The sequence below is a fragment of the Microchirus variegatus genome (assembly GCF_963457635.1).
Source record: "Microchirus variegatus genome assembly, chromosome: 1".
Lineage (NCBI taxonomy): Eukaryota > Metazoa > Chordata > Actinopteri > Pleuronectiformes > Soleidae > Microchirus > Microchirus variegatus.
Genome location: NC_139802.1, coordinates 27196402 through 27260710, shown reverse-complemented (window position 1 = coordinate 27260710; position 64309 = coordinate 27196402). Strand labels below are relative to the sequence as shown.

General features: G+C 40.0%; 4 protein-coding genes across 4 annotated transcripts; 2 read left to right on the top strand and 2 right to left on the bottom strand.

Annotated features, from left to right (window-relative positions):
- Positions 1-6457: 6457 nt before the first annotated feature.
- nid2a (nidogen 2a (osteonidogen)) lies at positions 6458-46862 on the top strand (the record flags this gene model as incomplete). The annotated part of the gene is made up of 42 exons (XM_083897934.1): positions 6458-6664; positions 7567-7752; positions 8031-8147; positions 18293-18394; positions 18494-18633; positions 18758-18884; positions 18991-19350; positions 20169-20280; positions 21761-21800; positions 21900-22009; positions 22116-22249; positions 23181-23292; positions 23711-23911; positions 24002-24232; positions 28659-28805; positions 29520-29648; positions 31491-31616; positions 31716-31852; positions 32939-33044; positions 33502-33635; positions 34181-34286; positions 34397-34530; positions 34624-34729; positions 35130-35263; positions 35375-35480; positions 35563-35696; positions 35779-35884; positions 35983-36107; positions 36189-36294; positions 36687-36808; positions 36901-37006; positions 37164-37297; positions 37380-37485; positions 38494-38623; positions 38717-38817; positions 39540-39712; positions 40033-40162; positions 40269-40440; positions 42395-42552; positions 43428-43551; positions 43660-43772; positions 46073-46862. The coding sequence occupies 42 exons, from the start codon at positions 6458-6460 to the stop codon at positions 46081-46083; spliced, it is 5595 nt and encodes a 1864-aa protein (XP_083754060.1). The 3' UTR covers positions 46084-46862.
- Positions 46863-47107: 245 nt separating this feature from the next.
- On the bottom strand, positions 47108-50982 carry rtraf (RNA transcription, translation and transport factor). The gene is made up of 8 exons (XM_083900493.1): positions 50843-50982; positions 49323-49447; positions 49093-49192; positions 48485-48565; positions 48291-48379; positions 47846-47914; positions 47702-47750; positions 47108-47583 (listed from the first exon to the last, which is right to left on the bottom strand). The coding sequence occupies exons 1-8, from the start codon at positions 50901-50903 to the stop codon at positions 47429-47431; spliced, it is 729 nt and encodes a 242-aa protein (XP_083756619.1). The 5' UTR covers positions 50904-50982; the 3' UTR covers positions 47108-47428.
- A 1774-nt stretch (positions 50983-52756) lies between these two features.
- On the bottom strand, positions 52757-54766 carry sap18 (Sin3A-associated protein). Its single transcript, XM_083893855.1, has 4 exons — positions 54604-54766; positions 53576-53685; positions 53357-53479; positions 52757-53042 (listed from the first exon to the last, which is right to left on the bottom strand). The coding sequence occupies exons 1-4, from the start codon at positions 54673-54675 to the stop codon at positions 52886-52888; spliced, it is 462 nt and encodes a 153-aa protein (XP_083749981.1). The 5' UTR covers positions 54676-54766; the 3' UTR covers positions 52757-52885.
- A 4960-nt stretch (positions 54767-59726) lies between these two features.
- Positions 59727-61992, top strand: LOC310926266 (gap junction beta-6 protein-like; the record flags this gene model as incomplete). The annotated part of the gene is made up of 4 exons (XM_083888364.1): positions 59727-59897; positions 60583-60735; positions 60888-61036; positions 61782-61992. 4 exons carry the CDS (start codon positions 59727-59729, stop codon positions 61990-61992), a joined length of 684 nt encoding a protein of 227 aa, XP_083744490.1.
- Between the last annotated feature and the right edge of the window lie 2317 nt (positions 61993-64309).

Genomic DNA, 64309 nt, shown 5'->3' with positions numbered 1-64309 from the left:
AAGATCAACTACAACCCGAGGAAACGACTCGAGTCACGCTGTCACAACATGAACTGTCGTTTCCCCTCTGTCATACTTTCACTCTTTTCCTATTTTTTTTGTTATTACTTTTAAGAAAAACAAAACAGCGCGAGGCAACAACTGTCGCATCCGCGTGGACTCCACATCCACAATATTTCTCATCCGCCTCACCTTTCGGGTTTAACCTGCTCCGTGCAGTGCAGTAGACTTTATCCCGTGTTTGACCGTCCACACTGACTCGCTCAGTCCAACACTTAAGTCCCGGTCTGACGCTTTTCTTTCACTTTATGAAGCCGCTCCGGTTTAAAGGTGGGGTGTGAGAAGAAGGGCGAGGCGCGCGACACTGCGATGAGGGAGGCATGAATGGACCCAGTGACGTCACACGCGTACACCCACCCCTCGCGTGGCTACAGGCTTGAGCTGATGATGGGTGCAGTAATGAGCATAAAGTGCCCCAAATTCTCAAAACTTTTTTCTGATTTTTTTGGGTTGGGGATGTAATCAAAGTTAAAAAATGAAGAATTAAAAGTTAGGGGAAAAAAGCCTTTGCTCATAAGAACATCACATGTTCCATTTTTACAACACACACCACACTTGAACTTTACTGGCATTGTTTCCTGTACTTTTTTTTTGCATACATAGGAACAATACTTTCTCACTTGTTTTGTATCTGCAATGTCTGTGAATAATTTCAACCTTAAAGATGTAATTTCTTATCACTTAAATCCATGGTTCTCAAACTGTGGTACATGTGCCACCAGTGGTACGTGAGCTTCCACTGTTGGAACTTGGAGGAAAAACATATTGTTCTACTCTATATACAGCCATGTCTCCACAACATGGTCCCAGGGTAACTGTTGGAGATGAACCCGCGTTTTTAGGATTGTTAAGTCTTTTTAACTGATCTACCAGGTACTATCGTTAATGGAAATGCGAAAATAACTGCGCTGAGGGTATGTGATCAGAGTGGAGCTGACAAACTCTGACCAACGTGCGTCTAAAAATGACACAAATAACAAAAAAAAATCATAATAAATCTAATAATAATATTCACCTTATCTCTCGATGTGTTCCTTTTAGAGTGCTATATTCTCTGTGGTCGTTGGTATAAATCGTTTGAGAACCACATGCATGACTGCAAAACTGATAAATGTTATTATTCTTCATGCATATTCTTTTATTCACAAACCAAAAATGTCTCTACTTTATTTATCCTTGTATAAATGTGAATTCTTGTACAACTATAAGTTGAACTTATTATCATCAATCCATCCATCCATCCATCATCTACCACTTTATCCTCCACCTGAGGGTCGCGGGGAGTGCTGTGCCAATCTCAGTTGACATAGGGGGACAGGTGGGGTACATCCTGGACAGTTCGCCAGTCCATCGTATGGCCACATAGAGACACACAATCATTCCCTCTCACATTCACACCTATTGTCAATTTAGGGTGTCCAATTCACCTAATCCTCATAGAAAGTCCCTTGTTCCAATCTTCTACACCAACCATGTGGCCACTTATTATCATACCAAAGGAAGTTTGGTCTACAGGAGGTACCTAAAAAAAACAAGCTGCTTAAAAAGCAGAGTAAATAGTAATATGTGTTATCTTATACGATTGTCAGACCTGTTGTAAATGGCTGCAGGCTGAATTGAGTGGTCTACAGTCACTTTTGAATGGTCTACAGTCCACATTCAAACAGAAAATACTGCTGACCTCAGGGTTTGGCTGGTCCAAGCCTGGAGCCGAGTCAAACGTTTTATTTTGTTATTGCATATTAGAGGAAATGAAATGTGCAAATAATCTGTGAAGTATAAAAGAAAAATAATAAATGTACAGTGTTTTAAGAACCAACACATCACTAAAACTAGAAACAACAAGAAAGATTCTCAAATACTAAAAATATGTTCCAACAATGAGAGTGGTTCTAATTAAATGTACAGTAAGCAGGATTTATCCATAACTCTATATAACACTTGTGTACAAACTCTGAACTGTATCTATAGCATGAAGTAAGACTTTGGGTGAATTCCAATTCCTTGCTTAACCCTCAATCTTAACCCTCAATTTCAAAAATGTGCGCTCCCTCTAGTGCAAGTGCTGTTCCGATTCTCAGAAAAATTAAGTTGAGGGGCAAGTTTAAGGGCTGTATCGCCCTCAATATTGAGATTTTCCGAGACCACCCTTGGGAGCAAGGGCTACCCAGAATGCATTGCGTGTTTTCACATAAGAAAGATGGCGTCGAAAGCAGCGAAGCGAGTGTGATACAAATGAAGTATTTTCTTTGTTAATAGAGATATTAAAATTATGAAAACCTTACTTACAAACTTAGTTTATGCCCATATTATGGATTACTGACATCATTGTTGCGTAACATTTATTTTAATTTCACGATCTTTTGTCAATAGTAATAGTAATAGTAATTTTGTTCCTCATCATATGAACGAGAGACAGCTTTTAAGATCAAATGTCAGTCAAATCTGTTTCTGGAAAACTGGAGTCATCATATTTTGCCATTGTAACTGGCAGGTAATTACTTACTGCCTAATGACGACTTTTGTGTAATTGTGTAATTGTGTGGTAAGCTTTGTTCTCTGTTGTTTCATCTTGTATTGTACAACACAATCAACAAGTCAAATAATTTTCAGTCCCTGAAGCAACGTGAACTGAGGTCACTGAAAATTAAGCAAACTCATTTTCTCAGCAAGTGCAATTTTCCAAAAAGAAAAGCAGTAATGTAGAAAATGCTTTCTGATATTTTGGGAATAGCATGCATCCCTGTGTGTGTGTGTGTGTGTGTGTGTGTGTGTGTGCACGCGTGTGTTCTCATTTCCTATAGGATTTATCTGAGTTTGTCTTAGTCTCTTTAATTTGTTATCAAGAATCTAACGTCGCCCTGTGCCCTGACCTTCAGTGTCTCCATTCCCTCAATACAAATATAATGTCAATACAAGTGAATTAGCTCAGGTCAGGGGTGTGTCATGCTTTTGTTGTTCTTAACACTTAAAATTGATGGTTGTTATATTATCCATGTCGCAGAAAATCACCCTGCAGCTGCTCATCTTTTTAAGAAATCCATAACGCATTCATATATTGTCCTAATTCCACTTTTTCCACATTTCCTAAATTAGATCATGATGTATGCTGAAAGCCCCGAAAATGATACAGCAACACTTAAACGTGAGTGCTTTTATTGAGCCCCATTAAAAACCCCTTAAATGTGACATATTGTCGTGATGCCAGCACTTCTTCCTGTGTCATCCCATCTCAGTAGTCTCTCTTTTTGCTCCTCAAATGATTTTTACATGACTTCAGTGATGCATTTGTTGGCATAAATATCACTGGTGCACTGCACAGCGTATGGTTACGGTCTTATTTTTAGTTTGGTCTGTCCTTCGCTCTTTCTCTCTGTTGCTACTCGTTGTCTTCAATCGTTCCTATCGCTCCACACTTTATTAACACCGACACACCACCGAGATTTGACCCTTCTTTCCCATGTATTATTTATTTTCTGTCCTCTTTTCTGCTTTGCCCTCGTTCTTTATTCTCTTCTGATTTAGTTTCCTTCTTAGCTGTATATTCTTATTCTTTCTTTTCCCCATTTGTGTTTATTTTATTTTCCTCTTTTCCTTTCCTTTCGTAGTAGAGCATTTCCAAAGAGCAAGTGCTTAAAGGGGCAGTTGTTTCCATAATTTCCCTCCACTGACAACATATTACAGAACTATGGCAACACATTAGTTCCATTTAGTTGCATTTTTGACCTGTTATCATACATCTCCCAGGAAATACTTTAAAACCGAGACAGTTTATCCATTTCAATATCCAAAAGCGAAAATACTTGTCAGGTTATTACTGCCGTCAATCTTGATTTATTGCACAACTTTAAGGATGGATATCTTAAGTGGTGACGCCTATGATCTTTATTTAGAAGCAATTGTGTTATTCATTGGAGCTTAATCTCCTAATCCGTTGGTCGGCTCTGCTGGTAAACAGCCTTTGTTGAGCGTCTGGAATCAGCCAAAGTGCTGACAAGTGCAACATGTATTGTTAATCTCAATCCCCCACCCCCCATTTCTCTCTCTTCTCTCTCTCAATTCAATTACTCAATACTTAATTGGCATTAAAGTTTCAAAATAAACAAAAAATAATGATACAGCAGTTTGTGTGCGTGTGTCGTATGGGTATATTTGTGTGTGTGCTCCTGTCTGCTAATGGCTCCTGTCTGAATCATTAATGAGCTCATTGATTTGATGAATATCTGATCCCCCTCATAAAGCTGGTCACTCAGCTTCAGGCTGGAGGACAAAACGGGATCAGATTAAATGTTAGTGATTATATGCTGCAAACAAGAGAGAGAATAAACAATTCATCAAATTTAAAATTAAATTTATGACGATATGCTGTGGATTATTTACAATATTAGTCCATATGTGGATATACTGTATGTTGAAGTTAAACTTCAAGCTCATTGGTGTTTGGGGGTTGATTATGATACTAATTATGACAATTTAAAGTATTACTGTATACATTTACAGTAAATCCCAGATTATGGTTTCAACACCGGAACAAAATTGTAGTAGTTGATATGAGAGTGGAGTTTATCTTAACTTTGCCTTTGCCTCCACCTATTGGTTGTTTTGTGTAAATACAAACATGTACTTGTTTTTAAACTTATGTGTGCAGTGAAAGGTTTGTTCCTACTGAATAGCATGTTAAATAGCATGGGATATTTCATATGATCACCCCTTAGCTAATGATGAAAATCCTTATTTTATGTCATAAACATAAATGTAATTTGAGCAAAAGACAATCATCACAAAAATAATGAATTTTTTTCTATTACAATGGGTACAAATAAAGTGACTTGACCTTTTTTTCCTCCACGACAGAGAAGATCTAAGGGTGGAGACTGAAACCTGTCCTGCAGCCGTCTGGGCGCTGTGCCCTGAGTCTGTGCTTACATACATACCCAGCAGGACTGAAGTCAGGTGAATGACGTGGCCAGTCAAGAGCATTTCACTTTGGTTAAAGGTGCATTATGTAATCAATCTAAAGCAACTGGCCATAAAATCCTCCTAATAATAAAGGAATAATGTTCATATAACAAACTGAACTCACCAACAACAACAGTACAGCCAAAATATTTGCATTAAAAAGTAATATTTTGCAGAATGCACATCATGTTTATGTTTTGAAATCATGTTTTGGCATGTGGCGCCACCTACCGCCGTCTACCAATCATTGCAGTCAGTAGAGTCTCAGCTGCCGAGCAACCACGGGTTGCCAGTTACGTCAAAAAAACGAAACCTAAAAGACCTTGGTTTTTTGAATTTGAATGCAATAACCGTTTCTGGCCACATTCTTACATATGGCACCTTTAATATCTCTGTCTGGTTTGGATTATAGTCTCATAAAATTAAATGGCCGTGGACGTGCATAAATCTGTCTGGCACTTTAAATTCATTGTTAAATTTTTTATTATTATTATTTCAGGTACCTCATTCTGGTGCCGCTTTCCTTATGCTTTGGATCTTTTTCCCTTTGAAGACTCCGCCCCTAATTTTGTTTCTCACTTCTCCTCATTGTACAGCTTAAGTCTTTTAAATGTGTAGTCTGTGATTTTTTCGCCACCTTTTCTTCTACAAGCTGTTAATATACAGAATATCTTTTAAGAAAAAAGGGTCATGAATGGTTGAGCTTGAAATGCTTTTGAACAAACAGCACAAATGTAATCCACAAAACAAATTAAGGGAATTCTATTAAAATAAAATATAATACAGTACATATATTGAAACTGCACTTTCAAACTCAGCATGCTGCAGTACGCAGTATCAGACAGCAGGGGGCACATGGTGTTAAGGTTTGTAGAGTTTGGCAAACTATGAAATATACTGAAGTTAAGGATGATTACACTGTATGTAAGAGAAGTCAGGCAGGTGATTGATGTGTATTCACAAGGAAAGAAAAATAGCCACCAATAATAAACGTTTGAATAAAGTTCAAGTTGAATAAATACAGTATATTTTATGATACTAATTTTAAATTCATATTTGGATAATAAGAATTTATACCGTTTTTAGGGTGTGTGTGTGTATGTGTAAAAACAAACAAAAGTTACACAATGTGTCTTTTTCATTGTTGTTAAACAGATAGAGTTACATCCGGATTAAAAATGCTCTATTTGTCTTTTCTTTAATTCGAGCCAGATGTTACCTCCAGCACTGCCTCTGCTGCCAATCAACGCTTCTCTGACCAATCAGAGCATAAACTCCTCCCTCCCTCCCTCCCTCCCTGGCTGCAGAGTAACAGAGACTCTGTGCACAGTTCAGCACTGAGTTCTCCTTCTTTCTGCTCCCCTCCCAGAGTCCAGCTGCACCTCTGTCCCTCTGCTCCCTCTCAGTGCAGAGCTGCTGAATCAACCCCAGCTCTACAATGGAGAGAGTGGAACTGCTGGCTGTGTGTCTGCTGTGCTGGAGCTGCAGTGTGTGTGTGGTTACAGCCATCCAGAGGGCTGACATGTTTCCTTATGGCACTATAAGTGGAGATTTAATACTGGCTGAGGGCGACGATGAAACCTCCAGAGTGCTGACCCTGCCCAAACCCTTGTACTTCTACAACTCCCCCTTCACCCAGCTATATGTAAGTACAACTTCACTCATATCCATTTCTGTGGTTGTAATGTGGGGTACTTCTCACACAGAATTCTAAAATAGTGTGGATATTACTTTTCTAAAGTTAATATTTTGCAGGTGATATGTGCAGCTGTTGAAAAAGCTCCACAGCAGAGCAGCAGTGCCAACAGTTTTATTATCATGTTCGACCTCAGCAGTGTCCAGAGGCCTCTGAGTTCATTATTATATAAGAATAAACTATCAAATTAAGCAGAAGAGTAGGTCATACCAGTGTGTTTTTTTTATTGTATGTCATGTTATCGGATTAGTCTTACGATCTATTTTAAGTGTAGGTAGTGATTTAACATTCTCACTGCTGCAATTGGAGCTGGATTGAATTATTCTGCAGAAAATGTGTCATGCTTTCATAAATCAAGTGTTTTTATCTTAATGTGACTCTGTATTATGAATGTTGTGAATGAATAAAGTTGGACAAAAGTGCACTTTTTTGTAAAATGTTAAATATCTGCACTCTCCAGTGGTTGTCAAGCTGCACCATGGAGTGCAATAAATCAAGATGAAACCCACTAACAATTGTATGTGGTTTGAATGTTTCTGAAGCAGAATCAAGGACCAGGCTCTGGGGTTGTTACAAAGTGCCCCAGAGGTCCTTGAGGAAAATTCAGTGGTTTATGAGGGGAATGTAGGGATTCATTATGTGGTTCCTGGGGTCCGTGACATAGTTCCAGCAGTTTATGAGGTCATCAGGAGGTTCCAAATGGTTCATGATGATTTCCCAGGTAACTGGTATTTATGATGGGGTTTAGAGGATGCAGACATCCTCTGTGGTCTGCAGGAACTGCTCATATTTTAGGATGTGGGTGCCTTCAGGAGGGCTTGTGATTAACTGGAGATTTTCTGTGTTCCTAGGTGGCCACCAATGGAATCATATCAGCCCAGGACCTGCCGATGGAAAAGCAATATGTGGACGATGGCTTCCCTACAGATTTCCCTGTGGTGGCTCCGTTCCTTGCTGACATTGACACCAGTGGTGGACAAGGACAAATTTACTACCGGGTTACAGAAACTCCCAGTGTGCTCAACAGAGTGGCCCAGGTCTGTCTATCCTCTGGAACAAGAGAAATCAGTTTCATGTGTATGGTTGTTAAATGGTTACAGATTTTTGTTGTTTTGGCATAATGTGGAAAAGAGCCTAAAACTATATGTTGTGATGAAAACTTGGAGTCCACTAATTAACTGCAGATTTGGATTCTTCCTTTCATCAGTTCCTCATCCATTAGTTCAATCCATTGCACATTCCATATTTCCATCTTTCTTTGTCTCCTTCACTACATCCATCCATTCATCATGCATTTATTCATCTGCTCATCCAGGAGGTGCACAGAGGATTCCCCGGCGCAAAATTCACACCTACACATGCTGTGGTGGCAACATGGGAGAACGTGGCAGCACATGAGGAGCAAAGTCGAACTGTTAGGCCGTCAAACAAGGTATGATGTAAAGACAAATGTGGGCGCACCGTTTTACATCTGTGTGTTTATAAATGAATGACTTACTATAATTATCATGATTATCACATTTAGATAATCCTCACTAACGTGTTGGTTCTTCTGAATCCCAAATTCCTGGAGGTTGTGCATCACTTGTAATCACCCTGGGGTGGGGGGGTCTATTTGTAATCTGCCGCCCCCTCCTAATCTGTCTCTTAACCTTTTGAATAGGTGAGGGGGTCATCTCTAAAGGTCATCAAAGTGACCCCTCCCATACAAAGTCATTATCCCCTCCTGCAATTTACATACACACACACAGGTAGACGTAAAGATGCCTTGACCACTCATGTGAACACGCTCTGTTGGACATTATTACCCTCCCTGTTTGTCAGCTATTGGATATAGTGAATGGTTTACTTTTGAAGTACACATGTCCAGCAAATCAGTAATAAAGTCTCTCAGACAACTCCTTTAAGCAGCACTTGGTAAAAAAAAAAAAATACAGGAAAAATCAAAGGCAAGTGACCCTCACAATGTTTAATTATACATTTTATTTAGCATTATTGTCATTATTATTATTATCAAGGCCCAGTGTGTAACATTCACAGATGTTAATTGGCAGAAAACACATACCCATGAGTATTTTTGTACAAATATATGATAGCTTTTAGATTCTGTAGCCTAAGAATAACTGCTTTATGGACACAGTCATTTTGTGCCGCATATAGCAACGTGAGGGGACCAATGCATGGCTCAAATGAAGAGATACAACATCCTGTCTGGTATGCGAAGGCAATCATAATTCCCTGAGGGCTTGAGAAAGGGTGGGGTGAGCAAAAGCGTTCTCCGCTTGTTACAATCTGCGATCTCACCAGTAGGTGTCACTATTTCTTTTACACTGACATTTTTAGCTCAATCACACTTTTAGTTTTTGTAATTACAGCGCACATAATGTGCGGGGCTTTGGGAAATGTGAATAGGAAGTGTAAAGCTGTTATCGGTCAGCAGGGGACGACACCCTAAACCAGTTTTTGTTTACTCAAATTAGCAATTATTTATCTCTGTATATACTCTATGATCTGGAATTGTCTAGTCTGTAGAGTTCTTTTAAGCGGTTTATTTGCTCAATGGACATCAGAAATAGTGTCATCTTTGGAAAGTATGTCTGAAATACAATTTAAATTTTGTCTTAGTGTTCCAATATGACTGACTCCGAGAGGAAGTGGAATATTTGACCAAAAAAAAGCCAGCAGTTGGGAAATCCTTCGGTGTGCAACACTTTGACAAGCCTGTAATTATCTAGGAATTTTCCTTGAAAGACGCGTATTATTTGGCTCTAATTGCAAGGAAAATAGGAGGAGTTTATTCTAAAATAAGTGGCCAGTTTACAATGATATATTCGTTTCTTTACTCTGCACACTCTACACAACCAGTTTCTTTTATTGGCTACTTTAAGGTCAATGTTAAGAGATAACCCCGATGTTGTCATAGTGACATAGTGACTCTCAAACACTGAAAAACTCCCTCTATAGTTTTCAAGTAATAACTCCTCATGTAAACTCTCCTTTAGATCGGAGTTGTACTTCCTGTTAACCATGTGTCGTTGCTCTTGTTCCAGCTTTCTCTCTGAACTCAGGAGAGAAATGACAGACGTGTAAACTAAAGGGTTAGCTTGAGGAGTGCCTTTGTTTTAGTTCTGACTATGCAAAAGAGTCGTATAAAAGGCAGACCTCCTGAACTTATCGATCGAACAAACAGAGCTTTGTTGTTCCTGCTTTGTGGCATGTGGGATGGAGGGATGAAGGGAGTGCTATATTTGAGGAAAACGCCAGGGGATCTCCCTCTGTCTCTGATTCCCCCATCTGTGTTTGTCCTTACTTATCTTTTTGTCTTTCTTCCTGATGGATTGAAATCTAAACATGTTAATCATCCAGTGGGATGTGCAGCGTTTAGCCTCTTACGACATTGCATTGATGCCAAATGGACAATTTAACCAGTGATGTTTTCTTAAATATTAGAAGTCCACATCTGGTGTCCACCACTCTAATCATGTGCCATGGCATATGTAAAGTACTGTGCAAAAGTTTCAAGGCACCACCAGCTTTGTTTTGTTTTTATTTCTGTCAAATGATGTGATCATTGGCATTTTGATTGGAATGATGTGACTGGAAGTTGGTCGTGACTCGTGTATATTAATGAGCTTTCAATGAGTTTAACTCGTATAACGTGTAATATAAAGCTCAAACCTGGTGTATGCATGAATAAACCTGGTGTAATGGACCTCTTTTACAACAGTTATTTGTTGACAAATACAGGTTGGAGCAGTAATTAGGGTTTGGCTCCAGTTTTAAGAGAGCCAGGGTCGTGTTATTGTTATGGTGTAAGGTTAGGTCACACTAAGTAACCTGTTTTAAAACAGCATATATGTTTCTCCATATGTGGTCCAATGAAAAAAATAATACTGTGTGGTCATTATAGCATTGCTAATACAACAATGTGGCTTGAGATTTTGCACAGCACTGTATACAGTATGCGCTAGGAGAGGATTTGTTTAGAGCTGAGTTTGTCAGATTGGAGCAGTCTGGAGCTCGGCTGGGATTTGCTTCAGTGGGTCCTTCTTTGGCCTGATAGCATCTTCCTTTGAAGTGATTAGCCAGAGGTGCTGGGTGGGGTGGTTGGGTGGGAGTCGAGTGGTATGTCTGTGTGAACTGATTAACCTGAGGTGTGTGTGTGTTTGTCAGGATGTGTATTAGGGGTGGCAGGATAGGGGGAGGGGGCCGTCTATGTAGTGTTTGGGGGGTTGGATGTGGGGACGAGAAGAGAGAAGCAAGGGAAGAAATAATAGAGTGAAACAGAGCCAAAGCTTTAAGGTTCACTTGCTAAAACGTGGGGTTGTGTTTTCTGTGGAATTATACTTCAAGATGCTATTATCTTAATTGGAAAGTAATTGCTTCACTTGAAACCTAAAACAAACATTCTGTTGTGTCTGCCACCAGGTAGCTCAATTTGCTAATGACCAGAGTCATTTGCACAGAGAATATGACCTTCTGTATGTTGATGTTGCCCGTGTTGACCGGCTTTACATCGACACAGCAACACAGCACTAAAATCCTGCCATGCCAGTGTGTGAGGTTAATACTGGAATTATTGTTATTGCTATCCACCTTTTTAGTCAATAAACTAGAATAGCACTCAGAGAGCGCAGGCCTCCGCCAAGGCAGCTCAGCCCCCCACCACCCCCCCTTCCCCTTTGGATCACGGATCTACGGATCACGCCCAAAATGTGATCACATGTTCCTGGTCCCATTGTGGACATTTCCTGAACATTTCATCCAAATCCGTCCGTAACTTATCGAGTTATGTTGGTCACTAACATACAGACAAACAAACTCCAGTGAAAACATATACCTCCTTGGCAGAGGTCAATAAACTTTTGTCCACACACTTGGAATTGGGGCTCGTACACATAAGAACTAGCTTAAGGGAATCTTCAAAAGTTTTTGTCATATCGACTTTTTATCCACACATAAGCCATAAAAACGCTGTAAAATATCTATTACTCAATCCTGGGAAAATAAAGATCCCTGTAGCAGATGTTGCCATCTCAGTTGTTGTCATCTTCTTCTTCTTTTGTTATGAGTGTAGGTTTTAAGCATTTGGAGTCTCCAAACAATGCTGTGTTCGGGGAATTGTTTTAGTTTCCATGTGAGTAAGGCAAAACTAAGGTGATAAGTTGACATTAGTTATGTTTTGTGAAGGTCAGTTGAGGCTGATGAATTAATAAATTGACTAAATTGTTTGAATAGAAACCCCTGCCCTTCATATCCTTCTCTTCCCCTTTTTCTTTGGCACAATAGGAACGTTTGTATTGGAATTATTTGTTGTTTCTGATGGGGCCCCATGGAGTGAGACAGGGTGCATCTCTTGAACTATGCTCATCCTCGTTCAAAGCAGACCCTCACTGAACTTCAGCTTTCATAATGTTTTTCTGTCCTTAAGCCATGACACAGACTCTGGTTATGAGTAACTGTTGAGCTAATGTCTGCAGCAGAAACAAAGAGTTACTTTACGTTGTTTCTGGAGCTCATCACACAAGTTGATTCAGCCTCAGAATTGAGACCTGGGATCTTGACGGCTTTACTAATTACTACCATAGTCATGGTGTTGTGATTCATCTGTGGGAGACATGTTAATGTTCGCAAGGTTTTCAGGATCTAAGAAAAGCAGCTATGGTTTTACTCGCCATATGCACTTGAGCTGATCAAACAGATTTTGAAAAACCCCAAGATGTTGTACAATTTCCGCAAGCTTTAGATGAGCTGAGGATTCCAGGGAGGAGGGGTTTTCAAATGACAACAGCAAAGTACTGACTGGACTGTTCCTGGCTACAAGCCTGTGTGTGTGTGTATGAGCGTGCGTGTGTATATGTGTGTGCCAGTTCCCACGCTGTAGGCAGTTCCGTTTGTAGCACTCTGGTGAAGCTGGCAACTGGACTGCAGCTGTTCTCTGTCCCTCTTCTCCGCCTGTTTGCAGATGTGCTGCGGCCAACGAGCTGAAAAACCAGAAACCAACAAACAAGTGTAGTACATCCATTTATCCCGACCTCCCTCTATCTTCTGTCGCGCTCTCCTCCTGGGAATGTTCTGTGCTCAACGGCTCTGGATAATTACAACATGCATCCGAGCATTAGTTAGTTAGAGTGTGTTCAGTCATTTATTGAAGATCCAAACATAATGGAAAGTCAACTATGTTTGGCAAAGTAGACTAAACTACACCAGGACAGTGTAAACCAGACCTTTTTATAAATAAGCAAATGTTAAACCAGAACAAACCTATTTAAATTTGTTCAAGACAAAACTGAACAAGACAGGAAATGATTTCTCTTTGACACCTGATAAGATGTTCACAGCTTGTGTATTCAGAGCTATACAAAGGTCTTTTCAACAAAGGTCACTGCACAGACTGAGAAACGTGTTCTTGAGCATGAAAAGTTGAAAAGTTGAAAAGTTAAACCGAACTTTCATCATTGTAGCATGTAAGATATTCAGATGATTCAGCAAACATGTGTGTTGCAGGCAGCATATTGAATGCATTTCACAGCTTATTACTTTTGTTTACAACATTTGGGACTGTACTATAATGACTTCTTATTGTAATTAAGTCTGACGAAATGTGTAACCACATACAAGAGTCCAAATATCTGAGACTAAGAGTGAGAAAGAGTGACTTACTGTTTTTACATAGGACTGGAAATAAAAATGGATGTAGATGGTCGTAAGTAGCAGTTAGCCACCAGGGGGCGACTCTTCCTGTTGCAAAAATAAACCTCAATTTAAATGGAAGTGATTAGAAAGATGAGTCTGACTCTAATTAGAGGAGTTAAGTCTTATTCACAAGTCTGTTTTTCTTCAATAGAACATGATGGCAGTTTTGTAAGTTATATTCCCATTTTAAAAGAAAATAGACAACACAGCATGGCACATATGAGTGAAAACTGTTTAGATTGACAGCTACTATCATGTAAAAGGTGCCTGGTTGCAGGTTATGGCAAATTGTGAATCCTGAGGCCACACAATGGGAGCCAGAAAATATGTCCAATTCCTTTTACATACTAATCTTATTTCTCTTTCTGTTTGTTTAACACCGCAAAAATATTGACTTTTAGTGAAAGATGGACGGTGCAACATGAGAGTTGAGTGGTGTGCTCTTAAAAAAATTAAAGAGCACGTACAGTACATAAGGGAAAGTGATAATGCTCATAACTACCAAATTACATCCAACAATTATGTTAAGTGACTAGTTGGTAGCCAATAATATGGAAGATTATGCAATATTCAGTATTGGTATTGTCCAATACTGGTCGAAATCACTGGATCGGATATTGGCAAACGAAAAATGTGATATCATCCAAATCCCCCAACATCACGTAAATGTATCATTAAAGCTCCCATAGACCTTAACTTCGAATAAACACTGTTTGTTGGTGTGTATCTGCACCATTACCTCTTTTAGAAAGCTCTAAATTTTTTCGAAATTTTATTCTCTGGCTCTGCAAGTGGTCTGAAAAAGCCTGGAATCGTTACATAAGGATCCCGTCTCCTGAACAGCGGATCCTCCTGCTCCGGGCACTAGTCAGCAGAAGAAGAAGAACGTCCATTGAGGTGTTTCACTTGCGACAGTGTCTTCTGACTCTGTGTCCGACTCCGGGTCAAAGTCGTAAAAGGGACTGCGGCAGGGAGTCGTGACGAAGCCATTTTTAAACATTGTTAAAACATTGTTTTGATAATGAGTAGCAGTGCATCCACTGTCCCATAGGGGGAGCTGCGCTTCTGAGAGCTGGTGTGCTAATTACATCACTTCTCGGTACCTGGCCAATCACAGCACAGTCTGTCTTCTCAGGGTGAGATTTCAGTCTGAAACAACACAGCTGACGAGAGCTTCAGTGAGGAGAGATTGCTCTCGGCTCGTTTGCAGCAACTCAGGGCTTTTTGACCATAAAAACAAGTTAATGTATGTAAGTAGACCTCCATAACTCACATATGTGCGATAGTACCACTCTATGGGAGCTTTAATACATTTATGATGTGATCATTTTATGGTATGGTATGATTTGAGGCTTATGGCCACACCACATTGGATGGGAGAACGCCTGTGGGGCACACAGTTGGTGTAGTGATTTGGGCTCTTGCCTTTGCAGCAAGAAGACCCATGTTCAATGGAGTTTGCATGTCCTCACCGTGTGTTCATGGGTTTTCTCCAAGTTCTCCGGCTTCCTCCCACAGTCCAAAAGCATGCAATATATATTAGGTGAATTGGACACTCTAAATTGACCTTAGGTGTGAGAGTGAGAGTGAATGGTTGTTTGTCTATTTTTGGCCCTTCGATGGACTGGCTAACTGTCCAGGGTGTACCCCACATATCGCCCTATGTCAGCTGAGATTGGCACAGCACCCACTGCAACCCTCCTGTGGAGGATAGACAGGTAGAAAATGGATGGATGGATATGATTTTACTGCACAAAAGTATATATATATATGAAAAAAGAACGAAATGGAAAATAATTACCTAAAAACACAGTAAAATAGTGGTTTATAAGCTCGTTATTTCCAGCCGGTCAAAGCCTGCACCACCTGTGCGGCAGACAAAGTTGAGGCTATGCTGTCACCTTCAACAGTCCGAGTGAGTCTGACAACAAACATCAGTTGTTGCTGGAGACTATTAACATCTGTGCATGCGTCTAATCAGTGCTAGGACGCTATTTTAAAAAGGTGTGAAACAATGCCTCAAGGGAGGTCATGGGTTTTGTGTGTGTGTGCTCTGTGCAAACACACACGGACACACATCCACAGACATACTCGGCCACACACTTAAAGTCTTTGATGTGTGTTGGCCACAATTTGTTGTCTTCCAGCTGTGAGTCTTTAAAACACACCAGGACTACTTTACACACACACACACACACACACACACACACACACACACACACACACACACACACACACACACACACACACACACACACACACACACACACACACACACACACACACACACACACACACACACACTGTGACTCAAACCCACCCTACAGACACACAGCAAATGACCACACAGATAGTGGAGGGGGTGGAGTAGTAGAGGATGCAAATTAAAGGAATAGTGCAACATTTTGGCAACACTGCTTTCATACTTGGAGTTAGATGTGAAGATCAGTATCACTCTCTCCACTGTACATTAAATATGAGACTAAAGCCACTAACCAAGTTGAATAATACAATTACCAGCATTTATTAGAAGATATGAGGTAACATGTCTGCATTAAAATGTCAAAAATCAACGTCATCCCTTTACCTGTCCTTGTGAGCCAGTGTGTTGTCTTTTATTTTGTTTATATTAATGTGTGGATTTGTCACTAATGTATCACAACTATTCATTATTCTGCCGCCAAAGCGCTCCCCAAGAAACGTAAATGCAAAGTGAACCAAACAAGGCAAGAAGACAACATTTCCTATGATCCACCTAAAACACTTAAAAGTGTTTTGAGAAATTTCATTGTGTTGTGCACTGTGTGTGTTTGCGTAATTGTGAACATGTTTTTTTGTAATTAGTTTAATATCCGCAAAATTCTCAAGGTAAACTTGTTTGTATCATGGATTTTTTTGTGAGTTTGGTACTTATGCCTTCGTTTTTGGTTTATACACATAAAACAAATTATATGTTACATATAAATTGATGAGGTTTAGAGGCACTGATTGGCCAGATGCTTCCCCCTGTTTTCTTTTTGCAAAGCTATTGCTTCATACAGCTGTGAGAGTCACAATGATCTAGCCATTGTCATTGTCTCTAATCAGATTTAGTTCCTTTAGGCTTTTCTTTTAGTCTTTTTAGACTTTCCCCTCTATCCCTGGCACCTGAGATAAACTGAGCAAAAACACAATTTAAAGAGGTAAAAATGTGGCTTAAGATATAGCAAACATACCAACTTACTTTTAAATAAACACACAAGTATCTGTTTGAAATTCCATAGCAGTTAACCCAACAGTGGTGACAGATGCAGCCACTGTAGATCCCAGGAAGAAGTCATGTTATGTGAGGACAGAGAAAAATAAACTCAGGAAAAGGAATTTAAAGGCCATCATTGAGAATGGGGGAAATAAATGATTACAATTCTGGATTGAAAATGTGTCTCCTCATAGTCCTACTATTGTAAACCAGACTTATAGCCGCCCTCTGCTCTCACCCTTCTATCTGTCGCGCTACCTCTATCTCATCTACTCATTCTCCAAGGGGGATAGAAGGAAAGGCAAATGCAAAACCCAGTGGGAATATTAGGCACAAAAAATAAGTAGATCCAACTTCTTCTCCTTCCTTTAAGACAGATGGGAAAAAAGGACATGCCCCTCTCACTAATTAGACAGAGCCTGGAGGCTACAAAGTCCTCTTGCCCACAAACAACAAGATTGTTTAAAGATGTTGATGTAAACAGTTCAGGAACACACACACAAGTACATCCACAATAAATGAATGTAGCTGGGGCATCTGTGTTTGTCTACGTGCCTGTGTGAGTGTGTATGCATATGTATCTCATAATGTAACAATGTTGTAACATCATTGTGAAAGACATGCAGACGCACAGGAAGACAGCTGTTGAGATCAACATCTGGGCTGGGGGTTGAGAGACCGAGGTGTATGTAGGTCTTGGTTTGTGTGTGTCTGTGTGCGTTTACATAATCAGATTCTGTCCCAGAGGAAAACAGCATGGGATCACTCACAGTCTTCCTTCATTCATTAAATGTGTGTTTTTTCTGCTGCGGTTTAGCGAAGCGGCTGCGATACACACTCAAGTTACAGTCCAGCGTTTAGAAAAGAAGTTCCGGTTCAAATTTTTCCTTGATTCATGAGTATGCACTAATTCGGTTAATTTGATTCATTCTAATTTGTGTAAAATGGATGTTTGGAAACCAAGTTACTCAGGTCATTATGTCAATAAATGGTGGCAGTCGGAGGAAGGCGGGTGTGAAAGCCAGGAAAGCCAGTGATGAGAGGAAGGGAAGGAGACACAGGGAGGGTGTTAGGAGAGGTGTGAAGTTTAAATATGAGGAGTGAGTGCTAGGATAATTTGAGGCTGCTTGAGCTGAGCCGACTCCCTCAAATTGGAAGTGACTTTATCGTTTTAACTCAAATGAGAAAAAGTGTTACACACTGAATTCAAGCCATCGACTGAACATTCTGTCATCAGGGGCAGAATTACCAAACAAAAACACTGGCATTTTACATGAGAATGAAAACTATTCATGGATCGCTCCTCAAGGACGTAATTGACAACCTCAAATAGTCAATTTTCTTGAAAGAATTTAAATAATTTAAAGGTTCGGTGTATTGTTAGGACTCCTTCACTCACTCCTCCCTTTCCCAAGCATGTAAGGGAACTATGGTGGCCTCGGTATACCAAAAAGGATGAACAGTCGTTATTTTTGATTTTTGTTTGTGTAATAAGCTTTCGCTACTCTTAGAAATAAGGGTTCCAAAAGTGTCCTTCTACAAGGGCTGAGGTTCTACCTGGAACCATTTACCTCTGAAAAACCCTTTCTTCGGGAAAGTATTTGTTCATTTTAGAAGTAACACTGTACCTTCTTTATCTTTAGATCAACACTTTCCAGGCAGTTATTGGTTACGATGAGTTCGACTCATATGCCATCTTCCTCTACCCTGAGGGTGGTTTGAACTTCTTTGGAACACGACCCAAGGTAAAAAAAAATATATATTGTTACAGTCATACCAAATTATTTAAGAAACAAATTATGATTTTTACATGTTGTTGTATTCATGTATTTTTCTGCTTTTAGGAGTCATATAATGTTGAGATAGAGTTTCCTGCTAGAGTTGGCTTCAGCAGAGGTGAAATTCCATACCTAATCTTTTCTCGAACCGAGGGACCTTACTACAGTGTTATTGGTGAAGATCAGAGTATTCAAAACCTTTACCAGTAAGTATAAAACTGTCCTCATAATAGTCGCTCTAATAGTGCCATTAGAGATTTACCTTTTTGAAAACAACAGCACAGAAAAATAGTAGAAAAATACTGTGCTAACAGTGGTTTCTCTCTCCAGGGTTGGTAATACAGGAATACCAGGTATATGGCTTTTCCACACTGGGAACCATTATTATTTTGACAACATTGTCCCTGCATCCATCAGTGGCCTCCTTGCTACTTCTCCAACTGGAGGCCTCCCTCTGGTAATTTAGATTTTCTTATTTATTTATTCAATTCTCATTCTACACTTGGTCTTTTCATGCAATGTGAAGGAAGGTCCTGATTTTAAGTCAAGTTGTTTGCTTCTAGGACACAACCACACCTGAGTATGCAGAGTTTGAGGAATATCCATACAATACATTTGAACCTGATAACCAAGAGGAAGAGGAGGAGGAGGAGGAGGAGGATTACCCTTTGACAGGTGGGGACCCTGAATTCCAAACAGCCCCTGATGGTGGTGACCAATCAGAATCTGTTCAACCATCAAGCCCTGGTTCTCCTTCAGAGGACCCTGGACATCAAGTGCCACCACATGGCAGTGAAGATGTACCATTGACTTCAGAACCCAGGTACGGTTCAGAGCCAGCAGAGCGGCAGTATGTTCCCCTAAATCCCCCAGAGGCACCAGCAGAGGGAGGTGATCGGCACAATCAGGAGCAGCAGCCACAGGTAACACTGAAATGTTTTTCTATGAATATTAAAAGCTACAGCCTGTATGTTTGTCGTAAACAGAAAAGATGTAACAAAAGAGGCAGCAAAATTGTTTGCGGCGTCGTCAGCAGCACAGGGGCAGGTGGGGACAATTCTTTGCGTTCTCATTCATACTGCTGTTCTGTTGATTCTCTGTCTGTCTTCATATAAAGCAAGAAATGGTGCTGGCAACACAAGATCTAAAAACCACTTAATTGGTTTAATCAGCGCTGTGTGAACTCATTTGGCAGGAGTTGTAATGGGAACCTAACAGACATAATAGCAGACATTTGTTAATATTTAAAAGTTCCACACAACTTTTTAAATGTTTAATTTTGATGCTTTTTATGTGCCTTTTTATGTATTTTTAAATTGAAAATAGCTAAAATATGAGCTAATGGTTTTATGTTTATGAGAGCGTTCTTACAGACAGCAGCAATGTGTGGCAGTGCTTTTAAATTCTCTGGAAACCTAACTCTTTGCAGTGGTTACAGAGAGGAGGAGAATTACACTGGCAGTGCTGTCAGGGGGTTTCTAATACCGACTTGAAATGGCAGTCACTTTTTGTAAAATAAATAAATAAATAAATAAAGTGGTTTTAATGGAACGCTGTTTTGGAGACAGTATTGTAGTTTAAACAAAATTACTGGAGATCATGATTCTCACATACTGTATACAATTTATAAAATATGTGCAGATCGTGTCTTTTAGCATCTGGAGAGAGTTAAAAAGTTCTAGCTCTCAGTGACAACACATTTCAAGCTACCCAACATGTCCCCCTATATTTCCATCTGTAGGATCCTCTGGAGGTGGTGGACGTGTACCCACCTCAAAGAAATGAACCACGTCTTTCCCCCGGAGGTCATGTGGTCAACGTGGATGAGGAGGATGTTGATTTTGACACAGGAGGTAAAGGACAAACCACATACACATCCACACGACACAACGTGTGTGCATTATGTCCTTTATATACGGCATGTGCCTTCTGAACGTATGAAAGGAGGGAGAAACGGGAGGGTAAAGGGTAACACTACCTCACCCGCTCAGCAGCTGGCAGGACAATACTGCCGTTGTGCTGGGCAGCTCCCAGGTGTGTGTGTGTGTGTGTGTGTGTGTGTGTGTGTGTATTCAACGCTCCCTCCTCTGCATCTACTCCCACAAGTGTTTGCCATAAATAAGAATGTGTGCTCAGTAAATTTCTCTTCTCGCTTACATGAGTCAAAAAGTCTTCCAATGTGATGAAATGCCATTTTTCTAAGATGCAGTAAAGACAAACCTGTCAACAGAAGTATATTTGAGACATGGATCAAACCAAACCCATATTTACTGTTAAAAGTAAGCCCTTTAAGAGGTGATTGTGAAACATCTGTACAGCATGTAGTACGTGCACATACATATGAAGTATGTAGGGAAATTAGAAAAAAAGCATTATTTTCCATACACATGCTATTTTTCACAGCTGCTGCTTTTACTGCTGATTATGAAAACAAAGCAGAATTTAAAATATGTGACTCATGTGTCTCTGTTGTTGAGACATACTTTATTCATCTCCAAGCTTGTGTGTGTGTGTGTGTGTGTGTGTGTGTGTGTGTGTCATCCCCCTGTTGGATGACAGAATGCTGCATTATGATCCAAAGCAAATATTTGCCAAAAATACAAATACAGTGAGATAGAAAGTTAGAAAGTGCTCACTTGGTAGTTGTGCAAGTTCCATGTTGTCATGTAAATCCAGTAAAAGGCGCTGCAGTCAGGAGCAATAAGCTTTAGTGACAGCTGTGCTGTTTTAAATCAACACTGTCAACAGCTGCATCATTTTAGACACATTTAAATTCTTAAATTGCTTCTGTGACTAAATATTTCAGTGGTCTGAGAAATGTTGCCAGAAATATAATTCTTTCTTTTTTCAGCAGCAGTGTCTTCTGCATTTCAAGCTCACCACCCATTTTCTGTTCTGTTTACCCCAAATAAATGAGTGATAGTGCCATCTCTAGGTGTAGAACAGCATATGTTATGCTGTATAATCTTAATCTTAAAAACAAGACTGGATGTAAATGTGGAAGACCAGGCTACAGCAGCTGGTTCCTCTCCAAACTTGAGTTTCCTTGTGTGTCTGTATTGTTTCCATAGTTCTGTCTTCTCCGTCCAGCCGTACTTATATGGAAACACTGTTTAGTCTCCATTTGTCTAATGTTAGGTGAAGTGTTTAAACAAAGCTGACCCTCTGCATAGACAGTAAAGGCTTTTACATCTTTATTTCTAAATAACTAACTCCCGTTTAAGAAAAGTGATGTAAAATAAACAAGTATAGATATATACAATTTCAATTTGGTGTTTTTTTTTACGTATGACGCATGATAATAAACGCCTTTTTCTTCCACATCTCTCACAGTGATTCAGTACACTACAGAGAATAAAGAAACATGTGCCAGGTATGTAAATAACTGTTATAGTTACAGGAAAACAATTGTTTAATAAAAACATATCTGCCATAAATGCAAATTAATGTTTCTTTCTCTGTCTTGTTACAGATTCCAGCAACAGTGCTCCCAGAATGCAGTTTGCTCTGATTATGCAACAGGCTACTGCTGCCACTGCCAGTCTGGCTTCTATGGAAATGGACGCCATTGTCTTCCTGAGGGTAAAGCCTTGTGAATGTTGTCTCTATGGACATAAGCCTGAATGTACATTGAATGTCATTTGTTAAAGTTGTTTTTTCTTGCATATACTCTGTGCTGCCTCTGTAGGTGCCCCTCAGCGTGTCAGTGGTAAAGTGAGTGGAACTGTCACAGTGGGATCCACTCCAGTTACCCTGAACAACATTGACCTCCATGCCTACATCGTGGTGGGTGATGGAAGAGCGTACACTGCCATCAGTGAGGTAGGACATGCACTAAATATGTCAATATACTATAAAGGTCCAGTGTGTAACATTTAGGAGGGTTTATTAGCAGACTGCAATGTGCCTTTTCACATTTTTAAGCAAAAGCTTAACACAGACAAAGAAAAATCCTTAATGGTATGCGAAGGCTACCGTAGTTCCTTGACAGTTTTCTGTTTGTTACAATCTGCAATCTCACCATTGCCTGTCACTAATCTACACACTGGACCTTTGAATCTAGATCTCTTTAAAAACAGATCACTGTCATGTAGTTACTGTACATTAAAGGAGACATATTATGCAAAATCAACTTTTTAATCATTTAAATCCCTATATTTGGGACTCTGGAGGTCGTCAGTCGCCAAAGTGTGAAAAAAGATGACTCACTCATGTTTTTGTGGTCCTTCTCAGTCAGGAGATAAAACACGCGAGGTTAACGTCTGTGCTCATTGGGACGTCACAAAGCGCTAAATTCCTGGAATTGTTGTCTCGCAGAGCTCCGTTTGTCCGGGCAACAGTGCAGCACAGAGTTCAAACTTCCAGCCTCAGAGGATTTATCTGTCCAGTGGAGACATGTTATATTTCATGGCAATGTGCCTGCTAGAGCCTGCAAATGATCACCTTTCCAAATGCTAACTGCTGTTAGCTCCCAGTAGCCTCTGTGACTGATGCCATTTCCTTTCCCTTAAGTTTCTTTTTACTTTTTTTGTTTTTAGAGATACTATTAAATCGAGCGTTCTGAACTGGGCTGTTTTGGCAGGGTGATTGAACTGCTGTGGTGCTTCATCCTTATGGTATTTTGACAAAAACATGTCACAGACATGTTCAATAGGACACCAGGGAACTAGTTTAACTTGGAGAAATAGGGAATAATATGTCCCCTTTAAAGTTTCTTTGGTTGAACATTGCTAAATCAATGCTGTTTTGTCAGGTACCTGAACCAGTGGGCTGGGCTCTGATGCCAGTTGCACCAATTGGAGAGCTCTTTGGATGGTTGTTTGCTCTAGAGCTGCCCAACAGCCAAGCAGGGTTCAAAACCACAGGTAAACTTTAAGTGTTGTGTCTGTTTGGTTGAGTATCCTGCCTTGTATGTCTTGAAAACATCTGTGGAGAAATTAAGAAACTCCTCTACAGTGAGGACATTGTGTGTGTGTGTGTGTGTGTGTGTGTGTGTGTGTGTGTGTGTGTGTGTGTGTGTGTGTGTGTGTGTGTGTGTGTGTGTGTGTGTGTGTGTGTGTGTCTGTGTGTTTTCCTTCTCTAAGCCAGCTGTATTGTCTCGGGGGATGTGGTGTGATATCAGGCTTTCACCTCCCCTCTCTAATATGAAACAGCTGTGTGTGCGTGTGTGTGTCCACATGTGTTTGTCTGCCAGCTATAATGTATCTGAAAAAAAATCTGCAGATTGACCAACAAAAAAAAACTGATTGATGAATTTGACTGATTGTCTCAATGTGTTATCAGGTGCTGAGTTCACTCGTCATGCTGAGGTCATCTTTTACCCTGGCAACCAGCACCTGTCAATCATTCAGACTGCCCGTGGCCTTGACGACCACAACCACCTCACTGTGGACACGTTTGTCAGCGGCAGCGTGCCCTTCATACCTCCTGGAGCTGAAGTTACCATGGATCCCTTCAAGGAGATCTACCAGTATTACCCATCGGGTAACTATGACAACAACAAGACAGGGATACTTCACTTAACATTTGATGACCTCCAGCTCTTAAAAACTTTTTTTTTGTCTCTCTACGCAGTTGCCACATCTACTTCCGTGAGGGAGTTTTCAGTAGTTTCGGCAGAGCGAGGATCAGAGTCCCACTCCTTCCAGCTCAAACAGAATATCACCTTCCGCGATTGTCGTCACGACAACCGCGCCAGTGCCCTGGAGACGCTGCAGATCACTATGGAGAGGGTGTTTGTGATGTACGTCAAGGAGGAGCGGATCCTGAGATATGCCATCACCAACAAGATCAGCCCAGTTGGAGGTGAGTCTTAACACACAGGAAACAGCTTTTTATTATTAATCGTACAAATATCCTCATAGCTTTATAGCTGAACTGGAGTTAATTCGATATTTAATTAGACATGTATCCAATATCACTGAAACTAATGAAAGTAGTGTTTAGTAAAGTTTAGGATATCATTATGTCAGTGTTTGCCCACACTTTCTATCAGCAGATCCACTTTTTTAAAGATGACAAACTCTTGTGACCCATGACATAACATTTTTTACTGATATTTTTGTCAAAAAAAAATAAAAAAATAATAATAATTTCTGTTTTTAAATAAAGCTTAACGAACTGGCTGTAAATGTATTTGGTGGCCCGAAAGAAAAACTCCTGTGACTCAGCTGTAGGTCCTGACCCAGCCTCCCGGAATGAGTGCATTGTTTTACTTGATTAAATTCATTCCACATCATCAATGTGAGTCTGAAAGTGCACGGGCACTTTGGAGACATTGAAAACGTGAGGTTTTCTCCTCCAGATCCCCCCAAAACCAGACCGCTTAGTAATTGTTGCAACGCTGCCACAGAAACGTCAGCCAAACCACAGCACAGAGTTGAACAGAGTTTAGCTCTCAACACATGCTGCAAACTGAGGGCATAATTATATGTCCAAACCATAGAAGACAATGTTATCGTGTGTGTATAACCCCTGTTGTTTCTGGGTTTATTGTCTATCAAAGGCTGCTACCACCACCGGATTATTACACCACAAGTTACACAACAGCTGCCCATAAATATTTGATTAGTTTGCTTTGCTTATGCTGATAATTAACATGTATAAAGTGGATATGGACGTGTGTTAGAGGTATTGGACACTGTCCTGAGGAGGGAACTGGTTAACCAATGAGGTTTTATTGGTTAACCAGGTTTAATGAGGTTTTTTAATAAGCTGAAAGAAAAAAATGTACAGGTACACTACCAGTCAAACGTTTGTGCTCAAAATCTCTGGGAACTCCTTCAAGATTGTTTATTTTTTAGAGATTTAGAGATATTTCACACTTTACTACATAATTACATATGTTTTCATTCATAGTTGTGATGCCTTCAGTGAGAATCTACAATGTAAATAGTCATGACAAAAACATTCAAATTAGCAGGTGTGTCCAAACTTCTGACCGGTAGTGTATGTGCGGAGAGAATGCTTGTGATCGATAAGTGAATTTTGGACGGATAATTTCAACTTTGTTACATTCTGTCGTGACTAATGCATTACCTACCATATCTGCGTTTATGTGTTTGGCTCACTGCCACACTGTATTGAATGTATCCTCTTCTATTTATGCTTTCATGGTTGCTCTTTACTGGCCACATGTGAACGGTAAATCCTTCACGTCAGCCAGAGGTTCAGGAGTCTTTTAAATCCTAACCAACAAGTTTCATCTCTTCGCTGAAAAACAGAGAGACTAAAGTCGTGTGGGAATATAGCACATACACCATGTGTCATGGTTTTTCTCTATCAGCACAGACCTCTAAAGATGGAGAGGAAAATAAAGAGTTTTATACAGAAAGACAGGGTTTTTTTTTCTCGTCGGGTTTCAATTTAAACCAAGTTTCTGTCATTTAAATGTCAACACGTTGATTAAAAAGGTTGTGATGACACATCTCACATGTGCACACGAACACACACTGATTCACCCAGTGCACAGCTGGAAGAGCTTTTGGGATCAGGGGTTTCATAAACACAGGTTAAGTGGTGTGTGTGTGTGTATGGGAGAGGGAGAAAGAGAGAGGGTATGTGTGTGTGCAAGGGTCTTACACTTTCAGGGAAATAATATACCAGCCAATGACAGATTTTCTAGTGGGGGGTGTTGCTGGGCAGAATAGCTGCCCATTGATGTCATGAGAATCAGAGGTGCTCTGGTTTCACTGTGAGCTCTTTAGACACAAGAAAAAGCAGATTTTAAACAAATAGAATCTACACCTGTCTACAATATATTAGGAATATGTCCACAGCTTTTTATTGGCATAACACTATTATCGCTATTACTTTAAAGGTGCATTATGTAATAAATCTAAAGCAACTGGCCATAAAATCCTCCTAATATGTCACAGAGACTCAGGAATAATGTTCATATACCAAACTGAACTCACCAACAACAGCAGTACAGACAAAATATTTGCATTAAAAAAATATTTTGCAGACTGCAAATCATGTTTATGTTTTGAAATCATGTTTTGGCATGTGGTGCCACCTACCGCCATCTACCAATCATTGCAGTCAGTAGTGTCTCAGCTGCCGAGCAACTACGGGTTGCCAGTTACGTCAGAAAACGAAACCTAAAAGACCTCGGTATTTTGAATTTGAATGTAGTAACCGATTTTGGCCACATTCTTACATATGGCACCTTTAATGTTTGTTTGCAACAAACAACAAAGTGTGCAACTCTTTGTTTTGGTTTTTATTGTTGTTTTTTGCACCATCTCAAATAAACATTCACAAGAACCTCACCTCTAAACTCACAGCAGTGTATTAGTTACGGTTTGAAGACTCCAACATTAACATTCTAACATTGTAATCTCTCTGTGATTAGTAAAAATGACCTTTAAACTTGCCTTTAAGATCTATGACACAAATTATCTGCTCCTTGCATTTTCATCTTGAATGCCTCTAAGACTTGGTCAGTAAAAAAGTCAGTGATGATGGATGTTGCACTAAAAGTGGTTCATCACATCCTGAAGATAGTCTCAGTTATGCCCAACCTGTGTGTGAGTGTGTGTACTTGTATGTGTTACCTGTTAGGGACATTTTCTGGCAAAAACACTGACCTTGTCAGGACCAGTCGTCCTCAGTCAGCGCAAAACCTCGTCCTAATGAGACAGAACCTAATTTCTGAGGAAGTGGTTCGGTCTAAAATGTGATTTGTGGTTAGATAAGGTAAGGGTTAGGTTATTAACTGGTTAATGTTAGGAATAAGGCTGTGTTAAGGCTGTGTTAAGGCTGTCGAAATAAATGAATGGAAGTCAGTGTGAGTCCTTCAAAGGATAGCCCTGCGAACCTGTGTGTGTGTGTGTAGGAGGTTAGGAGGCTTGCTAAAAAGCAACAGGTGGGAAACTGTGGTGTTGCTTTGATGGTGTACATTGTGTATGTGTGTGTTCTCTTCTCCCACTCGCCCTCTCTCTCGATCTCTCTCTCTTTAATTATCCCTTAGTCTTTTCTCCCATCCATGTGTATCTCACCCTCTCATCTCTCTCTCTCTCTCTCTCTCTCTCTCTCTCCCTCTCTTCCCGCCACAATCTGGACTTTGAAGAATCTTTCTCTCTCTCTCTCTGATAATGAACCAAAATTGCTCGACTGCCTCAGGAGATGGAAGCAAGCCGAGTCAGTGAATTGAATTTTGTTTCGGTGTGATTTTGTGTGTGTGTTATTGTAGTAACATCACTAAATGCACATCTTTTTTCATGTGAATTTTATTGTCATTTTTCTTGTCTCAGACTTTGTAGGCTTTATATGAAATGCAGCATTTGGGATTAGATTTACGTGGTGTCGGAACATGGTTTTCCAATTAATCCTACACTCTCTATTTTGGAAATATACTATTCAGAACAGCATTATTTAAACCAGTCCACCAATAAACCAGACATTTTCTTTACGTAATGCTTAAAACCAACACTAACAACACCTCAGTGGACCATTGAAACAAAGGCCATAACAGTTCCACAGTTTGAGGTTTGAACCATCCGAATGTACACTGTGTGTCACTTAAGCAAATATTTTTTATATTCTTGCCCAAATGTCCCATGTTTTTCTTCACTCCTCACATTTTGATTTTCAAAAAAAGTTACTGTGTGTCTGACCTGTGTCCACTGGCATGAGCCAACTTTGAACACACATTCACTCACTCATCTGTGTGTCTGTGCCTCTCTGTGTGTCTAACCTCATCCACATGTTCAGTATTGAGAACATGAAGGGAGGCCTTTTCTGAGAGGAAACCACTCAATGGGAATTTGTCTGGAGTGATTTTACATGTGTGTTTGGTTAGGCAGCCCTGTAATCATCGCTGTAATCATCTGACTTTAACTGTTGAATAATCCACATCTCAATTAATCTCATTTGTGGACATTTAGAGTGTGGCAGTAGGGTTGTCTTATCCTGGGTCACACAGGTTACATGGATGTTTTAATGTTTACAAAAGTAAGGTTTTTGAAATGCAGAACTTCTATTCATTACACTGTGGTAGTCCTGTTATTACTTAACAGCTGTGAGTCCCTTACTGAGAGATGATGACAATAATTGAAATCAAACATTGCAATCCATATACAATAAAGAGACATAAATCAACAGAGTGAATCCCTCCCAGACAGCAAGTGGTTTAAATCATTAAAAAAAAATATCACTGTTGTGCTGGATTAATTAAAACATCCTTCGTCTCTGATGTAATTTAATCTGTCTCTCCTCCTGTCTGTAGTTGAGCCAACTGGGCCGGAGTTGGTTAACCCCTGCTACGCTGGGAACCACGACTGTGACACGACAGCCCTTTGTATCCCACTTGAAGGTCAGGCCTTCCAGTGCCAGTGTGCGACTGGTTACAGAGGGGATGGACGCAACTGCTATGGTAGCTGTCTCTATCAGCATGTTACTATATATTTTACTGCATGTGCACATACACTGTACCGTCAAGATTTATATAGATCTTCTTGCAGAGTTTTATGGTGCTGTCCTCCGTTTTGCTTCATCTCATCATACCTTGTGTTTCTCCCTCATTCACTTCAAACACTTGCGGACAGTTCAAGGCTGTGCGTCTGTGTTTCTTCAACATGTGCCTATTAAGTTTAAAGGGTCAAGTACAGGTTGGATGGAAGGAATCATCTCTACTCTCATCTCCCCCTCCTCTCTTCCCTCAATCCCACCCTCCATCCCCTCCTTCGGGTTAATTTTTAGTTAACAGGAGCTTCTCTGGCTTTAAGCTGGTGCGTGGCCTATCATTAGCCCAGCAGCATGTCTGTCTCTCCTGCTGGCAGCGCTAGGAAAGCCCCAGGCTCAGCCTCAGTTCCCATGACTGGGCTGTAGCATCTCTTCTTTGGTCGCATATAGTCTTTGTGTGGTTTTGTCTACTCTCTTGCACAATACATTTAAGAATGTGGTTAAGACGCCAGGTGTGGGGAACATGTTATAGTCACACAAACAAGTAACCACCCAATGTATGCACTGGAATAATTACCCTTAATTACAACTTTGACACTCACATACGCACATTCAGCGATCTCTTATAGGGGATTCCAGGTTAACGAGTTTATGTCTCACCCCCACTCCTGTTCTCTGACTGCAGATGTCGATGAGTGTGCTGAGGGTTCGAGTCCATGTGGTGCTCATGCTCAGTGTGTGAACCTGCCTGGCAGCCACCGCTGTCAGTGCCAGAGTGGCTATGAGTTTGGCTTTGATGGGCGTACATGTGTTGGTAAGTTGCACTGAATTACATACGTGTAAACTGTGTACATTATGTTCACAGGACAAGACTCTCATAGCCTCTACATCCATGATATGATTCTAATAATAATTATTATTCATTAAATGTATATAGTGCTTTTCTATATACCCAAGCGCGTACAAATTACCCATTATTATACACACATTCTCACTGGTGGTAGTAAGCTACGTCTGTAGCCACATCTGCTCTGTGTGTGGTCAATTTACCTAATCCTCAGATTTGTTGTGTTTGTACCAGATATCATTTTAATACATGTACTAGCTGTTGGCAGGACATTTTACTTAAAATTAACTTACATATACACCTTATAATCATGTGAGGGGATCGTTTTCTTTGACCAAGTTAATTCACGAGATTAAAATATTTGACTGAATAGGTGAGAAATTGTACCTGTCTTGGTGCTACTTGGACAGTCCATCATAGTTTATCTAAAAGACAGGGTGATCCGTCTTTTGAATCCATCTACTAATTGCCAATCCATCCATCATTTACCACTTTATCCTCCACAGGAGGGTCATGGGGGCTGCTGTGCCTATCTTAGCTGTCATAGGGTGATAGGCGGGGTACACCCTGGACAGTTCACCAGTCAGGGGCCACATATAAAGACAAACAACCATTCACTCCCACTCTAACACCTACGGTCAATTTAGAGTGACCAATTCACCTAATCCCCAAATCTGCATGTTTTTGGACTGTGGGAGGAAGCCGGAGAACCCGGAGAAAACCCACGCACACACGGGGAGAACATGCAAACTGCATGCAGAAAGGCCCTTGTCCCAACCGGGGCTCGAACCCAGGGAACCTGGGTCTAACCACTACACTACACTCTACGTCCTCCACTAATTGTTGAGATGTTTAATTATAAACAAAAATGTCAATCTCTGTAGAGGAAAAACTAATTGCTACCAGTGAACTTCATTCTCTAGTGTCTGTGCAACATTTACATTTGGCAGTATGATTATCATCAGTGATGCTGCCTGCTTGCTGTTAGTATGGTTAATCCTTCACTGTACTGCCATGATATTGAGCTGTACGGTCTGTTGCGTTCATAATTCCCAGTGAAGCAACTGTGCAGTACAACAAGCCTGTTGTTGTGGTCTGTCAGTGAGCTGTGCTTCAAAACGCTCCATAATTTGTGTGAAACGCTACATCAACAGACAAGTACAATTGTTTCACTAGCAACAACTAATGTTTATCATGTGGTCTATGTACTGTAATTATAAAAAGTGCAATGCACTTTACAGGGAACTTAAAACCTCCTATGTAAACAGCATTTATTACATTATTCTCACCGTTTTCATCATGCTCCCTGGGCTCCCAACTGCATGCTCCAAAAACGAAGTTAACATTTGGAAGAGACCTACATATTTGTGTAAGCAAAGGAATAACATTTCTTCAATAACAGTGAGGCACAGCTGCAAAAGCTAGGAAGCACAGTGAGAGGGGAGGATGGGTGACAAATGTGAGAGCAGCGGTGGGAGTAAATGTGAGAACAAGCGAGTGAGATAAGGTAGAATGGGGGGGTGAAAGTGGACAACAAATGGAGCAATGACATGGTGTGTGTGTATGTGTTGCTTTGGAATGTGTGGAGGAGCAAGGTCTTGCTTGAGACTTACAATCTCCCTGCTCTGTTTGGATAAATCATTCTGGAAGTTATCCAAACAGCGATATGATGCATATGAACTGAATAATTTAGAGCCAACAGATTGATATCACAAATTCAATTTGTAGAGGCGGTTTCTAAATTCCAACTCGAGCACGCCTCTCTGCATCTATGCTTGTTGATTTATTTCTTTCCCTCTGTTTTCCTAGATATCGATGAGTGTAGCTCGTCTCCATGTCACGTCAATGCCAGATGTATCAATGGACTAGGATCTTTTGAGTGTCGTTGTGAGACGGGCTTTTATGGTGATGGTTTCTTCTGTTCCACACAAGACGGTCAGTAAAACTGCACTGAAGCATGAATGTCACAAAAGATAGATAAGGGCCATTCTTTTATACCTGGATTCCGTTTTTGAAATTATTGTTTGTGTACAGGTCAGACAGTTCGTCCAAAAACCCAGTGCGAGCAGCACAGAGATAGTCTGCAGAGTGGAGTGGATCTAAACGGACAGCCAAGTGTCGGCGCCTTCGTCCCTCAGTGTGACTCTGATGGGCGGTACCGACCACTGCAGGTGATGACCGACTGAGAGTGCATGGCTGACTCTTAATATGAGTAAAACATGTGCTGATTTTAAATTTGAAATACTTCTTTCAGTGTCATGGTTCCACTGGACATTGTTGGTGTGTGGACAGTTGGGGACAGGAGAGACCACGAACCAGGACTCCACCTGGTACGGCACATAAAGACTGTGACAGACCAGGTATGAACTTTGTTCCAAGTGGGGAAGAAGACAAGTGAGTCTTCAGTTAAAAGACTTATGTATAATGTGTTTGTCTTCATTTTCACTAAGATGAACCAGAGCGCCCTAAAACCTACTGTGAGCAGCATAGAGACAGTGTACAGACCACCAGTCCAGAGGGATATCCTATTTTGGGAGTATTTGTACCTGAGTGTGATGCTAATGGACAATACAAGCCATTACAGGTGAGTACTTGGTTTTGCTCTATCCATTTAGCATCACTGTCATACCTGCAATCTTGTATTCAAACCAAAAACAAGTAGTTAGAAAATTTGTAAAAACAAGAGAGACAAAGTTGTTGCGCCTTCAGTTTTTTACTGGTTGTGTCCATATAAGTATTGTATTATGTCTATTGCAGTGCCACGGCTCTACTGGACATTGTTGGTGTGTGGACAGCAGTGGACAGGAGAGAACAGGAACTAGGACTCCACCTGGTACACCATCTGTAGACTGTGACAAACCAGGTGAGGATGTTGTTTGAAAATGCAAGCCAAGTTTGGATAAGAATTGACAGACTGTACTCACTGATTTAAAGCTCATGACTTCCTTATGTCTGTTTTACTTAAGCTGTCATAACAGGTTTTAATATTTTGACAGATTTATACCTAAACTATGTTTACTTTTTCCTCATCAGATGAACCAGTGCGTCCTAAAACTCACTGTGAACACCACAGAGACAGCGTACAGACCACAGGTCCAGAGGGATATCCTATATTAGGAGCTTATGTACCTCAATGTGATGTTAATGGACAGTACATACAACTGCAGGTCAGTATGTGATGAATGATCTGAGGTGCAAATTAATAAATTAATCAGTTTGTAGGTGCATGAAATTAATAAAATGTCTTTTTCCTTCAGTGTCATGGTTCAACTGGATACTGTTGGTGTGTAGACAGTAGAGGAGAGGAGAAAGCAGGAACCAGGACACCGCCTGATGGACTGACTCCAGACTGTGACAAACCAGGTAAAGAATGAAAAATATGAACAAATAGACTTCTCCTTCTATTCAGCTCGTCACGAGCACTTGAACTGATTATCAGTGGTAACAGTACCAGCAGGTGCATTATGTCATGGCTCCCCAAGGCTTTCTTTCAAAACACTGACCTGTGACCCCTCTAATTCCTCAACACAATGGCAAAGTCAAACAGACGGCACGTTTCCATGAGTGCATGTCTAACCTTGTGAGTGGTGCGCTGTTGAGGTCATTGGGCCACAGACTTGGAATGCCAGAAAAACATGTGATATCATAGCAGAAGGCAAGAGTAAGATGACGTTAAAAAAAACAACTAAAGGGATATTACGTCTCCATATTGAGTTTGTTTTTTTCCTAATACAAGTTATAGTGTACCACATTTACTCATTACTACCAATGAACATAAAAAAGGACTGATATATTCTGTCATTGTCCATCTCTTAATCAGATGAACCAGTGCGTCCTAAAACTCGCTGTGAGCACCACAGAGACAGTGTACAGACCACCAGTGCAGAGGGATATCCTTTGGTTGGAGCCTATGTCCCCCAGTGTGATGCGAATGGAGAATACACATCACTGCAGGTCAGAATCTTACTTATTTAAATGTGTTTTACTTTACTTACATGCTTTAATATCGCTTTGTTCTGACTTGACTCACTAACTATGATTCATGATCGCCTCAGTGTCATGGACATTGTTGGTGCGTGGACAGAAGTGGACAGGAGAGAGCAGGAACCAGGACACAACCTGGTACACAACCTAAAGACTGTAATGAACCAGGTGAGGAGAAGGATCAAGCACAATTTGCTTTCATGCTTCCTTCTTTTTTTTTAAATGAACAAATGTCAGGTTATCGTTCATTTTTTTCCCTTTGTTTTAATCTTTAGATGAGCCAGTGCGTCCTAAAACTCACTGTGAACACCACAGAGACAGTGTCCAGACCACAGGTCCAGAGGGATATCCCCTATTAGGAGCATATGTTCCCCAGTGTGATGCTAATGGACAGTACATACTACTGCAGGTCGGCATCCTACTTATTTAAATGTATTTAATTTGTGTTTTAATATTTGACCCGAATGACAGCAATTACAAACATAAGTCATCCATTTAATACATTATTACTTCAGTGTCATGGTTCTACTGGACATTGTTGGTGCGTGGACATTAGTGGACAGGAGAGAACAGGGACCAGGACACCACCTGGTACACCATCTGTAGACTGTGATAAACCAGGTGAGGAGAAGGCTCTTACCCAATGTGTTTTCATATCTTCATGTTTCCATCTTTACTTGACAATAAAACAGCTTCTCGCTTTCATCATTTTCTGTTTTGAAAATCTCTAGACGAACCAGTGCGTCCTAAAACACACTGTGAGCACCACAGAGACAGTGTACAGACCACCAGTCCAGAGGGATATCCCATATTAGGAGCTTATGTCCCCGAGTGTGATGCTAATGGACTCTACAAACCCCAACAGGTAACATTCTGACTGTGTTGTAAATGATGAATGCTAAGTAACTTTGTTTATGTTGTTTTTTTTATCATACAAATATTATTTTCTCTTGTTTAGTGTCATGGTTCTACTGGACATTGTTGGTGCGTGGACTTTAGTGGACAGGAGAGAGCAGGGACCAGGACTTCACCTAGTACACCATCTGTAGACTGTGACAAACCAGGTGAGGAGAAGGATCTTGGGATGTGCTTTCATATCTTCATATTTCTACACTCTTATAAATAAGGGTTCCAAAACGGTCCTTCTACAAGGGCTGAGGTTCTACCTGGAACCATTTGCTTCTGAAAAACCCTTTCCCAAAGAAAGGGTTATTCAAGGGTTGTTGGTAACATTAATGGTTCCAGTAAGAACCATTTTGATCCAGAGAACCCTTTAAAACCCCTTTGCTGAATAAAGGGTTTTAAAAAGGTTCTTGGTGGAACCCTCCAAAAGGGTTCTCCTATGAGGACAAGCTGAAGAACATTATAAGGTTCTACTTAGCACTTTTATTTCTAAGAGTGTATGTTTACTTGACAATAAAACAGCACCTCGCTTTTATCATTTTGTGTTTTGATAATCTCTAGATGAACCAGTGCGTCCTAAAACATACTGTGAGCACCACAGAGACAGTGTACAGACCACCAGTCCAGAGGGATATCCCATATTAGGAGCTTATGTCCCCCAGTGTGATGCTAATGGACACTACATACCACTGCAGGTCAGCATCTTAATTATTTAAAAATGTTTTATTAGTGCTTTAATATTACTTTGGCTAGAATCAAAGCATGTATAAAAGATAAGGCTTAATTATCAGTCATTATTTCTTCAGTGTCATGGCTCTTCTGGACATTGCTGGTGTGTGGACAGTAGAGGACAGGAGAGAGCAGGAACCAGGTCTCCACCTGGTACACAACCTAAAGACTGTGACGAACCAGGTGAGGGGGAAGAGCTTGCCCAATGTACAGTCATGTTTTCTGTGAATATTACAATTTTTAATTGTTTTATTTTCATTTTCAGATGAACCAGTGCGTCCTAAAACCCACTGTGAGCACCACAGAGACAGTGTCCAGACCACCAGTACAGATGGGTATCCTATAATTGGTGCCTATGTTCCCCAATGTGATGCTAATGGACAGTACATATCTCTACAGGTCAGCCTTTTGATCATTACATTGACAAGAATGACAATAATCACAAACATTAGGCCTAAATTAGTATTCATTCCTGCTGCAGTGTCATGGCTCTTCTGGACATTGTTGGTGCGTGGACAGTATTGGACAAGAGAGAGCAGGAACCAGGACTCCACCTACTACACAACCAAAAGACTGTGATGAACCAGGTGAGGGAAAAGGATCGAGCACAATGTACCTTCATATGTCCTGCGTGTTTCTATGAATCTTGTCAAGTCATGCCTTAATCTATCTCCAAATGAACCAGAGCGTCCTAAAACCCACTGTGAGCAGCACAGGGACAGTGTCCAGACCACCAGTCCAGAGGGATATCCTATAGCTGGAGTGTTTGTACCTGAGTGTGATGCTAATGGACAATACAAATCTCTACAGGTATCATTCTGACTGCGATAAATGAGAAATGTTACGTATTCAAGATCGTTTTGGCTGTTTTTACAATGATTTCTCTTACAGTGCCATGGTTCCACTGGGCATTGTTGGTGTGTGGACACTAGGGGAGAGGAGAGAACAGGAACCAGGACTCCACCTGGTACACCATCTGTCGACTGTGACAAACCAGGTGAGACTGCTGTTGACTGCATTCATTCAAGTTTTAGAAGTGGATTACATTATTACATTTACAATTGACTTACAATTGAGTACAAAGTGGATAAAAGACTGAAGGGTATAGCCCACATGTATAGCAGTTTATGAAATGTTTGTTCAAAGCTTGGAGATGCCACACCCATCAGATCAAACAGTAAGGTCTGACGGAAGTATGGTTCTGGTAGTTAACCTCTTCATCACATTTTGGTCCAGTGGACTAGTCTCTGAAGCATTTTCCTGTTGACTTGGTAAAACAGAAACACTCACCAATGGATCATTGGTGCTCTGACCCAGATCCAAGACATGTGACTTGATACAAACATTTAGTTTGTTCCTTAATATTTTGTGTAAACCTATGTTTTCTAGATGAACCAGTGCGTCCTAAAACTCACTGTGAACACCACAGAGAAAGAGTCCAGTCCCCCAGTCCAGTAGTTGGACCATATGTGCCCCAATGTGATGCTAATGGACAATACATACCACTGCAGGTCAGCATCAATGGACAATTCTAACTGACTGGCTCCGGTTTGTTGTTGTTGAGTTTCATGAATAAGACTAACATAAACTTTCACTGTGTTAGTGCCATGGCTCCAGTGGACATTGTTGGTGTGTGGACAGTAGAGGACAGGAGAGAACAGGAACCAGGACTCCACCTGGTACACAACCTAGAGACTGTGACAAACCAGGTAAGACTGCATTATTTTCCTCCACAAGACCCTTTGAGTTAGTTAAGTCAACATAACCTCATTAACATGGAGATGCTACCCAACCAAAAAAATATGAAGATTAATTTGTGGTATTTTGTTTAAGAAAATAACCAATCTAACCTTTCATTTTCTCCAGATGAACCAGAACGTCCTAAAACTCACTGTGAACACCACAGAGACAGTGTGGACACCACTAGTCCAGAAGGATATCCTATAGCTGGAGTCTACGTCCCTCAGTGTGATGCAGAAGGACAATACCTATCTCAGCAGGTACAACTGTGATATAATTCATTTTGTGTGTTTTTTCTTGCTTTTGTTTTTAACAATTAGTAATGTTGCTCTTATTATTTAGTGTCATGGTTCCACTGGACATTGTTGGTGTGTGGACAGCAGGGGACAGGAGAGAGCAGGAACTAGGACTTCACCTGGTACAGCACCTCTAGACTGTGACAAACCAGGTGAGACTGCTGTCACTGCTGAACAATGTTTTCTTTTGTTTTATAATCATTGATCCTAATCATGCAGTATTTTTGATTTGGGGTGTTCAAGACTGTTGGTGTTAATTGTTGAGATGTAGTTAATTCTGGACTAAAATGAGGTCTCTCCTTCTCTCATCCTCTCACTCACACTCTAATGTACACATAGAGGCAGTTTTATATTTGAGCTATAAATTCCATTTATGTCCACTGAAATATCTGAAGCGGTCACTTTGTGCACTTTTTGGTAAAATGAACTGCCAGCTGTCGCTGGGAAACCAAACAAAAATAAGGCCGACTGCCTGGCCGGCTGAGTGACAACACAGTGATAACACCACCCAATGGATGCTGCACAGATACACAGAAACATGTTTACTTTGGTATGTTGTTTGTTTTCTTATAGATTTGCACATTTTACTGAACAGTTATGTTTCCTAAACACTGTGCTGGATATTCAATTGCACTTACTCACTCCTGGAAGCTGCCCAATGCAACTACAGTCGTCTTTTTATGAGTGGCCACTGCACTGGGACCTCATTCAGGGATTTTTCAGTAAATGGTCAGAATGAGGGGGGGTAGAGGTTTGGGAGTGTTATCCTGTGATCTAAATCAGGAGCTCTTTCCCTTTCTCACTCTCCTCCCAAATGGTATCCTCTCCTTTTCAGTCGAGAAGCTGTGCAATCTCACATTAGAAATCTACACATGCAGAGAGAGGGGGAGGCCAGCATAAACATTAGGGGAAGCCTAAAGTGGTTTCAGGTTTAGTTTTAAAGCCCTGTTGTCTGGTGAGATGTTAAAGGGGTTTTACAAGGTAAACAGTTTTGACAAAAGCAAAATAAATGCATGTGTTTTTTTTTGTGTTTTTTTTTAAACAAAGAGCTGCATCTTACCATTCTCACATCTATCTCTGTGATAAACTGCGAAAGAAAATGATATGAGCTGTAATTTTACAACTTGGTGATGGGTTTGATTGATCTGTGTTTCCCTCAGTCCATGTTGCTCCGACCCAGCGCCCTGAGAGTGTGTGTGAACGATGGAGGGCCAGTTTGATTGAGCATTATGGTGGGAAACCTGACCCAAAACAGTATGTGCCCCAGTGTGAGCCGGATGGACAGTTCAGGTACACTAGGAACAGAAGTGTGGATGATAAACAAATCAAAGTGGATTCCTGTTCAGATCAAGACTGTTTGTTTCAATTCCTTTTCTCACATAGTCCAGTCCAGTGTTACGGAGAGACTACTTACTGCTGGTGTGTTGACCAGGACGGCCGAGAGGTTCCTGGCACTCGATCACATGATGTTGTCAAACCTGCATGTAAGTATCTGTCCACCATCTTTTACTTGGAGAATATTATTATTTTTTTTTTTTTTTTAAGAACCCTTTAAGTCCCGCAAGGGGAAATTCAATTCTGCAGTGAGTTAGTGAACACACACAGCACACAGTGAGGTGTAGAACATGTAACCCAGCGCAGTGAGCTGCCATGCCAGTGAGCGGCGCTCGGGGAGCAGTGGGGGGGTTAGGTGCCTTGCTCAACAGCACTTCAGCTGCGGACTGGTCGGGGATTGAACCGGCTACCTTCCGGTCTCGAGCTCGAAGCCCTAACCACTAAGCCACAGCTGCCCCAAGCAGCGGACCTCACTGTACACTCTTAGAAATAAGGGTTCCAAAAGTGTCCTTCTACAAGGGCTGAGGTTCTACCTGGAACCATTTGCTTCTGAAAAACCCTTTCTAGAAGAACGGGTGTTTCAAGGGTTCTTGGTAACACTAATGGTTCCAGTAAGAACCATTTTCATCCAGAGAACCCTTTAAAATCCCTTTCCTGAATAGAGGGTTTGAAAAGGGTTCTTGGTGGAACCCTCCAAAAGGGTTCTCGGTGGAAGATCCTACCTGGAGCCAAAAAGGGTTCTCCTATGAGGACAAGCCGAAGAACCTTATATGGTTCTACTTAGCACTTTTATTTCTAAGAGTGTATAATATCGTTTTGTGCCAACAATCTTTGCTGAAGATTTCTTTATCTATTCAATTCTCCAATCCAGGCATCCCTTCAGTGGCTCCACCCACCGTTCGACCATTGCCCCGTCCAGATGTGACCCCTCCTCCAAATGCTGACATCACACTGCTCTACGCTCAGGGACAGAAAATAGGAGCATTGCCACTTAACGGGACCAAACTAGATGCAAACCGCTCTAAAACACTACTGACTCTGCACGTAAGAGATGCATGGATACTCGCCTGCTTATATTTTGTCAGTTCATTCTTATGCACAAAGCAAATCATTGTTTCTTTGACAGCTTTGTCTACAATAGAACAGAGGTGAAAATAGCAATGTACTTTTAAACAACAAGGTGTATAAGGAACACCTTTGACTTACTTTATCCAGAAGTAGTGACTGAAAGATAAAAATGTGACATCCATTTTCGAGCCATAAAGATTGAAAACCACAGCTCAACAATCAGCTATGAACGAAAAGTTTTGTTCACTCTTGATTTCTGTTTCACCTCGACCTGTTTTGTGTGTGTGTGTGTCCAGGGGTCCATAGTTGTTGGTATAGCCTACGACTGCAAAGAGAACCATGTCTACTGGACAGATTTGTCTGCAAGAACAATCAATAGAGCTTTATTGGCACCTGGAGCGGAGCCAGAGATACTCATTAACACAAGTAAATCACATTATTTCTCTCTTCATATTACAGTGCAATAATGAATGGTGTTTTTAGTGTTTTAAATGTTCTTAATATTTACTTTATGGTCTCCTTGTCCCTGTAGATATGGTCAGTCCTGAGGGTTTGGCTGTGGACACCAAACGTAGGCTGATGTTCTGGGTCGACTCAACCCCTGATGTGATTGAAAGCGCCAACCTCGATGGCAGCGGGAGGAAGACACTGTTTGACACAGACTTGGTCAACCCCCGGGCCATCATTGTGGTCTCTTCCACTGGGTAATCCTCTTTTTTTGTGGCTTATTTAAAGTTTGAAGTAAAAAAAAGAAAAGAAACATACGTCATTAAATTTCCACTTCTAAAGCCCGGGGTCAGTTTAGTCTGGATTTGAAAGCACTTACAAAACTCCCTGAGCAAGAAACAAACAAGAGCCCACGCACTCTCATAGCGATGGAGTGTAACATCCTGGTGGTTCTCCACTGAGGCAGAATGAGATACAGCCTTCACTGTTTTTATATCAGAACAAGGCACAGATGGTTTTCAGCCCATTAACACAAGCAATCCTCAGACAGTCTGAGTCAACAAGACCATGACTAATTAATTAGTACACTGAACATTTTAAAAGCCATTTCGCAGAGAGGGCTCTTGTTGAGTCTGCTCTCTGGACTTGAGAGACTGTGAACTAAACACACAAGTTCATCAGTGTGAGGCGAGCTCTCTGAGGGAAATCCGTGGGACTGTTTTTTTTTCAGGGTGGAGTGTCTCTGTAGTCATGTATGTTCCATAATTCAGTTGTATACATGTGAATGGACATTTAGTGCTTTCTGTGTGGGTGTTGCACTGTACCGAGCCAAGAAAAGTGTGCTGGATTTACTGATGCTATTAATCCTGGACAGTCGCTCACACACACACACACACACACACACACACACACACACACACACACACACACACACACACACACACACACACACACACACACACACACACTATTAAAACCATACAGGAATAACATCTGCTTTTCATCATTACAACTAATCAAATAATCAACAGGTTTGTGTGTGTGTGTGTTAGAAACAGGGACCCAACTTTTAGGGAGAGTGTGTGTGTGTGTTTGTATATTAATACAGTTGATACAAATGATTAAACACAGCAGCAATAACTCAAATAATAAAAACTCCAAAGTGTGTTTCACATTATTGGTTTGACAGTTTAAAGTTTATGCCTCAAGGTCGTGTGTGTGTGTGTGTGTGTGTGTGTGTGTGGGGGGGGGGTGTGTGTGTGTGTGTGTGTGTGTGTGTGTGTGTGTGTGCGTGCGATTTGAAAAAAAGCCAAGTCCTAAAGGTAATTACTGCTTCACACGGTTACACTTTGATGAAGCACATGCTCTGCGATTTCTGAGCCTGCACATGATCACCACATCACCACACGCTGCAAAGCAAACACACAGAGTGTGCGCTCCACACACATTATAAAAGCATGTACGTGTTTACGAACTTCTTATACTTACACCATCTGCTCGCCCATCCATTCACACACCCATAAACCTATGGTGTGTGTGTAGGTTGATTACTCATGTGGTGTGTATTACCTGTAGTTCCCAGAGGAGCTGCCCACATGTACACCATCATCTACAGATGAAAAGCAGTGTGGCGTCACGAGCAGCCCACACACTCTGCCTTTACCACTGATATTTTCCTGCTGAGAAACATTTTGGGGGGGCTTTTGAAACATTTTAGATAATAAAAAAAACAAAAAAATAAAACAAGTTCATTCATCACAGAAACACATGAAAAATGCACCAGCTTCAGCTCAGTTATGTGATGTATGCAGATGAAACTCCGCCCCCTCCAAAAAATGCACTGGAAGAGCTGAGGTCAGAGGTTGTACGTTGCTCAGAGTAACCTGACCGTGACCTCATCAGCAGGAGACAGCTGCTCCCTTGAGCCCTGTGCTCTAGTATGCTTATATACCCACTTTGTGTGTGTGTGTGTGTGCGCGGCTGAATGTGAGCTTGTGTGTGTGGTTTTCCTCTTGTCTCTTTATATTAGCCAGATCCCAGCACTCAGCTCCAAAACAAGTCTGCACAATAAGCAGGTTGACTGGTCCACATTCTGTGTTGGTTAACATAAAGCACCTTCAACCCCTAGATGAAGTGAAACAGTAAAAAAAACACTGACATATAAAGAGAACGTGTTCATAAGTCTAAACCTTTTCTGTCTATCGCGTGCAGCACTCTGTACTGGACAGACTGGAACAGAGAGGCTCCGAAGATCGAGTGCTCGACGGTGGACGCTCAGAACCGCAGGGTGGTGGTGTCTGACGGGATTGGTTTGCCGAACGCTCTCACGTACGACTCTTCCACGGGACAAATCTGCTGGGCCGATGCAGGTACAGAAACAGCTGCTACGATGAGTAACAGCATTAAGAGTGCTGCTATTTAAGGCTGTACTTAATCTACCATCTACTTCCATTTCAGACAAATTCGCCGAAGTATTCTTTAAACAGAAGCTTATTCTTGCCTGAAAGTGCCAATGTAGATAAAAGACGCTCTTTAGCAGATGTCCCACTATTTACATTTAAGTTATAATGAATAGTGGCCCATTATCTCCTCTTCCTTGTTATGTTTTGTTAGCAAACGAGTCTGATAATTAGGTTATATTTATCACATTATTAAGGTATTACATTCAAGCTTTAATTGTATATCAGCTTGTTTTGTGTTTTAATTACAGTTGTATGTTGTTTCTGTCTGTTTTTGTTATTTATAGATTCATTTTGTATCATAAATGGGTTTTTATTGTGAACTGTATCAAGTTAAAATATAATTATGAATGTCATTACTACTTTATCGTAGTGGAATAGTGATATCATTGCCCACCAATACTGCATTTGACTGACCCCATCCACTGACCACACTATCTGGCCCTTGGCCCCCAGAGCATTTGAGTTTGAGACCCCTCAAATCTAATCTGATTTTGGTCGCCTTAATGGTCCAGTGTGTAAAAGTAGTGACATCTAATCTAAATCTGCATGGTTTGTCATTTTGGGCTGCTGTAGAAACATATGACTGGTCAACATGGCAGCTTCCATAAAGCAAGGCTGTTGTCTAAAGTACACGGCCAATTTTTGCCAGTAAACGCTGCTAAATGTTATACAATGGTATTTTTTTGGATACGATATAAACATTCAATGAAATAGAATATGCGTAACCACATGCCTATTCCCAGTTCACCCATTATAAACATTTTATTTGCTCTTTATTTCAGGTACAAAGCGTTTAGAGTGTATATCTCCAGACGGCACAGGTCGCAGAGTGGTCCACCCCACCCTCAACTACCCATTCAGCATGGTTTACTACAGGAACCACTTCTTCTACACAGACTGGAGGAGGTAGCCATCTTTTTTTTGTTTGCTTCACGACAGCTGTGTATTCTTGTTTTCGTGACCGATCAGTCGTGATTTACCGATGTACCTGTCTGTCCATCGTCTGCCTCGCAGGGACGGCGTGATCGTAGTGAGCAAAGAGAGCAGTCAGTTCACGGACGAATACCTGCCTGACCAGCGTTCTCACCTTTACGGCATCACCATAGCAACTACCCAGTGTCTATCAGGTGAGATGGGTGTATTGTATAAACGGAAGCACTTTTCTTTTTAGAAATGGTAAGGGTTGATTTCACTTTGTCACTGTCCAGACAGGGAGAAGCATGCTGCATTTAAGTCCATGGCAAATTTGAACTCCTGACACTAGCATTTGCAGCTTGTTAGCTGAAGATAAGCTGCAGTAGCTTCACTGCAGAGGATGCATTAAAGTGCAGCATTGAGCATAGGTCACTGTCATTCTCTTTCCCACCAACAACATGAACGCTTCAGTTCTTCTCTCTGAAGTTTGTGGTTAGGGCCACTTTCTGATAGTGAGTCACTATAGCATCTCTGTCTCAGTCTGTCCTGCAGATGTAGCTCCAATTAGAGGATCTGTCTCATAAACACAACAATGGCAAAAAACGTAAAAATTAAGACGCCTGATTCACAGCAGTGGACACATTTTGTAGTTAAGATAAATAAAGCATAGTATAAATACAATTCAGTCTTATACGTCATGCAAACACTTCATCACCAATGTGATCAATGTGAGCCCTGAGCCTGTTTTCCTGAAACAGTGAACGCGTGTATTGTTTTGGTTTGGTTCAAGTAAATGAATCAATACATATTATTATTATGTGATATGGAATTTTCCACAAAAATATTGTAAAATCTCATGGTTTGATGCAGATTATTTGAAGCTATGTATCAACATATGGGAAACATGACCCTGGTTTCTGACAGTGGTTATGTGTGTCTGACCACTAGGTGGCAGCACACTTTTAGCCATTTGACACTTACGTATCTCCTCTCATGAGATAAAGAAAACTGTTTCCTTCAACAAATATTTTGTTTATAGTCATAGTCACAGTATCACATACTGTGTATTGGAATATTATTGTATTATCCAAACCCTGTATTTGACCATTTCTGTAACATCTAATATTATTTTGAATCGATAAAACAAATGTAATTGCCTAGGCTCTAGATTCTACCTGATACTAGCTCCTACTTCAAAGCGTCTACTTACATAAACAAGCAAGCCGTATATGTAAAAGCAATACATATAACGTCATGAGTATACTTTTACCGTAGCCCTACATATCTTCATGCTAACAGATAACAACGACATCATTTCATGCCCTAACATGAAAAACAAGTTGTGATAAAATCGCTGTATCTAAAACAACTCTACACGCAGAAAAGTAAGTATAGCCTATTCATGTGACTCCATGGGTGCCGCCAATATTCTCCGACGCCATTTTGGTGAAGTCGGGATGGAGGGCGGATAAGTCCCACGTCCAACTGGTTTGGATGGGCTCTGGAACGCAGCATAAACCACACATACAAAAGCTGAAGAGACACTCATGGTACATGAGTGTAAATGAGCGTTTCATTGTGGTTGATTCAAGTGATAAAACAAAGCAGTGATGAAGTGAACCATTAAAGCTTAATGTTAGTTTCACATTATTGCTTTGACAGTTTAAAGCCTGAAGGTGCGTGCGTGTGTGTGACGTGATTGACAGAGCAATGATCAGAGCAATGATCATAAAGCTGTGTGCGACCCTCAACTTGTGACCCACACGCGCCTCCGTGAGACCAAAGAACAATGATTACACAGTTGTGCTGCTCTACCTGTGTTTGGTGTTGTGCGCGCGTCACGTTTGATGTGTTGATGTCTGCACATGCCTTCAAGTCACGTCGTGCGTTAAACACCATTTAAAGTACAAAGTACCCCCCTTTTAAACATGGGATAATCCCTTAAGTAGCAGCTTGGCAGATGTCGCTGTCACAGCTGCGCACATCTGCAGCGTAAAAAAACCCTGCTCACATCGGTCTGTGCACACAACTCAATTTGTTCATTTGCCTCTCATTTCACAGCGACGTGTGCGTGTTGCTATAAATGTCATGTCCGCGTGTTCTCACACTCCAGAGACTTCAAAGGTGTGGATGTGTGGTGTAATTGTGACCATGATGACAGCTCTGAAACACACTTGTTAAGGGTTTGCAGGTCGCTTGTATGAGGCTTAAAAGCTGTTATTGTAAAATACATGAACACACACACACACATGCTCTTTACAGAGATAACGCCACAACTTGTTAAGTGCAGGGCTTTTTTCCAGGATGGAGGGTCTGTTTGTTCTGTCATTAGGTCACTGTCGCAGTAAAGCTTTCATCCTTTCACATATGGATTAACACAGGAAGAGAAAATTAGACCTTTACTGCCTCATATCCACCTGGACTGTTACATCCAGAGAAAAGGTTTGTCGTTGATAAAAATGTGATCAAATGAAACATTTCATCATCTCACTTTGCATTTGCTTTGTTGCAGGGAGCCACTAATGACAGACAGGCAGCTGCAGTCCTTTGGTGCTAAATTCTGGGTTGATTCCTGAAAAGAGGATGGGACCACACCTCACCAGGTTCCCTCAGAGAAAAAGGGCGAATAACGGGGCACAAGATGGCGTCCTGCTGTCACACTGACTGTCAGAGAAAACTCCTCCACACACCCCTGACCCCATTATCTCACCTTAAAGATATAACCCCAAAATAAGTGTTGTGTACATTTGTTTTATACCTCATTTTTAGTGTTTTTTCTAGTGTATTTTTTTAAGTGAATTTTCTATTGATAAAAGCTACGCAATGACATTTGATTTTAAATGTATGAATATGGGTTTTTGTGTTTTTAAAGCCAAAGAATGACGGATGTGAAGAGCTTCAAACTGTTGAAACTGAAGTTCTTTTGTGAAACTGAGCATCTTTCTTTCTTTCTGGTGAGGTGGCTACAGTGGCTGTTCAATTCAGTTTCAGCATCATCATACAGAAAATCTATTTTCTTGATACGAGTTAGATGGGAAATGAATACACTGGCTTCATATTTTCTAGATAAGTCCAGATATCTTATCGAACTCACAGCAAGAAACAGAATCACTGCATCCACCGAAATATCAAACTCTGTAAACAAATGTTAAAAGCATTGCCTTCTGTAATCTAATAACGCATAATCCATTTCCCTCAGCCTGCTGTACCACATGGTTCACTGTGACTAAAGATCGGCCACATTTCTCTGCACTAACCTGTATTTCACACTTTTTATTTTTTTGCAAAATTATTTTTTACTACATCAACTACATTTGAAATCTTTATCTTTTTATAAGATGTGATATTTATAACAATAAAATGTGATTTGGTACTTGACACATTTGTTGTGTGTGTGTGTGTGTGGGGGGGGGGATGCCAAACTTGAATGACCACGACACAGGAAGGAAGGAAGGAAGTACAGGAGACGGACTGTTTTCGCTGCATTTATATTCTACTGTGTGAATGAAAACCGTTTCAAAATCATCATTCCTGAAGCTTCTGCAGTTTGAATACCCGGAAAATAATAGCAGCGAGGAGGGGATCAAAGATTCAACTCACTTGCTGAAGAAATTCATAACTCAACATATCACTGCAAACAAGTACTTCACGCTGGAGCAGGTTTATGTTTTGTGTGATTTGGTTGTCCTTGAGGCAGCATCCTGAAAAAGCATTTGCCCAGATTTCCAAGCTGCTCCATCTGAACTCACACGACAGAGAAAACAAACTCATTTCTGTCCATCACAAACAAAAATTCTGCTCAAAATCAAATTAAAACTCCCGTGGTTCAGTTTCTCTCTTCCTCCAACATTCCTCTTCATCCTCGTTCTCATCTGCCGACCTTGCCTAGCCTGTGGTCAGTCTTGGGGTCAGCTATGATGGCCTGAACGGCCACTATGGCCTCGTTGATCTTGGTCTGAAGCTCCCTCAGCTCCTCGATGTGCAGCAGGCGCAGGATCTGAGCTGCTTCATTCAGGGTCGCGTCTGAGGGGGAAAGACCAGGACATTTCACTTTCCCTTCACATTTTGTTGGATACATGTGTCACTGACACTGAGAGCAGGGTTGTCCGACTGTGTTAATGTTGAAAAAACGAGTGCTTACCTCCTGTGTCAAAGCCCAAGATGTGTTTATCTAAAGTTACTGGAACTCCCTGAGGTGGAGATGAAAATATACATCGTCAAATCAACTCTAATTGAGTAAGAGGTCAAAAGAAATGGGGATCAAATCTGCGCTTTTTAAAGTTACCTCTCTATTTTGGCTGGCTTTAGCAATGGCCTCCGGGGAAAGTCTCTCTTGGATGAGAATACGAATAGCCTGACGTAAACAAAAACATTTTTTTTGACGGATTCAAGTTAAAAGCCTTCATCACAATAGCCATACACTCCCCAAACTCCTCTCTTTGAAGTCATTTTGTTTATTAGTGGCAGATTTTACTTTTCCTGTGTTGGATTTAAGATACTGATTACAGCAAAAAGCAGAATATAATCCAGCTTTAATTGTAACATGACCTGACTGATCACTCTTCACTCATCTATTGACAGAGTGAAAATGAGCTCAGTTGGCTGCACTGTAAAACCAGCTGCTACACTGCTGTATTTGCAAGTTTGGAATCAACAAAAACCTGTATTTAAAACATTTTAAAATAAAAAAAACATTTAACTGTTATACGCTTTGAAAATTTTTTTTTCACCTTGAGCATAACCAGGTAGTCATCATGTCGCTGAACTTTGAGGATGTTGGCCAGAGCTGTCACTCCTGCTTTGAAATCTGGTGAATCACCTAAAAGAAAAGAAAAAGAATAAAAAAAAAAAAAAAAGACAACAATACTTCTAAAAAATAATGTTAAATGAATAAAATACTGCAGAAATGTGCTGCATTACATACTGTCAAGGTTGACCAGAGGGTCAACTGCTTTGTCACTGTTACTGGAAGCTGCGAGTGGCTGACAGTCCTTATACTTATCCACTGATGACAAACAAGAGAATACATTAACATGACGTATTACATGAGGGTTTATTTTTAGTGTAAGTTTTCTTTACAAATTACATATTTGAGTCAAATATTTTCTGCAAAAAAAGAAAGATCTTATAATGACTGGGTCGTGCAGCAAAGAAAAAAAAACACTGGTGAGTTTGCTGCCATCATCAGGAAAAATGTTTCCTTGTCCAATGTCGCCACCTTGTGGTCAGAATCAGTATGGCTTCTCCAACCACGCAATACGTAAACCATAAATTATCACAACATAAATGTCTTCATTAGCAACAAGTTTAACACTTAACACTTTCACTCACATTTAATATTTAATTACTGTATTTTTGCAGTAAATATCAACATCAACTGATTTGAACATCATTTTTTGGCCGTATTGCCCAGTCCTTTTTGTCTCAACATACCTAAAAATTATGCAATAATTACAACTACAACAGGTGCATATATATATGTGAGGGCTTCACACATATGCTGTGTTTACTCTGCTATTGATTTTTCCTCACCATTGTCTCCATATTCATATCGCACAGCCAGACCCAGTAACCAGTCCACAGCCTCCTTCTTCTCCTGAACGCCGAATGGACAGTTGAGATCCTGCAGATACTGCACAGACAACTCACGCAAATGAGATGATGCTGACATTACACACCGTTAATTGTGATGATCATGAAGCAGTTTGCAGCAGGTGAGACGGTCAGGCACACACTGCTGCTGTAGGTGGTACTGGTGTCACCTTCTGGTAGGCTGTGGGCCAGTCTGAGTCTGGGATGTTCCTCAGGTTGCCTCTGTCCTCTATCTTGTAGTGTCGTATCTTCTGGTCCTCGAGCCACACGATACAGTTCCTGAACTGGGTCTCATCTAGATGGAGAACAAGGTGAGAGGTTGGAGCACAGTTACATTTAGACTGAGTGAGTAAATGTAGAGATCAACTTTCTTTGTAGCGATAAGGGACTGCAGGGTAAAGTAATCGCACTGACCACTAGTGAAATATCCAAGTTGAAAGATACTATTGTGTGATATTTTTGTTTGTTGACAGACTCCAAAAGATGTCAACATTTATAATTTTGATACATTCTGGGCTGAAAACAACTTGATTATATCGCCCTATGTCAGCTGAGATTGGCACAGCACCCCCACGGCGCTCATGTGGAGGATAAAGTGGTAGAAGAGGGATTGGATGCATCCATCGATTATTTAATTAAAGGTGCATTATGTAATAAATCTAAAGCAACTGGACATAAAATCCTCCTAATATGTCACAGAGACTCAGGAATAATGTTCATATAACAAACTGAACTCACCAACAACAACAGTACAGACAAAATGTTTGCGTTAAAAAAAACATTTTGCAGACTGCAAATCATGTTTATGTTTTGAAATCATGTTTTGGCATGTGGCGCCACCTACTGCCGTCTACCAATCATTGCAGTCAGTAGAGTCTCAGCTACCGAGCAACCACGGGTTGCCAGTATGGTAAGAAAACGAAACCTAAAAGACCTCGGTATTTTGAATTTGAATGTAGTAACATGCTTTCTTACATATGGCGCCTTTAATCAATCAATCAAAAAAAAAAAAAAAACAGAACCATATTGGTTTGTGGACACAAGACATTTGATAACATCATTTGAGAAACACAACACTGAGCAATATCTGTCATATATAAAACAGATGAATCAATTATGAAAATAATCGTTAGTTGTAGCCCTAATATCAATATCAATACCGGTGAAATAAACGCAATGTCTCACTTTTAGTGCAGCTCTTCTGCAGAGCCACATGGTAAATGTAACGTAAGCCTGCTGACGTCTGCTGATTCACTGAGCTCAACACAGGACAAGAATAGCTTATTTGTAGTTCATCTGGTACTTCTGGAATATCATTTAAAATTCGATTGATTTAAATTACAGTTATTAAATACATGTTGTACAGTACATGGATCAGTAAAGGGCTCAATTAAGGATTATAATCAATATAAATGGTCAAAATTGTCAACATAGATGGGTGGTAGGTTAATAAAACCGTCTGTTAGCCGAGCTGAATACAACAGTGAGGTGCTAACAATGAGTTTATATATAAATCTAGTGTTTTTTCGGTGTGTAATTGTGTCCGCGAAACACATTATCGTTGAAGTACCACTCTTACAAACACAGTTTGGCACTACGTTCTCCTCACAGTTGACAGCAGCACTGGTGGACACGTTAGCCGGCTCCACGTTTCACTCACTGAACCAGTTCAACAGCTCCGTTTTCTCACCTGTGCAGTCAAATCCAACCGGGTTGTGGTAATCTAGAGCGGTCAGTTTCCTCCGGAACATTTCTGTGCGTGTTTGTGACCAGAAAGTGTTGCTTTATTTAGCTAATGCTTTGATTTCTTAGCTTTCTTTCCCCCCTAGCTTCCGGTTTGGTGTTGCGCATGCGCCGCCCTCAGCCGCTTCTTCTTGGGTTGCAATGTGCGACTAGACGCTCCGATGGCGTATTTTCTGCCCTCTTGTGGTCATTTGTGAATTTTTATTTATTTATTTATTTATTTATTTATTTATTTTTAAATTAACGAGAAGAGACGATGTGTGTGTTTCGTGCATTGTTTCATTAAAAAGTATATCGTAGTTCACTGATCTGGTCTTAAAATAAACAAAACTATATACTAATATATATATATATATATATATATATATATATATATATATATATATATATAATGTAATTGAAAAATACTCAGTAAAGAGGAGCATTAACCTTGTAACGCCCTTTCGTACAGTAAAATTACAACGTTACATTTAGCCATCCCAAAAAACAGTCTGTTATATTTTATCTTTTTTTTTTTTTTTTTTTACCACATTTACATAGTTATTGGGTCCTGTTGTTCAGTCTCAATGCTATTTGTTTATGGCCATGACCTCACAAGCTCCCACAGTTTCAAACACTGGATTCATCAGATTCAAGTAAGTAAAATGTCTTTTACATTTTTTTGGTTGTTATTACAATGTCTAGAACATGTACATATTTAGTTAATGTGGAATAGATTCATTAGAAAGGTGAACATGTTCCTTAATGTGGGGTGTGGATCTAAGTGGGGGGTACAATATAAAAAGCATATTTATACAGGTTAATTGCTACTTTATTTTCAGAATGCCAAGGAGAGAGCTGTGATACAGTGTGCAGGATGTGATTGATATCATCCAAAATGGAGAGATTGAAGTTGAGATGGAACTCTATGACATTGATGAGAGTGATGAAGACTCAGATGAAGATGTCTGTCAACAAGTGGACAAAGCAAACCATCCACCCATGGACTGTCCAGCTGATTATTACATGGACATCGAGCCAAAAACAAACTAACACCATGCACCGTGACAGGTGTCGCTGGCTGAAAAAATATTTCATCAGTCCCAACACTGATTTTTCTGGTCTGGATATCATCTTCAGGCAAAGAGAGCCCAGCACCACACAGACAGTGACATCTGGAAGCCAGAAGAAACCATCCAAGAGATGTGAACACTTCCCATTGGATGTACGCAAGGACCAAGTTGCACATTACCCTGTGAAGACAGGGAGAGGAGGCTGCAGACACTGTAATAAAGGATACACCAACACGCAATGCAGCAAGTGTGGTGTTCGCCCTTTGCTTTTCAGAGGACAAGAACTGTTTTTTGGACTTCATAAAAATATTAATGTGTGATTATTATTGTTATATACATTTAGGGGCCAAGTAAGCAATCCACCCGTAGTTGTTCTGAATTTCTGTTCAGACAGCGCGAGTACAAATACAGAAATTCTGCTCCCAACTGAGCCTAACGTTGCAATATTACTCTAGTCAATATTTCTCATAAAAATATACATAAACATATTTTTTAAAATCTTTGATTTCTCAAAGACCTCCTACAACAACATCTGAAAGGTTACTTTTTTTTTTTTTTAGGTTTTTCTATATTTGGGTCGTACAGAGTTAAAACATTTAACACCAACTGAATATGCCCTTTTCACTATTCACATGTTCCTGTCGACAAATAATTTAATCATTTACACCAGTGCTTTTCCCCTGCTGTGACAGCTATTCAGTAATAAGGGCATCTCATCTGGACGGTCTTCAAATGGTGAGTTTCTCCACATCGATTGCAGATTTATATTCACACAATTAAGACAGAGTTTTTGAAGCCAACTTACAAACTGTTTGGACTTTGGAAAAAAAACAACTTTATTACACTTCACATTTTATAAAATGAGGCAAAACAAATCCAAGATGATGCAAAATAGAGATGGAAGAAAAACAGCACTGTGTTGCTTTATGTGTGTGTATTCAGAATGGCCTCATGCGTGTGGTAAGGGGCGGGGCTCTGTTAGGCGGCGTGATAGCAATGTCGAGATAATCTCCAATCTGGAATCGCTGAGACTGCAACGTCATGGAGTCGTCTGCACCCTTCCTGCCAGATACTGTACTGCCAATATCTTTCAACCTAGTGAGGGAGAGACAAGTTTTACAACACAACATTTATTATCAATTGGGCCCAAAACTAATAATACTGATTGTTTGGTCCATAAAATTTAGATCAGTGTTTCCTAGACCTTGAAATGCCTTTGTTCTCAGATATTTTGTCCAAAAACCAAACATTTTCAGATTTTAAAAGCTGAACAAGGAGCTTATCTTATTTATATATATAAAAAATCATTCAACTTAGTGAATTAAAAAAAAGGATTGTTTTGTAATCACTTAATAATCATAAATATCATTGTTAGCAAGTAAACTGAATTACTGCAGTGTGATACCAACCTGTATGCTTTTGCTCTGGGGTCAGGGAAGACTATGGCAAAGCTAAAGTGTGTCCCCTTTTTCCTGGCCTCTGGATACACTTCTTTCACCAGGCCAGTCAGCTCTTTCAGAGTAGCATCCATCCTAAAACAAACAAACAAATCACATAAAAGGCTCCAGTGGCTGCTTCTGTTAAAAAATAAAACAATAAAAAAGTAATGGAAGAGTATGGCGCCTCACCATGTGTATATCTGCAGTTCACTGGATGGCACATTGCCACGAGAAAATTCATCTGGTCTGTGATGTCTTCCACTGTTGGTGGTGAATACTCGCAGCAGCAGAGGACAGGTCTATAAAATATAATATCATTATTGGTAAATTCACATGATCTGGCACTAAAAATCCACTAAGAATAATAAGAAGGATTTAGTCACAATATAAGATCCAGTGAGTGAAACTACAATTCAACGGTTTTTAGGTTTAGACAGTAGATATACTAAGACGCCTAAAGCAGGGATGCCCGATATTAATATCGGTATTGGCACATATTGGATTTAATATGCACAATCAGATATCAGCAAACGCATCAAAATCTGCCTATACGAATTATGACTACAGCAGTAGGCTAAATGAGCTGCTACCTCCCCGACTTTCATGTTTATTTATTTTGCTCAATGAGGAAAATTATAGCTACCCATTATATCCAACTATATATATATATCTCTAAGGTGATGTGTATGAAAAACATTACATTTTACTACAGACGAAAGTAAATGGGAAAGTAAAATCTTATATCGGTATCAGTTATCGGCAAAAGGTCCAATATCGTAGCCTGAACCTATTACTTTTAATAGGAGTTTCCAATACTACCAGTGTAAACAAAAGCTGCAGTCAGCCATGCCGTGTCCACATAATTGTTACACTTAAATGGCTTTAAAAATATAAAGTCCACGGGGGAAGGTACTGGTCAAACATCTGCAGCCTATGGTTGTTGGATCATGGTGAATCAATGATTAGCTCGCACGTTAGCACACTTCAGAGCATACGGTTCAAATTGTTTTCACTCTACTCCTTACGACCATAGCAATTTACAACCAAATTGAACGCACATGCGAACGTTTTAAAGTTGTGTTTTATTTCTTTTTTTATTTTTATTATTATTTTTCAGTGTTGAATAAGAAGACAATTGTGTGACCGAACTAAAGCCCGGAGCGCCTCATACATTAGCTTAGCGCGCGTGAGCTACACGAGCTAACACATACTCTTACCTTTTCCCGGTCAATGGGCTTCTCTGGCTCCTTCTTTATCTCTTCCTGGGTGATACGTGACTCCAGAGCCATTTCTGTTGAATTAAAATGTTTTATTTTCAACGCACGTACGACTAAACTTCCACCCCCTTGCCTTGACGATTTGTCTGCAGCGTAACGGAGAAACTCGATGGAGGAAGAAAAGAAAATATTGTTTCCGTTTCCGGTTTCTATTTTTTACTCATCGCCCTCTTGTGTTTCGGAGTGTTTAAACAACGAAAAGTAACGATTACTCGATTTAGCGGATGACAATAATGGAGTTAATAAAAAACGGAGTTAATAAAAAGAATAATAAAAAAACACGTCTGGAAATTGTTTCATCCATGGGGAATGAAATAAATCAAAGGCAGCTGTTTGACATGAATCAAACTCTCATACACTAAGAATTAAATGCGGGTGGGGATAAGCCAGGAATAATAAATACAACTGCTGATGATGATATGATAGTAAAAAAAAACCCAATAATATAATGTAATAATAATAATAAAAACAATAATTGGGAATTTCTGATTCGGTTCTGCACAGATTTCCTAATTGACATTTACATGTCAGTACATTTTATTTATAGGCATCTTTCAAGATACTCAAGGTCTGTGAAATCTATACTTTTTGAACTTCTACTTACGTTCAGCTGTGTTTGACATAATCTGCACTCTCACCATCATGACATCAAGACACTAATTATTTTATACTGGATCATCATACAACTGGCACAATATTTTCTTATTAACTGCAGCCTTCATTCAATGGCAGAAACTGTTATTTATTTTATTTATTTATTTATTTGAATTAGGACAATGCATATTCATCAACATGTCAGCATAGAGCAACAATGTAAGTATGCCGGAGTTAGCACAATAGCTCATTTTTATCCAGGCAGGTTAGCACATTAGACATTTAACAGGACATGGTACAAAAGAATACATAAATCACAAGACATTACAAAAAAAAAAAAAAAGGTGAATAATCTAACTGTGAGTGCATGTCTGGTTAGTTTTCAACCATCGTTTGAGTGCAGTTTTAAATGTTGAATATAGGTGACACAGTTTCTGACATGGTCTGGTAGCCTATTCCATGACTGTGTGCCCCTGTGTGTTAAAAGCATTGTACTCACAAATGTGCAATGCAGCCGCTGTGCACGATGTTATATTCAAAGGCTTTTTATTACAGGATTTGAGTCCAGTAATGACAGACAAGGACCAGTCCTTCTAACATAATCTATAATCTCAAGTTTACTGGTCTGACTTTTATTGAATATTTGTCCATTGATGAGCTGAATCTTTCATTATGGCACATAATGCTAAAGGTTGCTATACTTATACTGCTATACTGATACCAGAAAAGCCTGAGTCTCCACATATTTAGTGTTACTGAATGAGAAAATTGGCAAACTTCAAGAAATCACCAAGATGTATGCAATGGAGATCATCCAGCCAAGTCCACCTACAGAGCTGAGACTCTTTTAGTCACATGCTGCCCCCCTCCCTCCCTCACTCATTACTGTATGTGTGTGTGGTTGTGTGTGTTTCCTGACACTGGTCCCTTCTGTTCTCCCCTTTGCAAACTGATCAGGGATCAGGAGTTACTTTAACAATTGGCTTCATTTTACCTCTCTCCTTTTTTGAAATAGCCCTTTTACTGACCCCGTCCTGCCTGAGAAATCAAACAGTGGCTCTTTGAATTAGCTCCTGACACTGATATCCATTCACTGATATGCATCAAGGGTAAGAGTCACTGTTATTCCCCCAATGACTCCATAAGAATCACCAACACCTTCTCTTCACCTTCCCTCTGAGATTGTTGCTTGTGCAGAAGCATATTTGAATACAAAGACTTCAGCAAATGTAATCCTAATCACTGTTTGTTTCTTACACTGCTGTGATTGTACGTTACAGTCTTTTGAATATGTTTTATTTCATATATTTGTGAGGATCCACAGTGTGAACCAAGGAAGTTGTGTTTTTTTTTTGCTCCCACACTTTAGCAAACAGTGGGAAAAGCTTGTTGGTCACAGTCATTAGTGACACACAGAGCTGCACTGTCCTGCCAGTCGGCCACTGCCAAGTGATGGTTTGGCTCTGAAAAGCCTCAAAACACTCACACACAAACACACACACACACACACACACACACACACACACACACACACACACACACTCACACACACACACACACACACACACACACACACACACACACACACACACACACACACACACACACACACACACACACACACACACACACACACACACACACACACACACACACACACCTTAGTGCAGCTGTATGGAGCCCTGTACTGTAAATGTTGGACAGCAAAAACAGTAAAAAATTGAAGCTGCGTTGTGCGGGACCTCGCAGCCGGGTAAGCCACCAGCAGGACGGCCGTGGGGTTTGCATGGTTTGATATCAGAAAGCTTGATTTATGTCTTAAAAACCAAACCAAAACAAAAAAACAATTGTTTCAGTTTGTTCAGAGCATAAGACATTGTTAGTTTACACATTGAAATGTGTTGGGATGCAGGATATTATCGGTATGGGCAGATAATGGCTTTGAAAAGCTTTATGGGATATCGGCAAACACGGCGAGATCTGCCGATATGACGAATCACTACAATAGTAGACTGAAAAAGCTTCTACCTCTTTGACTTCTATACTAGCGCCCCAACAGCTATTTTTTATGCTCATTTATTTTGCACAATAAAGATATTTCATATCGACACAAGTATGAAAAATCGTTTTATATGTGCTGTTGCAGGATTTATGTTGTTGATATACTGTATGCTAATAATCAAAAGTGTTGTAAAATACAAAATTTTTCTGTCACATAACCCAGGGATTTTATATATTATTGTCCAAGAAAATAATGACAACATTAAGTACTTTTATGATGATTAAAGAAAGAATTCCATTGAATATTAACCATGAATAGGATTTTTTGGTCCCATTGATATGCTTTGTATTTTGGTTTACCCAACTTTTTCAAAGTTCAAATGTGTTGTAGAAGTGGCACAAATGCAGCCTAAACTTATCGTCATACTTACTATTATGGTGAAAATAATGATAATTATCATGAAATATTTAAATGAAATCAGGCCAGAAAACCTGCAAACTAACATGATCTTATTATTAGGAACAATAACAACGTGTTAAAGTAGTTTTATAACTCCAGATTCTTCCACTCAACATGTTTATATTCAAGTCATGTGTTCATCACATTTATCAGTAACTTTATGAACAGACGATAAGACAAACAGCCTCCCCAGGGAATCAGTGGTGAAGTGAGCGCAGGTCTCAGTGCATCACAAGGTCACAGCTCCACAGCGACGAATAACTAAAACCTGCTTTGTCGTAGTATTATCAGAATAAAGGAAAAACCCCTCATCGCCTTCATTTATTCACATTTCTCATAAAGTTTTCATATCGTACGGTTATGGCCTTTAGGAATATTTTACAAATATGAAAATCGAAAATATAGAATATGAAGATCTATAAAAGTCTATGTCCATGTCTCGATGTGTCCTTTGGACACTTTTACAGGCGTCTCTTATGCTATTGTGGTCAATGGGATAATTGCTTTTTGGGCCCAATTAGTATTTTTTGTTGCAGTACCCAGACTGGCCACCATGACAAAATTGTCTTCAAGGCAGAGGGGGGCGGTGCTCTATCCAGTTCATATTATACATACATGGAAAGAATCAGATGCTGCAGGTTTGTCTGTTCTTCGATGCATTTGATTCTTACATTCTTTGATTCCACTGGATTTATTTAAGGTGCGTGCGTGCGTGCGTACGTGCGTGTGTGTGTGCGCGCGCGTGCGTTTGTGTCTTGTGTCAAGGACTATGTGGAATATCTTCCTGCAAGCAATCTGACTCTTCACACACAAGGTGAGAAATAAGCATTTTTACAATCATTATATATGACCATATTTACACTGTTATATTCTGTAATATCTGTCTAATACATGTCATTATAGAATAGAATAGAATAGAATGCCTTTATTGTCATTATACAAGTTGTACAACGAGATTTACTTGACTTCACCTTGAAAGTGCATACAGCTAACAACGAAGAACAATAACAACAACAACAACAACAACAACAACCAGAGTATGGGTCAAAAGGACATTAAAAAGAAAAAGTGACCCTAGTTAACGTAAAGTGGGTTTTCAGTTTCAGCGTACTACATTAAAAGGATAAACAGCCATCAAATTCTTATTGCACAGTATGAAATAGCAGGTCTATAGCAGGGTTTAAATATAAAAAGTGCATTTCTATGAGACGTGACCCATAGCAGGGTATAAAAAATAATAAATAAGACTATTTCCACAGAATGAAATGTAATTTTTTTTTTTTTACAGTATATGAAATATAGAAATATAAATATCACAGTGTGAGATGTGATTTTAGCAGCATATAGAATATAAATATCACAGAATGAAATGTAATTTTACAGTATATAAAAATAGAAATATCATTTTTCCAAATGAAAACAAAGATTTAAACATGTTTATTTACATTGTAAAATAGTTTGATATGCCATATCTGTCTAATGCATGTAATTTAATCTTTTTTCCAATTGTAACTATGATTTAAACAAGTTTATTTACATTGTAAGATAGTTATATGGCATATGTGTATAATGAATTGATTGTAACAATCAAATGAAAACAATACATATTTACATTCTTGTAAATGGAATGTGTATATAAACATGCCATTTAAATAGAGAGTGAATCAGTCAGTGTATAGTACTGTGGGTTTGTACAGTGTGTTCAGTGTGTTTTTGTGGAGTGGGCCACTTCTGGACACTCCACAGAGATTCATCCATTCACATGAATGTTGGCACTGAGCCTTGACTCCTCCTCCTCCTTACTTTCATTCCTTTTCATCCTCTTCCTCTGTAAAACTTCTCTTTTGTTTCATTGCCCCCATCTTCCACTTTCATCTTTTGCCACTGACTTTATTTTGAATTTCCACCCATGTCACTGTAACATGTGAAGATTAAAGAAACCAGTAAAATCTGCAGATACAAACATCCATTCCCTTTTTGGTCTAATGTCTTCATCTGTCTCTCCAGGATGTCTTGGCCTATTCTGTACGCTCAGTTATTCGCAGTGACCCGTCACTCCACCAGCCTGGGTAAAGTCTGGCTCTCTGTGCTCTTTATCTTCCGGGTCATGGTGCTGGTTGTTGCCGCTGAGAGCGTATGGGGAGATGAACAGTCTGACTTCACCTGTAACACACTACAGGTGAATAAGGCACTCAGTGAAATCATGTATCACTTTCATATCTCTGCACAAATTAATATGGTATGTGGAAACTATTTAATGTTTTGTTTTAGTTTTATTACACAGGTTTTTCTAAAAAAATGTTATGTAATCTACATGAGGGAATGAAACAAAGCACATTCACACACAAACAAACAGCATATAGAAAAACCATAACATCAGCTCAATTTTACAGTGAAAAAATGAAACATTTGTACACATTAGACACAAAATTTAGTTTCCAGATGAAAAAAGCAGTTTGACAGTGATATAAACCAGCAAACATACAATATTATTGTACACAATACTTCCTCCAGTGGGCAGTGCCTAGTACCAAGTTGCAGGCATCAACAATCAATCAACGACCATTTTAGCGGTTATTTTATTGTGCTTGATCTGAAATAGACTGAAACGCAAGCGCATTTTGTGGCAGTGCAATGTAAGTCGTCATATTAATGGGAAACTAGAAAAGCACTCGGAGAGCACAGACCTCCGCCAAGGCAGCTCATGAAATGAACACCAAGTACAGACTAAAGGCTCCGTCTGTCTTTTGCGTATGAGTATAAATGGGCCTTAAGATGCCTTCAACCACAATTAAAAATGAGAACTATCCCTTTAACTGCATCAGATTCATTCAGACTAATCTCCTTGTGTCTGTCTTTTTCAGCCTGGCTGTGAAAATGTCTGCTATGATCAGTTCTTTCCTGTCTCCCACATCCGTCTCTGGTGTCTCCAGCTTGTCTTTGTCTCCACACCAACACTCCTGGTTGCGATGCATGTGGCCTATCGGAACCACAGTGACAAGAAGAGGCTGCTGCAGGTGTGTGTGTGTGTGTGTGTGTGTGCACTCCAGAAATGCACAACCAACTGTTAAACTGTTAAATGTAGAATATGATTTTACAGCATCCCATGTCTGGGTTTGTCTTCTTGTGCTTTGTAATGGAGGTGTCGTCATGTCTTCATGCTGTCCAGGGGTCTGGTAGATCTGGTTTCCTCAGCAACAAAAGCCAGGTTCAAGATTTGGAGACACTGAAGGCACGGAGACTCCCAATAGCTGGCGCCCTCTGGTGGACATACACGTGCAGCCTGGTGTTCAGGCTGGTGTTTGAAGGAGGCTTCATGTAATATGCAGCATTGTATACTTGAGTAAAAGTATCTTACCAGAATTTTACTTTGGTATAATTTGAAGTCACCTTTTGTAATATTACTGAAGTAAAAGTCTTACATATATATATATCATTTACTATACTTAAAGGTGCATTATGTAATAAATCTAAAGCAACTGGCCATAAAATCCTCCTAATATGTCACAGAGACTCAGGAATAATGTTCATATAACAAACTGAACTCACCACCAACAACAGTACAGACAAAATATTTGCATTAAAAAAAATATTTTGAGGACTGCAAATCATGTTTATGTTTTCAAATCATGTTTTGGCATGTGGCGCCATCTACCACCGTCTACCAATCATTGCAGTCAGTAGAGTCTCAGCTGCCAAGCAACCACGGGTTGCCAGTTACGTCAGAAAACAAAACCTAAAAGACCTCGGTATTTGGAATTTGAATTTAGTAACCGTTTTTGGCCACATTCTTACATATAGCACCTTTAAGTATCAAAGGTATTTTTTTATTACTGATTTTATTTGGTAGTAGCAAAGATAGTTAGTGGAAATGTAGTGGAGTAAAAGTTGCTAGAAATATAAATAACAAAGTAAAGTACAGATACGTGAACGTGAATTCATATCATATTTGTACTTTGTTACATTACAATATTGGTAATATGATATTATATTCTGTGATTTTCAGTGTCAGTGTAGCTCTTAAATGTGGTATTCAGACACTAATGTATGTGTGTGTGTGCAGGTACGCCCTGTATGTGGTCTATGATGGGTTCCAGATGCCACGGCTGGTTCAGTGTGACCAGTGGCCGTGTCCTAACACGGTGGACTGTTTCATCTCACGGCCCACTGAGAAGACTGTCTTCACAGTCTTCATGGCCACTGCGTCCTCCATCTGTATTGTCCTCAACATGGCCGAACTGGCCTATCTCGTTGCCAAGGCTGTCACTAGGTAGAAATATTCATCAGTCAGAGAGGGGGGTGATAAATCAGCAGAAATCAGTTATTTAAAGGTGCCATATGTAAGAATGTGGCCAAAAATGGTTACTAGGTTTCATTTTCTGACGTAACTGGCAACCCGTGGTTGCTCAGCAGATGAGACTCTACTGACTGCAATGATTTAGGCTGTACTGTTGTTGTTGGTGAGTTCAGTTTGTTATATGAACATTATTCCTGAGTCTCTGTGACATATTAGGAGGATTTTATAGCCAGTTGCTTTAGATTTATTACATAATGCACCTATTATTTAATCATAAAAACTTGATAAATCTTAAATAAATGGTTGGGTACCAAAAATACAACCTCCTAACCTGTTACCTATACCATTTTTTTGACCGGCTGCCAATTCTTGTTTGGATAATAAAACAAAGCTTATCCCCCCCAGAATGTTTGGTAGTTTTGAGCGTTTTTGGAAGTGGACATTTTTGTCCTCCAAAGACTTAAAAGTATGATCAATTTTGTATTGATCTATTAGAAATGTTTTACTGAATTCCAAAAAAACACATCCAACATGATGGCAAGATCAAGCGGACCAATTTGCCCAAATGGACAAAAATGTCCATAATGATGCCTTAATGAAGGGTTAATGCATAACATATTTTTCTGTTTGTCGTCTTCTGTCTCAGAGGTTTCAGGGGTCGGAGGAAGAGAACCTTGTGCAGCAGAACCAGCAGAGAGAAGTTGCACAATAAGACAAACCAGAAGTTACTCGTATCAAACTGAGGGAGCAGCAATAAAGTGGATCATTCTGACATTACAGAGACTTACAGACTTTACAGAGACTTTATGGCTGCGGTGGAGCCTGTTGAGTGTTTGAGAAGATGTCAAGTGAATTTTTGTGATTCTCAGTTTCTTTTTTGTTAGTACAGTTGTATAATAGGATTATGTACAGACAATATATTCACATGTATAATAAAGATATTGTAGGGTTTACGCAGTTAATTTATCTGAGTAAATTTGACCCAAATTGACAAATATTTTACTCTGAAAAAGATAATATTTGGTCCCAGTCTAAATAGAGTGAAATTTACTGTCAAAGCAGAGTAATTTTTCATTGTTCCTTTTTTACTCCACATGATGATAATGTACTTAATGTAGTTTAAAACGAAAAAACAACAAACATCCAGTTGTGTCTCCAGATGAAAAGTAGGATTCAGTTGTGTCAGAAACACACTTAATAAGAGTGACTAAAACAGTATGACTGAAAAAATGTTTTTGCTTATGCAGTAGTTTACATATACATATCATGAATGAGACCAAGTCCAACCCCAATCAATGTCACATAGCTACCAATTAGTGGTGACTGATGGAAGGTCTTCTTTTGTCCCTCTGATGCTTCCTTTTGGACAAACTTCAGTCGCCATGCCAGATACCCACTACCGTCTTCTGCATTGTAAAAATGCTCCTAAAGTAAATACAATGTTATTCAGTTTCAAAGAGCAGGTTAAAATGTCTGTGGTAATCCAAATATTAGGACTAGGCCAGGGGTCTGCAACCTGCGGCTCTGGAGTCACATGTGGCTCTTCAGCCACCCTGCAGTGGTTCTTTGTAGCTTTAGAGATCAAGGCGACAAATAAAAGTATTTTAATATCTTGTGCATCACATCCAACGTTGACGTAAAATGCAATATTCAGTACACGTTTTGGATGTGTCCTGTCTATCTTTGTATCCACATAACAGGTCTACTTCAATATGTGTTTTGTTTTTGCTCCACTTTGTAAGAGGTTGGGTATAAACTGAACATGTTGTAGTTCTTAAATGTCATAAATGAAAGAGACTATTACTATTGTATATAGTATGTCTGTATAAAAACCTTTATACGTGTTATTATCTTCATTTTGTGGGTTTTTTTGCGGCTCCAAATTAATTTTATTTGGGCGGAGAGACGACAAAAATGGCTCTTTTCATCCTAAAGGTTGCAGACATCTGGGCTAGGCAATTGATTAGTTGCCAATTACAATTAATGAATCAGTGGAGAACGGGTGAGTGCAACTACTTGTAAACGTGAACACCAGTGAACACCCCATATTAGATCTTATAGGAGAGACGGGTATATAAATGCTGGGATTTACAGGGAAGTGCGTAAATAAGTTTATGAATGTACTTACATAGCCAAACTTGTGATATGTGTGTGTGTGTATATGTGCCTGTGTATATATATGTATATATACATACATACATACATACATAAACACACACACACACACGCACCCATTGAGGTTGTAGTTGGGTTTGGCCACCACCATCCTCCTCCTCCTCCACCTAAGGACTCAT

Excerpts from the sequence above, each read along its gene's own strand:
- sap18 (XM_083893855.1), bottom strand. The coding sequence starts at position 54,675 with ATGGCTCTGGAGTCACGTATCACCCAGGAAGAGATAAAGAAGGAGCCA. Across the intron at positions 53,480-53,575 it reads GAACTGCAGATATACACATG|GATGGATGCTACTCTGAAAG; the intron begins GTGAGGCGCCAT and ends TGTTTGTTTTAG. Across the intron at positions 53,043-53,356 it reads CCCAGAGCAAAAGCATACAG|GTTGAAAGATATTGGCAGTA; the intron begins GTTGGTATCACA and ends CTCCCTCACTAG.
- rtraf (XM_083900493.1), bottom strand. The coding sequence starts at position 50,903 with ATGTTCCGGAGGAAACTGACCGCTCTAGATTACCACAACCCGGTTGGA. Across the intron at positions 49,448-50,842 it reads GGTTGGATTTGACTGCACAG|ATGAGACCCAGTTCAGGAAC; the intron begins GTGAGAAAACGG and ends TTCTCCATCTAG. Across the intron at positions 47,751-47,845 it reads AAGCCAGCCAAAATAGAGAG|GGAGTTCCAGTAACTTTAGA; the intron begins GTAACTTTAAAA and ends TCTCCACCTCAG.